Consider the following 72,089-nt stretch of genomic DNA (forward strand, 5'->3'; position numbering starts at 1 on the left):
GTCAATCAGCTCAAAGAAGTGAAAGGGTATTCACTTTTACTTTAGATATTCATGGTTTTGTCTGCATGGGAAGAGAAAAGGATTGCAAATAGGTTGGATGGAGAATGTAATTGGTGTATTTGGATTTCATTTTATTTTAACCTGTTTACAGATCCGACGAAATTTAATAGGTACAGTACATTGTATATTTAGTGGTGCTTATCTTGCCAGATTTGCACCTGTAGTGCATTTATACACATACTAGTCTTTTTCTGAGCTAAATAGGCAAAACTAGATGTAACAAAATAAAGGATTTACAGCTCACATGGTAAATATAAGCGTGTAACTGACTTTACTTTTCGTGCCATTTGTTTTCTGTCTATGCACCAGTCATCCAGCAGAAAGTAAAGTAAAATTAACACAAGAATAGTTGTTGCCAAGACAACTTGGAACCATTTCTCTTATATGCCACAGCCATGTTAAAGTGTAGAGTCCACATAATATCGTCCATTATGAAAACAATTCTGTATGTGCCAATGACTACATCTTTTCATGCTCTACATTTGGTCAGTCTCAAGTGACTCTGAGACAAAAAACATATTTAGTATTGGTAGCAGCATTTTGTTTGTACACAAAAAATGTAAATGTTGCAACCTCTATTTCACTCTACTTCTGTTCGTCTGGTAGATACTACAATAAACCATTCCAGAAATCATTCTTATATTTTAAAGATGAAACATATCCTGAGTAGAATACACAAATTAGTGGGCACTGAAACCACAGAAATATATTCTCTTCTTTTTCTTCCCAGAACATTACACATTTTTTGGGCCCTCTTCTCTTATCCAGTCATTGCAGGCAAATGTTTGAAGCTACTCTAAGCACAAGAGCTTCCAAAACTGTGAGAGATGCCAAAATACAAAGGGAGGAAGCCATCACAGCCTGGAAACTGAATTTAAACACTTGGCCTACAGCTGTTACAAACTGGCTCCCTATGCTGTCAACTGTAGCAATGTTGCTTCATGATACTACTGTTAACTGTGTTTATTTTAACATTCAGTTTTGTTTTTGTGGAGAAATTATCCAGGAAAATGGAAATAAAAAAAAACAAGTCAATATTTCATGTTTAGATTTTTTTTCTTGTTTTCTTTTCAGTGATGTGTTTTGCCATATTTCATCAAGAAACTAGTATTGTCCTAACAGTGTCATTCAGTGTGGGTGTGCATAATTATCTTATAATGTTTGTTTCCTCCCACTCTTTAACACATACTAAGTAGCTGTTGAATGGAGACTTTACCATTTTACAGTGCTAAACAAACATAAAACTACTTTCATTTTTTCACACGTCATGTTACAAACTCATACATCAAAGTAATTCAACGAGATTTTTTTTTCTTTAGATCAACAGTAAGTAATGCATTATTGTAAGGAAAGAGTGACATGTGTTCTTTTCTTCAAAAAAAGTTAATTTTAAAAGAGTGACATGCTTTTGTATCCAGCATCTTTAATTCTGATACCCTAAGATGGATGAGACCAAATACAGGGCATTCTTGAAAAAAAACTTGTTGGAGACAAAAACACTTTAGACTGGAACAAATATTCACCTTACAGGGCTAGTGATGTAATAACATTTTTTTAAAAATACAGGGGCTATAAATACTCACCTCATTGAAATAGATTGATGCTTAGGTTGGGTCACACTCTGTTGCTGTATGTCTCTTAACACGTGTTTTCAATTGAGAAAATGAAACCAGAGCTGAAAAGGGAAACAGTTTGAACTTTAAAATATGAATGATTGCTTAACCATCTATACTTCTGTTCTCGCTGGCTCCAAGTTACAATATTTTCAAAGACTTTGCTGCCAGCACAGCTTTGTTATTTGCTGAATTGTTAGGAGCAGGGGGGATTATTTCTGCTAACAGTTGTCAGTAGATAAATCGGCATTCAACTAAAGTCAACACATAGTTGCATGGATTTTATTAATGCATGCACTGTCATGCTGTTACATGTCAGTTTACATCAGCAAACATGCATGTTCTGAACAGAGCTTCCCTAAGTTCTTAATTTGCTAATTGACCTAGTTTTGCCTAATGTGGTCTACAAATAATCCACGCATTAAATCAGCCTCCTCCACCCTAGATATCCCCTTTCTGAATCTGAGTCAATTATAGTTAAAACAGAACATGAAATTAGAGTGATTCTTTCTGAGAACATTTACAATAGACCCAATTACATCAAGATTGTTGAGTCACCATGAAGGCGTTCTTATTTGCTTCCATATTGAGATTACTCATGACTAAAAAAAGAAAAAAAAAATCACATGTACTTGAGGTAATGATTGCGAGATTTAACATATCACAGATTTGACTTTTTCGGAAGGTTGTAAAATTTTGCTATAATATTCTGCCACTGCCATTCACTAAACTTTAAGATTTCTCATGTGGCAGTTTTCAAAAATAGCCTAGGGCTTGCAGTGCTGCTCCATGCTACCTCATCTCTAATTTAAGAGTCAATCATGCTGAATTTTATGCACGTAACTATTGCAGATAGTATGTTAAGCGCTCAGTGATTCCAAAATGCAGGTGATCTATCTCTCAGTAATGTGACCTGTTTCCTGGTGTAAGAATGATGAGGAACTGAGCTTAAGCTGCTTCTCTAAAAATGCTTCCAGCATGCCTCTTGTGTAATCATGGCTACTTAGCATTCAAAAACACAAGCCACTGTTGAACTCCCTTCCTCACTGACATTCATCAGATTTGGTTGGCACTGGTAGGCAGCCTGACCTCTTCTCTAGCTGTCCACCTTTCACATGTGTAACAGGTGTTACTTGACACAGGATTATGAACAGCAGCAGTCAAATCTTAAACCATCTGTTTCACAGCTTGTTGGTGGACTCTTTAACTCCCCTGTCTTTCAGCTTCAACTCAACACCTTCAATAAAGCACTTTATTCAGGATGTCCATCACTAAACAGGCATGGAAATCAGAGTAACTTGTTTGATAATAAGGTGTATTTTAATTTTTGTCAAATACACTAAACAAAGGGCAAAATTAAATTACTGAATAAAGCATTGAAAGGAAGCAGTGGTGAAATGTAACAAAAGAACCAAATTGTTTTCAGCTTAAGGAATCAGGTTTTGTCTTGATAAAAGAAGATTGTCACATGTGTGAAAAGGTGCAATCTCTAATTACATTTTTATTTATTTTTTATGTTGTTGCACATGCATTCACCATGACCTCAGCAGGTGAAATTAACAATGTAGTCAAGCAGAAAAGCTGAAAGTAAGCAGGCAGAACTAAAGGTGAAGATATTTATAGAGCAAACCAGATTACAGCTTTACAACAACAGGGCTGTGAAAAAGTATTTTCCGCTGACAGATTTATTTTGGTTTTTGCGTTTGGTCAACATGAATCCTTGGGATCACAAAACAAATTTTAATATCATCCAAAAATAACTTGAATAAATACAATTCATTTAGTTTAGAAATTATGATGTAATTTATTATGGGGGAGGAAAAAAAAATATCCCAACTGACCTGGACATACTGTATGTAATGAACAAAATACTACATCTTCCTCATTAATTAACTGTGTATTTGAATATTTTTGAAAACCAGGTTTATTTTTGCGAGCTATGTAGTGGTCGTGTCAACAGATTCTTGTGACAGCTGACTGTGCATCCTAACAATGACATTAATATTGTCATCAAAGAGTGGTGCCAAAAACACTGCAGAAATAGAAAAGTCTGAGTTAGACAATAGGCAAAAGAAGAAAAACAACAAAGATGGCTGATTTTAACAAATTGACTGATGGACACATGTTGATCATTTATTTTGCTGGGAACCCAAGGACACAAAAAAAGAATGATTTCCAGGAAAGAAATCCTTTTTGTTTCTTTTACTATTTTCACCTCTGTGGCTGTACTGAAAATTGCAGTGAATGCAATGTGTGTTTGTTGTTTAGATCCATGTCACTCATCTTAATGGACACCGATGTTTAGACCTTCATGTATCAAGCTGCTGAGCAGCAGATTTAGAAGTTATTTCATCTCACTAACCAGCACTTCAATCTCTTCTAATGTAAGTACACCCTTTTAGGGTAATTAATTCAATTACATAACAATTGATGCTTTAAGATTAGTTACAGAATTATATCAAACAGGTATAAAAACTTTGACATAGGGTAAATTTGAACTATTACAATTAGCTGTCCATTTCCTCCTGGTCTGAGCATGGTTTCTTGAATCAAATTCCCATTTCCATTTCAAATTATGATCACAATGATTGTAGTCTTGCTGCTGCTTAGACACTGACCTCTCAACCTAACATTAGATGAATTGGAAAAAGAAGAAGAAATCAAAAGTGGTGTGTAGTCAGAGGATGATGTCAAACTAAAAACAAACCACCAAGTAGTATGCTGCTAATTAACAAACCTTAATTGGGCTTTTATTAAGCTACAGTCAATAAACAACATGTGGTTTTCAGTTGATTTTTGTTCCCCCCCCCCCCCCTTGTGAATATCTCTTTCCTTTCGTCTGCAGGCTGTTTTGTGTTTGGCTGACAGTTGATGTGTAGCTGTGTGTTTACGGTTCTCTATGTTCCACAGTCATCCAGCATCTAAAATTAACTAGGAAATGCCAAACGGTAGAATTTGTACTGACAAATATTGTTGTTATTGGACTAACAAGGATGTATTTCTAGTTTGTGTAGATCCTGCATCATACTGATAAAAAAATGTAGAATATTAGCATTTCCTCTGTGGAGAAAAAGTATGATTTGTTCATTTTTTACTTACCTTTCATTTTTTATTGAATTTGACTTAATTTTATTTAGCCTTAATGAATCCATTACATGGCTAATTAATCAATTAGAGTATTGGAATTGACAGTGTGCAGGGCCAACCATTTATCCCAGTAGCATCTGAATGAAGCCAACTCCATTTGCTTAATTTTGCTGGGCAACCATTTTATAAGTACTTTGTGACAGCAGTGGAACAGTTTCAAAAGCATTTCTGACCCTGAGCAATTCTGTGCCATTTGGGGAGATGATTCTGTCAAAATGAGATGCATGCTCATTTTTTTTTTTTTTTTTCTGAAGCAATACATTTTTACTGTCACTGAAGACATACATTTACTTTGAGTCTATAAATATTCTAAAGTATCCCAGTATGTGGGTGAGATACTGGGATCTCATCCACATACTGGGTGAGAAGGAGAAATCAGTAAAAGTGGTGTGTAGTCAGAGGTTGACCTCTTTCCAAAAGTAAAGTAAATCTTTCCTCTGAGAAAGATTTACTTGCCTTCTTGAATTTGTCTTAATAAATCACACTTTTCTGTTTAATTTTCTTAGTACAAATGTCGATACATGAACAAAACAAACACATTACAAAAGGAAGCTCTGACTGTCGTTTTTGTTAATGATTCATTCCAACTCTATAGAAAAAAGAGAATTGCCATTTTTTATTTGTATTCATGTACAGTATGAACTACAATCTCAGGTATCAATATTGAACATCATCCTTAGTGAAATTATTTGGACTCCATACAAGCACTCTTTTTTTCTTGTTTTTGTTTTGCTTTTTGTCTTTTTTTAACAACTTGGAGCACATGGAAAATCATGATCATAAGATATATATTTTTTTGCATTATGTTTTTGAAAATACTTTTTTTTTCTGTAGAAATTTAGTCGTGATGATTTTCCTCTCCAAAAAATGAGAGATGTCCCCACACACGATAACCCTCCCCATATATGGACATTTGGCAGAATTACACACAAGAATTTGATCACCTTGGCTGGGGGTTTGCGCAAAAAACAAACTTAGTCTGCTGGTATGTCGAGTCCAACATTCTGCTCCACAGTCTTCATTCAATTCCATCCCAGCAATCAAATATCTTTCTAGATAAGCCATCCTGCCAAAAGCAACTACCAATACACAGATTTCCCATTCATTCTGAAAAAACTCACAAACTCCAAATATATATAAAAAATCTGAACCTTTTTTTTTTTTACAGTAGCCAGCATCAACATTGAATCATTAATCCACCAAAAGCATTGAAAAGGATTTGAGCATTTGATAAAAGAAAAGAGTGAAAAGGGAAAGAATGGTTTACTTGTTGTCCTTGCTCTGAAGTGCACCATTCTTGTCATCCACAGTGAAGAGCTCCAGTGAGTAGTTCCTGGTTCAGCTACTCAGGCCTGACATGCATTTACATCTGGAGTGCCTGCAAAAAACTGCTAATTTTACTTCTGTTGGAGTTGTTGTCATTATAGTGTGAAATCCAAGAACATGTAGTCATATGGTCATGCTGGCAAAAAGATTTAAAATGATTTAACTCAGAAATTTTGTCAGACATAAAGGGGGAAAAAAATACATTTCCCCAAACAATAGTAAGACATTGTTCAAGGGGTATATATATTTTTTTTAAATAATCTCTTTCATGAATTAAAGAAAAAAAAATACCCTTTTCAATAATTAATGGAAAAGCCTTTATTGGCATTGCAGCAATTAAATTCCTCAAATAACCATTCACCAGCTCCTGGTGTTTTTTGATTATTCATGTTGGCAACAAGTTCCAAGTGTACCTTGCCAGTATTTTGTTCCAATAGAGGCTCCTCTTGGATCAGTCCAGAATGTTCATTTGCTCCTCTCAGCAAAAACATGTTGGTTGAATTAAGAAATTATTTTTGAATCAATTCTGCCAACTATATGAATAATTTTGGGCCTACTTTTTTGGAAAATTCCCAGAAATTTCAAGTTTGTGACTGGACTTCAAGGATTTATTTATTTATTTTTGCTATTCTGACATGATTTGTTTTGAAGTAACAATGAGTAATTCTACAACCCATGCTCTTCGTACAATGTACTGCCTGTCAAATCCCACCAAACCCAGCTGTAAATGTACATTCCATTAAGCCAGGTTGGTTAATAATTGGCCCAAATTGCAAATTTGCCAGTGGGAAATTAAAATATGCTTGTTGCACAGAGACCAAAGCAAAAGGCATGTCAACCTCCTCTTACTCTCCACATAAGGTCACTGTTTCCATGGTGACTGGCTGATGGCTAGTTTGCCTCCTTATTTCTTATCTATTTTTTACTTCTCCCCATCATATGTGCAATATCAGTGTTTGAAGACCTTTCATGACCACTGTTGATAAGAGCCCCCCATGACTGCTCGCCTCTACCCCAAACACTACTCTTTCCTTTTCTCTCCTATTATCCACTTCCTTAAGCCTCCTATTCTACTAAGACTAAATGAAAACCGCAGCATGTAAATAGACAAGGGAAGAGACAATGTTTTGATGGTCTATAAATGGTGTGACATCAAAGTGTCTGTGAGTTTTTCCTCTGCCAAAAATGAGACTGAGCAGGGGTCGCGTCAATATCAAAGCCCTCTACCCTCTGTAAGATGTCAGCCGCAAAGTCTCATGCTGTTTTCTTATCAGCTTTCCTCTATTAGTCCGGAAATGAACTGCTGATACAGATTAATGAGCTATAACACAACTTTTCTTAGTTTGTTGCAGGTTCCTAGCTGCTTCACTGACTAAGCTACCCCTGTTTGTCTGACAGGGTCACACTACATTACAAACCAGCCTCATTTGCCTTTTTATCCGAACTAACAGATGGACTATCAGTGCCTGAGCTCATGTGACCCTGGGGTGGCGGCAAGGTGGCGCGACACCGAGTGGATGTAGATCATTACCAGGTTAACAGGGAGGCTGCAGACCACAACCTTATGCTACCCTTCATTTTCCTAAGAAACATTTTGCCCTTGTGCAGCACACGTATGCAGAAAAAAGCAAGACAAATGAGAGATGAGAACAGGGTGAAGAACATGCCAAATCTCAATGACAGAAAGGCAATCACACAAACCAGAAGAGTGAAAACAGGGCAAATGTTGACCAGGGAAAATGGATAAATTAGCGATAAAAGAACAGAGGAGGAACAGAAGGAAAATGATTAAGGGTATGAAGTCTAGAGAAATGTGAGGAGGCAGAGTGGGCGCGAGACCTTAATCTTAATTAAAGCAAAGGATGTATGGCTGTTGTTTAGGAGCCACAGGGGAAATGCACATTTACTCATTTGGCAGCTTTGCTCTGCAGGCATGCTGGTTCCACGGTGATATAAACCAGAGCTGTGTCATTAAAAGATCTAATCTCATCGTGAGTGACAGCTGGAATATGATGGTTAGGAAAATAACACTGCAGTTGTTTTGTTTGATGTCTTGTAAGCTTCCTCCATTTTGGACACAGCAATGTCCTTCAACAAATAACAGGTTAATGGAATCAGAAACACTTGCACACTAGGCCAAAATCTGCTGTAGTTTCACAAGATGCATGTCATTCAGCTCAGATTCACGTTTAATAAACCATTCTTTCCCTTGAGCAGTATCACACAGAGAGAAAGAGAGAAAAAAAATGAGCTAAAAAGCTATCACAAACTGTTTTTTTCATTTAGCCACTAGACATTTTTAATAAATAACTTGTTTTTGTAAAGACCCTTTTCAAAGTTTCAAGTTGTCTCTTTGCCAAACACTGATTGAGTGCCGTCAAGATCAACTGTCAAATCAACGGCATTTTATTATTTTACTTTTTTTTAAGTTTTGGTCCATTGTATTCCAGTTGCAGACTGACAATACTGGATATGTAGTCAATCTTAAGGTCAGATTTGGGTTTCTTGGACATTGTCTTTTGAACAAGCTTGAATCAGTAAAGGTTCTTGTGTGGCCGAGCTGTGTATGGTACTGAGCATTGGAGGGTGGTGATAAGTGCTCTTGTACGTGTTGTAGTGGTTGTAGTGCTCCAGTGGGGGGAGCGATAGGTGTCTCTCCATTGCAGCAACACCTGCAAGCTCTTCTTCAACAGTAATGACTTCCATGGAGGAGGCAGGACCATCAGGGTCCTGTTGGTTATGCTGCTTCCTCATCTTGTAGAAAATAACCAGCAGAACAGCGGCCATGAGTGTGATGGCTACAAAACAGCCAATGATAATCTTGGTGGTTTTCATCACCTCATCCAGACCATTGAGGGCTCCTTCTCCATCTCCATTAAGAATTGGTATGGTGTAAGTCCGTTCTGTGGTCCTTGTTAAAACAGGCATACCCTTTGTAGTAGAGGATGGTACCCAGCCGTATGGGGGTAGACGTGTTTGACTGTCATCCATGGAGGTCTCAATGGTTTCCACAGTGACTGTGGTAAAATAGGTAACTCCATTGTTTTCCACTGCAGTGACATTAAGGACTGCAGAAGCAGTAATGTTTCCTGCTGTGTTGCTGACCATACAAGTGTAAGTTCCAGTGTCCTGCATTGTTACGCTGGTAAAATTTAATGTCCCATCATTGAGTACAGACAACCGTACCTTATAAGCCCCATGTGTTATCAAAGAGCCATTTGGTGTGAGCCAGCTGATGGATGTCAGCGAGCTTGTACGACATTTAAGTTCAGCACCCATGCCTTCTGTCACATTCAGGTCACTGGGGGGCTCAACAATAACAGGAACATCACATTGGAAGTAGCTGTGGTCCAGTTCCCCAATATAACGACCTCTAAAGGTAGAAGGAGAATGACAGCGAGCACAGCAACTGGTATTGGCAGGCACTGTTTCCTTAAGCCACCAGCTGAGCCACAAAATATCACAGTTGCAGTTCCAAGGGTTGTGATGGAGGTGCACTCTTTCCAGACGGTGCAATGGTGTAAAGAGGTCATGTGGCAAAAAGGTCAGGTTGTTGTGAGCTAGGTTGAGTTCCACCAGTGACTGAAGATCATCAAAGGAATTTCTCTCAATGGTTTGGATCTGGGCATGCATCATCCACAGCTTTTGAAGGCTCACTAAACCTGTAAATGAGCTGGGCTTAATGACAGACAACTGGTTTCCTGACATTTCTAGTTCTTCGAGCCTAATTAAAGGTAAGATGTTAGGGATCTCTTTGAGGTTGCACATTCCCAAGTTCAGATAGCGCAGGTTGGTCAAGTCCTTAAAAGCTCCATCAGAAATGTAGGAGAGACGTTTGAGCTCCCCTAGATCTAGCCTTCGAAGTGAAGGAACCCGGTTGAAGGCATAAGATGGTATACTTTCAATGGGATTGTTCCGTAGCCAGAGTTCTTTAAGTTTGGACAAATACTCAAACGCTCCATTGGGAATTGTCGTAAGTCGGTTATCAAAGAGTTCTAATGTGTTCAGACTTGCCAGCCCATTAAAAGCACCAATTTCAATGCTGCGGATATGATTCTTGCTGAGTTGCAAAATCTCCAGATGGCGTAGATGCTTGAAACTGTCTACCTTGATCACCTGAATCAGGTTGTCCTGAAGATTCAGGTACCGAGTATTGGTAGAAATGCCGTCTGGGACATCCCGTAGAGCACGGCGTGTGCAGATGACTTTGCTGAACTGGTTACTACATGAGCAGACAGAAGGACAGGTCTGAGCACGAACTAGTCCAGCCACCACCAGTATCTGAAGAGCCAAAAGCACCACAAAAAGGGGGTTGGACAGTGCCCCCTTCAGCCTACGACCTCTCATTGTCTGGCGTTGGAGGGAGTAGATCATTGTGTTCCGCATTCATAGTTTATCTGGTGTTAGGCTTCCCTGTAAGAAAGAGAACAAAAAAAGAAAGAAAAACACTCATTAATAAGGGGTTTAGGACAAAAAACACTTTGTACTCATTTATCATTGGTAGAAAACAATTGATTGTGTCGAATTTAATGAAAGAGAGGGGAAAAAACAATTTTTTTGTCATTAATGTCATTAGGACAAACATGCTCAATTGACATCCATCAAGTACAGTTACTTCTTACATGTTTTATTTTCCTGATTATATAAAAGTGATGTTTTAAAATGTCAAGTTGAACATTTGGAAATCATCATGTCAAAACATTGTCAAACTTGGTTATGTGTTTTTGTGTGTCTATTAAAACATAAACACTGAGAAATATCTGAATGCCAATCAGTAATTCATCCATGATTAAAAAAATATTTTACAAACAGTAAGGGTTATTAAACATTACCTCTGAAAATACAATGAAAAAATGGAATGTGAGGATTTTGCTGCATATCATGTGGTTTAGGAGACAAGTCAAACTTTTAAAGAGTAACATACAACAACATACAAAGGGTTTAGCTTAAAAAAGCATGTATCTGGTCAACTTACTGACTTTTTGATTTTTTTTTTCATTGATTGATTCATAGTTGTGTTCACCTAGACATAGCTATTTTGTCATTTTTTTGCTCCACATCCTTCAACAAATGGCCTGATCTTTTTTTTTTGTAGCTGGTACTGTTATTAATAATTTGAATTCATATAATATAAAAAAAAAAAAACTTAGTCTGCTGTTTCAGGATCAAATCATATTGAGATTGATGAGTCAATTCATCCAACAGGTCCAGGAGTATGCGTGAAAATGCTTATGATAAAAATAAACCCAGAAAATCCTACACATCGAGCACAGCCTGTACCTCTCACTTACATTCAGCAGTGGTGATGTGTCACTGCTACTCCTTGTTTTTTACATTTAAAGATAAAAACCTACAAATAAATCTATACATTCCTTACAACAAACATATATAGGTGCTAAAAGTATAAAATGTGACAAGGCTCTGTCAAGATGTGCTGTTAAGTAATTCACACTCTGCAGTGCAGTTACTGTCTTTGCCAAGAGCAGGGCACACTCTGTATCAAAGTAAATGTATTATTTAAAAATTAACAACATGTACTGGGTCCAACTGGGTTTTTCTGTTATCTCTTAATCATCTCTTTCTGTCAGCCCACAAGCAGAGAAACACCAGTGTATTATGACAGGTGTTTTCTAAACTGTAAAAATTGTTGACTGAGGTGGAAATGCTCACCACTGAGGGTGAGGGGTTGACTTAATCAGAAGAAATGAGGCTAGATGCCTTGATTTTGCACCAACAAGGCTGCCACAATACTTGTGATGGAACGAGGCTGCAGAGAGACAAGCCTCTGCAGGGGAATCAGATCGAATAAGACCTCCCACTGGCTGGAGCTCATTTTGTCTGGCTGGAATTACAACAAACCCTGCACTGCCACTAAAGAGAAGAAAATGTCAGACATGGCAAACACACTGACAGTGATTATCTGCTGCCAATAAAACATATCAGTTTGCAAATCCACTGGAATGCTAAAAGGGATGAGCCTTGCAACCACTCAAAGAGTAAATTAAGCTTTGGCCACATGCCGTGTTCATAGTGCATTTAATGCCTCATTACATGCAGAAATGGAATATATATCATAAAAAGAGAAAAAAATCCCTCCTTTGTTGATGCAACACTGCATGGATTAATTTCCATCTAGCTGTGCTCAACATGTGTTCAGAGCCACTGCAAGCAGTAAATGCTTACATCTAAAATCCTGCCAGTAACATAAAAACACCCACCCTCACTTTTCAGCTGCTGCACCAGCAGCACTTGCGTTGTGTCTGTCAGTGCTGGGACTTGCCAAATTCAATGGTTATGATGAGTTAGTTGGGAAGGTGAAAGGAAATACATTCTATCAAGCAAAACAAGGAGGCTGTAAGATCTATAATTCAGATCTTTCAAATTAAAATGTCAGATTATTAAAATTATTGCCACTGTTGAATCCCTTTAAAGAGCAATGTATTATTTTCAACTAACAAGATGTGCTAACTTGGACATTCCAACACAGCATTGCAGCAAGCTTGGCACAAAAGCATTCAAAGCCCTCCTTTGAGGAACTGAGGAGCCTAACACATTGAAAGAAAAAAAATCAGTTTCAACTTCTCATTGTATAAAAATGAGATATGATATTCTAAATCTGTTCTGCACAAATCCAACTTGTGAAGATAATAAATATTTTAAGATGAAACAAAAAGCACAAAACGTTGCATTATGTATTACTTGCTTTGCAGTCACATTTTGATTTTGATATTTACGCAAACTTGTTCACATGTTTAGCATTTTCCCTCTGGGTACTAAGGGGAATTTGGAATCTTTTATGTGCAACAGGATTAGACCAACCCAGCGACAAACACAAGCATTTGAATTAGCATTTGTTGAATCAGACTAAATGGTTTCATGTTCAGAGGACAGGGATTCTCAGAAAGTAAAAATATTGTTTTCACCAAACTCCTTTCCACTACCTATTTATTACAGTGCATATTTCTACGAATAAAATACATATTTGTTTTTAAATTGGTCTCCCTTTACATAGGACAACAGAATAGAAGAGATCATAACGCAATAAAAATAAATAGGGTTGGGTTGTTGATTAGACAATTACAGATAATTCCCATTTAATTATATGAATATAAAATTGGAAAGAGTGTTAAATATGAAGTGGTGCGGAATCTGGCGAGACCTACAAAGACAAATAAGTTCCCGGCTACTGCAGAGGATGTCTGATGAGCTGAGTACCATCTTGCTAATTGATTCAACACATTACTGATTCATTACATTTGCATACGTTTGTTGCATGTCTGCTTTTCAACCTCGTTGGGGTGATATTATAACCTCACATGCCATCTGGGTCTGTGGAGACCTGGCTGCAGACTAAGCACCACACAGATATACGGATAGATGACAAGTCTGATGTATCAGTGTTTGCAATGATCATAAATCTTCACTGCTGTGAATATATTTACATATGCAGGGCATACGCCCAAACAGCACAAGCATAGGAAGCAGCAGGCCATCTTATATTCTCTGGATACTAAGTTTAAAGCACACTTTATTTTGAAAATGCTGATTATAAAATGATTTATTGTTCTGCCTGAATGTATGTCTTTTACATACATTCTTTCTTTAATAAGATCTGGCATTATTAAAATTGTTTCAATAACATCTTTCTTTCTTTCTTTCTTCCTTTCTTTCCTTATTGCTCCCTTTACCAAGAAGCTGGTAAATAACTAAGAATTTAATTATTTATTTTAATTTAATTACAATGAAATCAGCCTTAGTTTGGACTGCAACTTCCTCAGGACTGTTTTTCTACTTGCAATGTTTACAATTACATTTTTATGATGTGAACATTAACTGATTTCATATAATATCTCAATAATTACCACTTAAAGTTGAAAATCCAGAACTCTATGGCACAGTTACACCTTCCAACAGGTTCACAACAGAGAATACATAATAGATTTAGGATTCCACCAGCACTTATTTTGTTAAGAAACCTACTTTATTAGCAGTCCAACACATTTTGTGACATGATAGACACTGAAACTGGCTGAGTTTCACTATCCACTGTGCAGTTCTGCTCCATCTTGGCAACAGTGCTCAGAGTGCTTGGGTGTGTGGGAAATAAATCTGCCACAAGAAGCTGCTGGGTGTTGCTGACTTATCAGTATGAGATTCTTTAATAAGATCTGGCATTATTAAAATTGTTTCAATAACATAGAAAAAGAAACAACATCTATTTTTGTCTGGGCATTTTTGCAGTTTAGGGTTTTTTTTTGTTTTGTTTTTTTTGTTTTGTTTTTTACAGAGGCCATTTCTAAACTGCATGTGTGTGGTGAGGGAAAAGTTACTTGCCAGCTGTCACATGCAACATTCTGTGTCATGTTTTGAGTGGTTGTTCTAATCACATCTGTTGTTTTTCACTAGCCATTTAATCTGGACATAAATTTTACCAGCCACTTAACTCCATTGTATGGATTAGTTTGGTCAGCTGCTTTAAAAACCAGAACTAAAAGCCATTTTGCTATTTTTTGTAAGAGTGGCTGGTGGTTCTGCATTCTCTTTGGCAAATCATTGCTTTAATTTAGAGAAAAACACATAATGGTGTTGAAATAATGCTGTTTGTTTCCGGTGTATGAAATGCTAGCTTTTTTTGATGAAATAGGCTACCATGAAAAATAGGAATGATTAACCTAAAATTAATTCTGTTTTGTGAAAGTAGCAGCAGCTTAAACACTTTTCTTTTTCAAGATGATGAAAGTAAATTGGAGAACTGCACAGTAACATGTCTTAAGCCAGTGCATAATAGATCCGGGTTTTCATCATTGTGATTCCACAGATAAATACTACCTTTGGCAGAATGTGTAAGGTCTTTTAAGATTTACTCTTACTGTTTCAGATCTGGATTGTTTAAAAACACCAAAAGAAAAAATATATATATAAAATTACCATTTTTCTCGGTTTTTGATATAAAACAAAATGCTGCCTGAATACGGTTGGGGCTTTTAAAAAACAAACAAACAAAAACAATGGTTAAAAAGCCTTTTCATAGCCATGAGGTGCAGGAATAAAACCATAGGAGAATTCCTGATTTATTAAAGTTGAATGCTTCCACATATATGCCAGTGGTTCATTTATGTTTTCAAAACTGTCTAGATTTATTGCTTTTTATAAGGGGCATAAGTATGGGGAAAAAATCTAAGACATCTTACAAATAGATTGCTTTGTGTGGACAGTAAATATGCAGGCTCGGAAACAAACTAGGCCAGTAAACTTGTGGAAGAATTCAGTAACAGCCTATTCAGCTGATTCATTGCTTAGTACATGTTTCATGTTGATTTAATTTGGTTTTGATTCTGATTGTTATATGAATCTGTAAAATCTGCAAAGCACCTTAATAGGTACAATCACAGCATATGTAGCAGTGTATATTTTCATTTATTAATGCAACGTTGCTTCTATATGTTTCTAGAGTGATTTGTTTCATCAATTTAAAAACAAGAACAGGTAATGATCCAACAGAGGCGGTACACTTGACCCTCTGCCCTGGTCTAAACCCTGGGAGCTTTCAGGAAAGGCAAAGGTTAAACAACAGCAGCAATCCCTGAGAGCGCAATTGTTTTCTGCAAAATCTCTGAGTATTTAGAGGACTAAATTCATTTTCCTCAGATTTTAATGAAAACTATTTGATTAAAAATGGAGAGATTTGAGAGCAATCAATTTGCCATATGGAATTAAAGCCAGATGGACAATAACCGGTTGTTCCAAAAGCAACAGTATTGACAGTTTTCAATTTAGCATCAGTTATTATGCCTAAAAATGGACTGAAGACTTTATTTGTATTCATTGTCTTTGATGAGAGCTGGGATATCAACCAGCCAGCAACTTCATTTCATAGACACTTGTCACGATGAATGCCTTTATTACATTCCAGTGTTCCTTGTATTTGTGAAATGAATATGGATTTTAAAATGTTCCAACCATAGAAAAAATAAAATAAGAAAACCCAAGACTTTGAACATTGGTGTATTAGCATTTTTTTTTATCTTAATTTTAAAAACTCATTGAATTAATTTTTTTCGAACAGAAATACAGTTTTCAAGCTGTCTAACTCTTCCAAAATTTTGCATATTGCTTTGTGAAAATGTCACTAAATTTTTAAAAAAATTTATATTGCAATAAAAGATGTGTAAAAAAAAGAAATATTAAACTTCAATGTCAGGCTGGGCTGCATAGTGGATCAGTTGTTTGAATTGCTGCCTTGCAGCAAGAAGGTCTTAGGTTTGAATTTCCACCTGGGGTCTTGCTGCCTGCCGTAAAAATTAGCATCTTTCCCTTGTGCAAGTGTAGGATCTGATTTCCTTCCAGTCTACAAATATGACCATTTAAGGTTTATGAGTCTGTCTAAATTGTCCTTGTGTATGAGTGCCCTCACGGCTGTTTTCGGTGTATCTATGTGTTTCCCTCAAATGCTCCTACAGCATCAGTGTTATAGGAGCAGGATATACAGACAGGAGATGGTTGGATGTCAAAAGGTAACACAAAGGAAGCAAAGGAAAGATATGCTGCATTGTTGTATGCAGTTTTTACACAAACAAAAAAAAATATCTAGTGTGCATTTGTATTCAGCTTGTTTTACTCTGATGCCCCTAAACAAAATCTGTTCTGTCTATGACAAACTGCATTGACAGGACACCTAAATCATAAGTTCAATTTAATAGAGAACGCTAGTGAAGAAACTGCATCACAAGGACCAAAGATCAAACCAGAACAGTTTGGCACACAGGTATGAGGAAGGTTAAGCAATAACTCAAGTTTTGGACATCTCAGAGACATCACTGACATTCACAGACAATAGATGAGAGCAAAATAAAGCATGCGGCAGATAACTAACATTCCACATTGATCTGAACACATGATTGTTATATGTGGTTGTGGAAGCATCATGCTTTGCAAAGGTTTTTCTTCAGCAGGGACAGTGAAACTAGAGAAGTGGAGAATGAGGCGAGGGTTCCTAAAAACAAAGCCTGGGCCATAGTGGATCGGTTAGAGTAAAACATGTTCATTTTTATGAATGGTCTAGTCAAATTTCAGAACCAAACCTAATTAGGAATTTATGGGAAGATTTAGAAACTTCAGGAAGGCTAACATCCACAACACTTTTCTGATTTCTATTTTGTAAATATATCATTTCTTTCAACATCAAGCTTATGCTGAACTTTGTGGGGGATTTCTCGGTTATAATACCTATCAATTATTTCCTTGCAATTTCTGTTTGCAAGGTGGGAAAACGAGAAAAAGTCTAAATATTTTTGCAAGACATTTTGTGATTCACTGCGGAAAAAATAAAAAATATATATATAAATAATTGACTCCTTTAAAATCAGATGACAGAGTTTTAGGATATTCCAAAAATCTAGTTACTTTGATGACAAACGAAAAAGTCAGAGATTTTACCTTGTTTTCTGATTTATGTTTTTTTTTTGGTAAAAAAGGAAAATGCTTTTTCTGAACAAGGCAGTATTCTTTGAACAGAGTTATTATGTATACTTTTACTTTTGTGACTTTATTACTTGCAATTGGGCAGTACAGAAAGGAGACAGAGCAAGAGGGTAAAGAGACACCTTTCAAGTGTTAATTCAATTCCTATTCACGTACCATCTTATGGTGCCTCCATTATGATAATTGCAAAGGCTAAATAATCTGCAGGGACCTCCATGTTCAAATGCACTTTGCAAAGGCTCTGTCTCGTCTCTGCAAAGGGATTAAGACAGGATGCCCTGGGTGGCAGACTGGCTGAATGCGAGGGTGCACTTAGTATTCGTGTCACTTGTCTGGCCCACCAATCTGCTCCCATGACTGAGCTTCAAAAAAGAGATTTGCAGGATTGGCAAACTGTAAGTGGAAGGGCATCACAGTGGAGTTTAGGCTCATTAAACTAAATGAAAACATGGCACCATGCAGTATGCTAGTGTGACTCAGCCAGTAGTGACAATCTTGTTGATTGGCTCCACGCATACTGTATAAACTAACACTGTACTGTAAAACAATTTGTTTTTAGCAATGAGAAAGCTGAGGAACACTGCTAGAAAACACAATGGTAACGTGTGAGAAACACACAAAGCCTCTGCTCTACATAGGCAAGATGAAAAAGTATGTGAGGCTAGGAAGGTGAAAACACACAGCACTGGCTGAATAATACACACATCCTTTCTCCAGCCTATTTACACTAGTTTGACACATCATTGATTTAATACGAGAATTGAGAATGCATCTCATCTTGTTTATTTGACAGACGGAATTTTAAATGTTTACTTAGATTTCACATCTCAGCATTTTCTTCTTCATTTTATGATCAACTAAAAATCTTGAGTATACATGGTATGCTATACATACCATGATAAAAAAGTATTACTTGTTACAATATGTGGAAGGTAGGGATGATCTTTTAACAATTCAACACAAGAAAATTCAAGATTTTGTGACCAGGGCTGAAAGCTGAATCAATTTGAAATTTTTCAACATTTCTGAAATCTCCTTGTCTGTGGCGTCATAGTAAGAATAAACATGGTCATACAGCTGAAGAATCAAGATGCTGGTTTCCAGTGTTAGTGCTGGATGACAAAACTGTGTTGCATTAAATATGACAAAATAGCACAGTAGCTTCAATACCCAGACTTGGCAGAATGCTGCTCCCTCCAAAATGCGGAGTGCTTGAAGGGATTAGTTCACTGAAGTGTCCTCTGTTCAGTCACAGCTATTTGCCAATGCATTCCGACCATTCTAGTTTGCAAATTGACTGAAAGCAGAAGTTGCAGGCAGATGCTTTTCCTGCAGCTTTTGTGCTCACACTTGGGCTGAAAGGATATTGACACCAAGTGACATCATATGCAGTGCAGTCATTTGTTCTTTTGTTTAATATTGCTGCCCATAACAGAAGCTACTAACTCTCATGAAATCCTTCCCATGGATCCTGTTCTGGTGATAAGTTATTTAGATGTTTGTTCTATTGTGGTTATGATGGAGTCAGATTGTGATTTCTGATACACAGACAACAGCAGTTAAACAAAATTTGTATTTTTAAATTAAAGTTGAAATTTAGTTTTTGACCTCAAATAATCACTTCTGTATAACTGAGAAATAAAATTGCTATCAAAATATTTTGACAGAATTTTTTTCCAGAAAAAAAAATAACACTATATATTTTACATGTAGTAAAATATACTACATGTAAAATATGCAGCATATTTTACTACATATTACAAGCATGTGCCTGTAATCAGAGAGATCCCTTAAAGGGTAGACTGTGTAGACTGTGTGCACCTAAGACTAGATATCTATTCTTGGAATATACTACATGTATATTTTACATGTAGTAAAATATATACAAGATGTTCCAAATTTCACTGAGAAATTATGCTAAAAAGTCTTTTTTTTCCTCCTTTGAACTAATTACAAATTTGTCCAAATATTGCACAGTTATAGAAAAAAAATGTTTTCAGTAATTTTCATATATTATATTTATATATATTCATATTTTTTGCATTTAAAATTATTTTTCTAAGAAGCAGGACACTGGGCAGGCATAAATTTATATCTTTGCATAAAAAGGGAAAAAAAATGTTTTAAAATATTTAAACATATGTTATAATGGGAAAATATTGCATTGAAATGCAGATAATTAGATATGATTCCAATATGTATTTTGTAGGTCAGAATTAAGGAAAAAATAAAAATGTAGGGACATTTTAACTTCTCAAATGCACTTTTCTAGACCAAAGAATTTTTACATTTTCAAACTTGAAAAAGTTAGTTTCTTACATTTTCCACTAAACACACTGGCTTAAAATGAAAAACTAAGTTGTCACTTTCCTTAGTTGTCAAACTGATAACTGAAGCATAAATGCATATCATGTTTGCATGTTCTTGTGAATACGTGGGTTTTCTCAGGTACTTGAGCTTCCTCCCACAGTCCAAAAATATAGTTGTTAGGTTAATAGGTTATTCTAAAGTGCCTTTAGGTATAGTGTGAGTTTGTGTGTGTATTCGTGTGTTGCCCAATGATGAGCTGATGACCTATCTCTGACCTCTGAGATATGCACCAGCCTTCCCATGAGTCTTTAAGGATAAGCAGGTTTAGAGAAAGGGTGGATGGATAGCTTTAAAAAAAGAGGAAAAAAAAATGATGCTGCTGCTCTGATTCAACAGAGGTGAATAATTTTAGTGCTGAGACTTCTAGTCAGACTTAAATCTGTATGCACTCTGAGGCCAGACTGCAGCACTCATAATCATGTTTAGAGTTTTACGAAATGTCCAAGCTGAAAGCTACGAGGCAGCACTGCTGCTGTACAGATAATGGCTTTTCCTCAAATGAATTGCCCTCTACAGCATCGTCTAAAAAGCATGTGCCTGTAATCAGAGAGATCCCTTAAAGAGCAGACTGTGTAGACTGTGTGCACCTGAGACTAGATATCTATTCTTGGAAATTAAAGAATAATATGATGTGCTAAATAAGGCATTTAAAACAAATTGAAATAATGAAACACTAGCATGATACATAGAAATAGGTTCTTTTGTGATATTCTTTATAACATATAAAAACCGGTAGAAGGTATTAGTGTGAAAATCAATGATTATAGAATGGAAGTAAAACAAAATTGACTAAGCAACTCAGAAGGGAATTTCAATCATTTATTTTATGTATTCCACCAATAAAATTACTTCAATACCAAAACAGTTCACATCAAGTTTTTCACAACTTTTATCATTGATTTAGGTCAGAACTTTAAAATCAATCCATCCATCCATCCATCCATCCATCATCATCCATCCATCATCCATCCATCCATCCATCCATCCATCCATCCATCCATCCATCCATCCATCCATCCATCCATCCATCCATCCATCCATCCATCCATCCATCCATCCATCCATCCATCCATCCATCCATCCATCCCTCTCTGCCTCTCTTTCTATCTGTCTCTGTCTTTAAACAATTTAACAGGACTAAGAAGGAAACTCAGACTCTTAGTTGGGAGCTTCCTCAGCCCTGCATGGAGGATCCTGAGACCTCAGGTGAGAAGAAATTTGTATTTCTTTTTGTAAGTTCTGAGTCTTCCTTTGGGTCCTCTCCCAGTGTTACATTCTCAAAATATCTAAATAAAGTTGTCCAGGAGGATTCCTGGACATTTGACTGAACCACCTTAACTATGCAGAGAGCTCTGCTCAGAATAGTTCACTAATTTAGATTTAAGGCAAATTGTTACCACCCTGTGGAGGAAGTTTATTTCATTTTGCATTTGGCATTGTGTTGTGGTCATGATTCAAATCTAATGACGCATGGGTGAGTGCTGGAGAGCACAGGAGCAAATAAATTGAGTTCCTCCAATAAGAATAATCACCGGGACAACGCTTTTGCTGCTACCACTACCTGAGATGATTATTCATTCTAGCATAAACTGTGGACATGTTCATACAGGACCCCTAAAAAATTCCCTTTTTTTCTAAAGTCCAATCAGCATTCAAAAATAGTGTTGCTTTTACAAATAGATTTGCTCTCACAAATAGGCCTGACAGATGTATTTTTCAAATTTGGTCAAATTTAATTATACTGTCATATAGTTAAACTATACTGTTGAACTGTCGTCATATGAGTTATGGAAAACTACCCATGTAGTTAATCTATATCTTGATATTAACCATATCAGTATTATTTTTCCAAAAACAGAATGTAATAGCCCTTCATGACAGCTGAGTTTATTCTTCTGTTTAGAATACACCTAACATGGGATCTATACATTTTCAGTAGTAATGTCAATCTTATAGATAGAGAAATAATAACACTGCATCATAGCAGCTGTGATTGGTTAACTTTTGTATTTTACTACACTTGGTGAATGTGTCAGTGTTCCTTTTTTTCTAAAATAATTTAAACAGCTCAGAAAGTGTTTTTGAGGTGACTTTAATGGCCCAGCCTTTCGAGGTGGATCATGTGAGAGGTTACACGTCGATGAGGAAGATCTTCGACCATGTGGAGGACTCTACAACCCCTCAAACCACTCAAATTGTTAAACAAGAGAACGTGGAGAAAATGTATTCTGATGGTACTAAAACTACTTTACTACAGGGGACTTTTGCGGATTTCACAACAGGAACAGAACTATAGAGTCAGGGAACACATTACCAGCAAACACTATTCAAGGAGAAAGAAAAATGTGGGTCTTTATTCTGAAGACGCAACCAAGTTACAAACGCAGCCACAATAGAAAGTTGTTAGATAGAGCTAAAACACATACCATTTATCCCATTGTCTGACATTAAACTAAGTTAAAGTTTTCCATTTAGAGATCAATTAGGATTAAAAAAGATATTTATACTTGCTAACTGCCAGAATAATGAGAACACTAATGATCTTGATAATCTTGGCTTTTGTAAGGGTCATTATGACAATTCGGTACAATCTAGTACACCTCTGGATATGTTTTAAAGCTACATATCGTTCTTTCAGAAAGCCACAATCACTGCTTTTTGCTCAGCCTTCTCTTTGTGACATCAAGGAAGAATCAAAAGAAATCAGGTAAGGTGTCAGGAAGTGAACTGTGGAGCTCAATGAGTCTGAATCATGCTTGGATTCCATTTCCAGATGCCTGATGGTGCCATGTCCATCTGTTCAAACAATTACCTGCAAGTAAAAAACAGCATGGGAATGTCCTGCCATCAAACTGATCAGAAAAGAGATGGGTTCAAAATGTGTGTGGAGAAAAAACCCTGGAAAAGAAGCAAAAAAAGCCTGTAAAGATGCTGTTTGAAGCTGATGAGAGAATGCCAATATTCACTGTGAAAGGAGGTCTGTACCAATATGGGCTGAAAGGCCACTCGGGGGAGAGGGAGGAATGCTCCAGTTACTCTAAATTAATTATAAAAAGCCAAACTTTAGTTTCCAAATTCACATGGGGGAACAAAAAACCTACATTTTTTGGGAAAAAAAGTCATATTCTGATTAAATGTTTTATTATTCTGACTGTTATTACATTTACTGAAAAAATTTAACTTTGTCAGCCTGAGAACACTAGAATCATTGTAAGAAAAATACATGAAAATACTGAAGGAGATTCTTAAAGGGTAACTGTTACCTTCAGTTGTGTATCCTATTATTTGGTTATGATGTACATGCAATTCATTATATCAACCTAAATCATACATTAGGTTCAAACTTAAAGTATAGATTATAACTCAATAGGTGCTTTGCTTATTTTTACATCACTACTAAAAAAAACAATTGATATAGTTTAGCAATTTCTAAAGCAAAAACTAAAACAAATTGTTTTCAATTTGTAACTGAACTCATGATCCAGCAAAACCAACAATAATCAAAGTTTCTTTATGCTCTATTAAAGAGCAACACTTTTTAAATCTGTGTCTCTAACACTGAGGCAAAGACTGACATTGAGGCTCACTAAACACCATGAAAGGATGGATGAACAGAACAGATGCCTGCCTCTATTGGTCAAGCATGCTGCTTGAATAAAAGATAAAAAATACTGAGTCTCCAATTGATTCTCATACAATTCTCTTTTCGCTCTTTCTGGGGAAAGCAGGGTGTTAGGTCATCTTCACAGAGGATGTCCCTGGAGCTGGTGGTGAGTCTATGGGGAATGGCTGACTTGCTCAAGGGCAGGACTAAAGCTGTTTGCTCGTTACAAGTGCTTATGTTTTGTGGTTACAACTTTCTCTGAGTATTTTCAAAATAAATTTGCAACACAAAAGCAGCTCCTAGACCTTAATTTCAAGTGGAACAAGGAGCAGCTTATAAAGATGTCCCATTATACAGATAGCTTATTCACCTGGGTCTGTATATTGAAGAGAATAATGGGTACTTCTCACCATTTCACTCTAAGTATATACCTGCCATGTGCCTCATATTCTCTTATGGTTAACCACCAACCACAGGTACCTATTACTGTCTCAGAGTTGCAATGGTTTATTCCGAACGTTTTTCCATGTGACATTATGTTTTCATCCGTACGTGCAAAATTCCGGGACACAATACTGCAATCATTAAGCAACTCTTTATTCTACTGCAGTAACTTACAGCTAAAAATTAAATTCCCTTTGTCTGCTATAATTATCCACCTCGCAATGAAGGGTGAGGAGAAGCTTAAGGTCTGTTTAAAAATAACCACCATCCAATAAATTTGGACTCAATAAATGAAAGCTGAAGAGCAGACGTTTTCTCACTGGAGTGATTTTGATTTTTTTTTTTTTTTCCCTCTCCCTCTCCACTTTTGCCCCCTCCTCTTTCTGCTCTCTCTGATGATCTGCTTCGATTAATCAGCAGTGAATGCATGATGCTTAGTGGAAAATTGTTATAAAATCAATCAGAAATCAGAAGTAAATGCAAGTGGAAGCTTATAATTTCCTAAAAGCTGCTTTCACATTATGCACACATTTTGCCATAAAGCCCTAATTCTAACAAGAGGAAGATAAATCATCAGCATTTTCTGTACCATTGTTCTTCGACTGCACATATTTGTTGTATTTTTGCAGCTTGAGCAAGATCTAGATGATCATTAAGACTTATTTTGATGGTAGGAAAAGGTAGTGCATTTTATCATACAGTGAGCCAGCTGGTGTACAGACTAGCTGTGCTTTTGGTGCATAGAGGATTGGGGTAGTTTTCTCTCTGCTAATAGCTGATTGATTATGTGTAGCCAATGTTGACAGCACACAGTAGGTAGTCCATTTTTTGTCATTATTTGTTCATGACAAAAAGTCTTAGTTGGCAAGCTAATACGTTCTGGTGGTGTTTATTTCCTTTTAAAACATGTTTGATTTTTTTTTGTCCATATTTGTTATACAGTCCCGACCAGATTCATCAGCACCCCTGGTGACGATGTGCAAAAAGACTTTAAATAAATGCATGTTTATCGCAGCAGCACAGTTCCAGAAAATCTTAGAAAAGTCCAGCCTCTCATTTAAGCACATTTGCAAAGAGGCAGACAAAGTAAAGAAGTTAAATTTGTTATTTGCTAAAATCAGTAGTTGGCAGTTATTAGCATTTCTACTCGTAACTCTTTAAAGAACCTAACTTTCCTGATAGGAAATGCTGTCCTTAGTTTTCTACAACATTGCTGAATACCGGACCATTGAGAGAGGGATCTTTGTACAGTGTCTCCCCGGGATGACCCATGTTTGTTGACACAGCCCAACACATTGTCATCTAAAATCTCTGGGTAATATAAAGCTCATGTTGATGCATTCAGGCACGGCAAAGCAAGTTTATTTGTACAGGACATTTCAGAAACAAAAGATTGTAGAACACAGTACGGCTTGTTGTACTTCTCACAACATTCCATCATTCCCTCATCGACTCATTAACACATTGATGGTGGTAAGCTATTACTTTGTAGCCAGAGATGTATTTTTGTATGTTTTTGTGCCAAATTGTATTTGAAAATTAATTTATTTTAACAATTTTTTATTGGGGGGTAGGGGGGGTCAATAAATGTGCGTGACAAAGCATCTTTACATTGCTTATGTTTTGATGTAAAAACTGTCAATTTTTGTCCTGTGGATGAAAATTTAATTTTATATGTAATAAAAACACTAATCTGACCTATTTGAGTGAATTAGTTGCTGCTTTTAATTGAGAATTTTTTTTAAATAAATTTTCCATATTATCCAAAACTTAAAGCATTAACTTTGAGTTCTGTCTCAGTAGTCCATATAGTCTGGAATTACTTTCACATGTAAGTAATGATTCATATTTTATGTTCAACCCCTGAAGGAATTGTTTAAAGCAAATTGTTTTTCTCCCAGGACCTTTATGGTCCCATTCAGACATCCAGCTGGCATACCATTTGATTATCACACACACAAAATCTAAGTAAATGTGAGATTAAATCAACACATAAATAGAAGTTCCTCAACAAGTAGCTGGCATAATATTAGAAGTCAAATAATTTGAGAAAAGCAGTTGCTACGTTTAAATGAAAGCTGAAAAAAATAATGAAAATTAAGTAAGAAATTGTGTGATATATTGATGAACAAATGATATTTCTTTCAGTTTTCCCCATGTTATTTCAGAATAGATAAATGAAAACAATAATTAAAAATACTTTAATTAATTGTCTTTAAATAGATGGAAAATGATTGTTTAAATAAAAGAGATTTAGACAATCTTTGACAGCAAACTGTTGTTTCAATTTTTATAAACAATACATTTATTGTCATAAAGTAATTACAATAAATGTGTAAATTTATTGTTTACAAATGTATTGTTGTTCATAAACAAGTTTATAAAAATAAGTTAAAACCCATAAAGAATGATAAGGTTAAGTTCAATTATAAAAACATATATGACTGTTTAGCTGCAAAATGCTACTTAGCATTTCATAACTTTCACTCTCAAAAGTTTTGACCTGGGTATGTAGTTCACAGTGGTTGTTTTTTCCTAAAACAGCTGCCAGCTGTGATTTAGATCAATTTTCCTGTACAGAAAAGCAAAACAATGACCTGAGGGAGACTGTAGTTCAATGAGAGTTCCCCACTGTCAGCAACTCTTCTCACATTATACAAACAAATTCTACATATTGTACATATGGCAAGTAGCCATAGAAACAAAACACAGCCAATATGTTGTATTACAGCAACTACAGGTTTTATACATTTCAAATGAATTAAAAAGAAATTAGGGTGAGGTTTGCTGAAATGTAGTAATAGAGTTTAAGCCAAACTGGAGAACCTTTCCTGACTAACTTGACAAATTCAACTATCAATGTACTTTTTAACATGAGGTTAAGTTGATGTACTACAAACAGTAGTTGGGATTTTTAAATGAAACTTCAATTGATCATCTAGATTATTTCTTTAAACCTCTGGAGCAGTTTTAAATATTTTCATTATTTCAAACATATTACCTTTAGTGAAATTGTCAGTAAAGTTATCTAGACACAGATTTTACTTTGGCCACCTTTTGAATTTGGAGACTATTCAGTGGTCCATTGGGTGAAAACCACCATGGACATGTTTTTCTTTCTATCACAGCAATGACACATATAGACAGGAAAACACATTTACACCTACAGGCACTTTAGACTCTCCAGGTCACTTAACTCGCTTGTAATCGGACTGAGTGGTGCTAGTGTATCTAAGTGCAAGCCATTTCTCTCTGTCTGTTCAGAAGAAATCAAAAGTAAATGTAGCCTTTTTTTTGTTTGTTTTTTACAAATTTCTCTAGCAAAATTAGTTGGTAGTGATGCTATAAATATGTACTTTCATTAAAAGAAAAGATTCTAAATCAATAGATTAGTTTTTTTCTTAAAAGCCTACATAATTATTTTACACATAACTGTATTAATTAGTTAGCAGAACATCAACTAGCCATTTTTTAAAGTTTAGATTTTATGTTCTAACTGTTCTAAAAGGATGCTATGTATTTTCCAACACATAGCGGCATTTAATTGCACAATTATTATAAAAAATACTGCATATATTAAACATAACTTTAAAAAAAGTCAGCTTCATAATTTGATGTCTTGAAATTGGGCCTCTGTCTCTTTAAATAGCTTGTACTCTTTCCAACAGTCAGCAACATCAGCACATCATCTCAGCAATACTTCTCTTTATCCAATTAACATACATTTTTAGAAGCATTAGACTGAGAAGTTGGTATGATAAGCTCAGCAGATGAGCAGTTCCAGCAGGTGTTTGCTAATTGCTGCTGCCGCTAGTCCAGAAGAGTACTCTGAAACAGAGACTCAGATGGAGACTGCAGCTATAAGGAGGAACTTTGTCGAAAAAGGCAAAACCGAACGGCTGCCAGGGAATATTCAAGAATTCCACAAACAGGCATAAAATAATCTAAGCAATATTTCAGATATGATTTTGATGAGAAAATATTATGATATAAAGTTTAAAAAAGTAGATTTTAGATAATATCCTTCTACTTTTTTTGCAAATTTCCTTTTGTCATTCACAGACGAACAATTTGGAAGATTCATCAATATATATGAGTATTTTTTTTCATACTATACGCCGCTACTATCCCCGCGCTTTGAACCATGAGGCTTAGGTATGTACGCTTCCATTTAAAAAAAAAAAAAATTGCAGGTGTGGCTTATTGTGAGGTGCGCTCTATAGTACGGAAAATACGGTATATAATATATACTCCTTATTGAGTGAAACATATCTTACTTAATTAACATAAGTAAAACACTATCCAGATACTGCAGTAAATAAATAAATAAATAGATGCTGCGACACCTTTCTAGTAGCCCAGTAGTGATGACTGTTACACATTCTCCTGCATCACAGATTGGCAAATGCTGTTTTATAAAACCCCACGGTAACATACATATGTGCAAGGTGTCACTTTGAGTTTGTACTGGGACAACATCAGACGCCAACAGCAAGAGCTCTTTTCATTCTGAAGTGTTTCCTTATGAATAAAGCATGCAAAGCAAGTAAGGAGGTGGATGTTTAGTGGTACGACTTGAACACTGGAGTCATGAGCTGTCTTCGAAAGCAGACTCACGGGACAACGCTTTTATCATTTTGTTTTCATTTAAAGTTTAGTGCAACAGACTGTTGGTTTAGGTTATGCCATTTAGTTTGTTTAAAAAAAACAAAAAGTTTTAATTTAGAAAAAAAATCTAAGTTTGGTTTTATTTTATTTCTGTCAAAATAAAGAAAGGGAATGGAAGTTAGATTCTGCTTATGAAAGCAGGCTTATTATTTAGCCTCATTTAGACTGAACCCACAATGGCTATAAAAAATTCACACATACTTGATAAAATGGGAGGTTGTGTTATTCTAAAAACCTTTTCCACATGAAATGTGACATTTCATCTGTAGAATTCAACAAGACAGCAGAAAAATCTGTTCGTGGGGAAAATATAAAAAAAATAAAAAAGGTGTTATAACCTGATTACATAAGTCTGCCAACCTACATTAACACTTTTCTGAAGCACATTCTGATTCATCTTCAGCATTCAGTCTTTGCAAGTTCACACCTATCATGATTATATTAAATCTAATTAGCCTGAAATAAAATTCAGCTTTCCTTATTGTTTTTTTTTTTTTTTTTTCCTTTTCCTGGTTTTTATGTGGCTCTGAAAGTTCAGGCCTTCTTTCATTACTACACCAAGATTTCAGGCCTGATCACTGCTTTAGCTGTAATAACTGAAGCTGCGTGATGACTCTTGACTGATCCTCTTTAAGTCCACGGATAATAACTTCAGTTTTGCTTCTGTTCAGTCGGAGAAAGTTATGGCACATTCATGCATTGATTTGTTCTATGCATCTGTTCAGTGTTTGGATGGGCTTGGAATCGCCTGATGACACTGAGCCATGTATCATCTGTGTAGCCCTGGTAACTCACGTTTTTTACTTGCTACAATCAAAGCCAGCAGAAGCATGAAGATTTTAATTAAGCGTGGCCCCAAGATGGAGCCTTGGGGAACCCTGCCTGCGACTTCCGATGACATGCATACAGTAGTAGCACATGCTCACAAATTATGTCATTAATTTTCTTCGTCTATTAAAACACCCAGACAGCGTCTACTTTCTGTTCTCTCTTATGAAATGCAAAACTTGACAAAAGCACACATGTCAAGCCATGTGTGCTTGCTGTTGGATGAACACTAGCTCCCAACATGAGACAATAAACGGACAAACGCACGTTAAAGTTATGCTTTGGAAAGTTGGATCTGAGGGTATGAGTCAAGGAAGCGACGTGATAAGTAGATGGGTATTTTGAAGTGTATGGTCCAAATATATTGCACCAATGTTGATACATCCTGTATCAACATTTATATGCATGTAATTAGCATATAAATGCATACAAATGCAATAGAGAAATACCTGCTCTGTAACACCATCATCGAAGTCCTTCAGTTTGAGGTGGTGTGCACAATCTGTGCCCAGTTACAAAAAATGTGAGGTGTACGACTGGGCATCATTTTGCAGGTGTTCAATGTGTCACTTAAATGCATCAACTAAAAAAAATTAGCTTTATTCTCATGTTAGCAGCAGGAGTAACTCTCTCATGCATGGTTTAGATTTCTCAAATTAAAGATTTTTCTTTGCCTGTGAAATGCAAAGCATGCAAGAGCAAACAGAAGAACCTGACACAGTTAAGTGGCGAAATATGAAAAATAAATCGCATATAATCTCTTCGGGATTTGATGTGTTTAAAAGACCAGTAAGGTCAAACATGCTGTGCCGTGCATGGGCAATTCCATGTTACTAATATTCTCCCCACTATTAAAGACAGAATTGTGATGTTAAATATTCCAAGCACATTTAACACATTGTCTCTCATGGGTTCTCTGCATGTCTGCAGCTGCACTTCACCTTAATCCTGGAAGCTTTTTCCACTCTCTTTCCTCGAAGCACCTTTCTCCTTCTCCCTCACTTCCCTCGAGAACCACTATCCGTCTCCCTCTATCCTGGAGCCTTTCTCTGTCTCTCTCCCATTCTCTACTCTCATCACTAAATAATTCCTTACAGAAGAAAATCTAATCAAATCTCAGTGAGAGTGAGAAATGCTGAGAGATGGGGAGAAATTGTGTGTGAATCAGACTTGGTAGAAGAGGGTAAAAGGGACAGAATCTGAAAGCAGCATTGGCAGTGTGTGAGAGGGTTGTAGAGTGACAGACTTGCTAGTGCATTAGCAGTCAGAGCACTTAGTATGAGGAATCCATTCATTATTCATTAGCTAATTCACCATGTGTAGTAATTAAAATGAGAGCTTGCTCTAAAATGGAATGAGCTATGATAGACTGGTTTTCTATGTGCAATATTTAAAGGAGCTATTTTTTTTTTCAGTGCTCATGCTTCAGGGTTTTATAAATCATGTTTTCATGTTTAAATGCCTCAGCTTGCTTTGAGGGCTGCTTTAGTGCCATAAGTGCACCGGGTAACAGTTTTCTCACATGAGAGTGAATCCAAAATAGAAAATGCAAATTTGCAACATGGCCTATAAATAACATACAACACATAAATAAGAAACTGTTGCATCTATTTTTTTTTAAATCTAATGAATTTTTTAATTAAGAAGATAAATTAGCATTGTCAAATATACATTTAGTAATTAGCCAGATGCATCAATTAACATATTTTTCCTAATTTATTTTATAATGTGCACAAGTATGTCATAAAAACATGGACCTATATAGTATTTTAACCCACAAATTTGCTGATGATATTCCAAAAAGCAAATAATAATAATAATAATAATAATAATAGCTTTTACGAATTATCAGCATGAAAGTATAGTTTAATCATTATCTCAGTTTGTGTGGGGAAAAGTACAACAGGATTGCCTGTTGTGCTCTGCTTCTGATAGCTGTACTGATGAAATGTTGGAGCCAAAATAATCACACTAGATTTCTGTTGATAACACTTGCTTTTTTTATTGCAACCATAAGACTAATAGTGTCTCTGTCAGATATAGAATAGATGTGGAAGACTTCATCTTTTGGATACCTGTCAACAAATGCAGTTGCTGACATGTCACCTTCCAGCACTAATCACTAGTTTTGGATCTAAATGAGATTTTTTTTTTAGATGTTTAGAATAAAAGACCTTTTGAGAAGGAGATGCAGGGTACCATATAGCAACTGCATCATGTGTGGGTTGTTTTCTGTAGTGTTATGAGACCTGACAGCAGAGAAGGGTGAACATTAAAATATAAATGGGAACACAGTCCTACCTGATCTCAAAGACTGTATGAAAGAAGGATATTTTCATTAGCATTGCTTTGGGCTCTTGATTTCACTTGTTGAAATTAACAGCACCATAGCAACATGGAAAATTAAAAGTCAATTAACAGCCTGGTTGTGGTGGACACACAACTGCTGAGGACATATTTGGTCAGTATATTTAGGAGACAAGAAAGAAACTTTCAAATTATTCCCTGAGCAAGGAAGGACATAATTACCATGCCTTTCAAGCACAAAATTAAAAGCGCTCTTGTGTCTGATTTCCCCCCTGTAGAAATGTGACTGCATCTCCTGCCAACAAAAACAAAAACTCTAATGGTCCTCTTGGTTTCCATTCTTACAACACACTACTTTATTTAAATACTATAGTGCCCTTGTGAAAGATAAATGTAAAATGTGGCAGGCATTTCTAACAGAATCAGGCTTACAAACAATGCTGACACAAAGCTAATCTTGTTGCAGTCATTTTCCCTGTTAACATTCCTTCTCTTCACCATATGAACTAATTTATATGTGTGTCCAGTGTTTACCCTGCTTTGTTCTTTTCTGTGTTGCCATGTTACAGAAAAGTGACTGCAGCTTCTCTCATATTAACTGAAGTCTGTTTGTTATCTAGAGTTTTTGTATATCATTCTTTGCAAAATAACCCAATTTCAGTCAAATTACATGAAAAACATCTGCAAGCAAGGGTGTAACTTTATGTTGCATGTTGGTGGGGACAAGGAAGAGGTGTGTGTCTGTGTGTTGGCACTGATGCACTCACAGTTACTGGAAGGTCTTTTCTTTTATTAGTGCTAAGAATAATGCCAACACTTAAATGGGAGTGCCAGACAGTTTCATTCAATACGTTAGGATATATTTTCTGATCAGAATGAATAACTTCTGTGTAAACCACATGAATCCGTGTCAGTGCAAATTTTATCTTTTCTTTTATAATGGGCAATAATTGAATTTAGCTAATTGTTGCTGTTAGAGTCATGGTTTAAAATTTACCCTCGGTGAGAAACTGCAAGCACTGGGAATACATTTGGAATCTCTGTAAGTTATTTGGTAAGCCTTTGTCTCTTTCCAAAAAAAAAATAGAAAAGCGTAAATGTTGTCCATCTGCAATGTTTTGAGAGAAGCGGCATTGTCACCACTGCCACAGGCAAGACCCATCAGTCTGAAATCAAACTAGCTGTGATTGACATAGGTGAAACAAACATGACTCTTTATACTATTTTGTCATTGTGTCAATAGTCTTAATCTTCTGTGTCTCTTCAGAGGTTAAGGTATTTGTCTTTTTTCTCTTGGCGTATTTTGATATAGACTCTGTTGTTGTTTAACCCACTTGTCATTTCACTCTCTGCTTCATCAGCAAAACTGATGTAATAGCTTGAAAAGTCACTAAGAAAATAATTTTCCCTGGAGTTCTGAAATGTGCTCATCACCCCAGCAGAAACAGGGAACTAAAATAAACCTGAAATGAGCCGTTTTCTTTGTGAGATCATAATACAATGAAATATGTTGAACATTTGAGCTCATTATTTTTGTTTTTCATTCGGAATTGTACATTTCTATAAAGATTGTGTATTAAACACAGACATTCAAATTGAACAACTGCTTTTCTTTGGTTGTATGATTGCATTATTTGATTTTAAAAACACTCAATGTGGCTTAGATTTTAAAGAAACTAAAAACGTGCAAACAGTTGAAGTTAGAAGAAAAATATCTCTGTATTATAAGACCTGCAATAGAAAAGCTTGTTTGGAATAAACACAGGATCTTCCTTTGAACTTTGTAGAAAAGCCAGGAGCAACACAGAAACATTTTAAAACAGACAAGAACCGCTAGCATACATAATACTTTTGAAACCACTAAAATAAGTCATGTGCAAGCCAAAGGCAGTGTGAGTACTATTGTTATCCCAGTATAAAAAGCACTTATAAATGAAATGGCCCAACATGTTTTTCCCCAGACAGATCTCCATCAAATGTTTCTAAAAGAGTGCTGTGAAGCTGAGGTGTGGGGAGTATTTTGATGATTACTGAAGAGCACTTCAATGTCAACATTTTGGGCCTTTTGTATACTTTTGGAGCATTACCAGAATGTCACAGGTTTCTCAAAATTCTGAAAAGCTTTTCGACAACACTTTTCACAGTGTTTCGGTGGGGTGAGTGTATACATTACTTTTTCTAATGAAGTGAATTTAGTAAAAAAAATAAAATTAAATTAAAGTGAAACACCAAGAAATCACATAATAAAGTTACAAATATAAAATGGTCCATATTTGGGCAACATTTAAGAAGTAGGACGCTGGAAGAAAGAGCCCATTCTGCTTAGCAAATAGGTTTTTTACCCTTATATGTTAAATGCTATATTTTCCACATAGCAAATCCCAATTGCACCTTATTAGCCAAAGGACAAACGCAAGATGTACATGAAGGAACTGAGGATTGAAAGGCAGCAATAGATGTTGGCTTAAGCCACTGTTGCTCCTCTCCACTCTCTCTCTCTCTGCCTGGTGTAAAAGTGGGTGTTCATCCCGTGAATACAGATGGCATTACACAAGCAATCCTCTAAACGACTGAGACAAGCTAACATGCTGATGTCTGAAATGGCCTTCCTCTATATCTGTAGTCCCTTTGCAATGTCAAATGCCTATTTTCATCTTATACAGCCAAGAGCCTCTTTCAAGGGGAGAAGCTCCACAAAACATTTAATCCAGTTTTTTTTTTCCACTCTTGGCTCCTCAGTAAATCTATTGCTTTTCTTTTCGTTTCTTTTCAGGTGTGATATTAGTGGAAAAAAAGAGAAACGGCAGGTCTTATGTAGATAATTGGAGAAACTGCATAAAGCAGAGTAAGGAACTTCTGCAGAGAAGAATCACTGTTTAATAAAATCGTTTCTTAAATGCATATTAATCCCAATAAAAGCGAATGGTGCTGTGGTATCTCTCCAATCGTCTTCTCTCTCATGCTGAGGTAGAAGACAGAACAGAACTTAACACGATTAACCTTGAGCGCAGTGGGCCGCTGACAGACCAAATCTTTGCGGTGCGAAATCCACCTCATAATTAATGCACTATATCTATACTGACGCTGCATTATCAAAATTAAGCCACGTTATAATACAATATATTTGAATAAGACCATGTTTTCCCATTGTTCATGTTATCCACTCAGATCTGCATGGGCAGTTTCCATGTTTGGATGATTGTGTGTCTGTTTATCTTGAGAGCCAAGGCACAGACTTGTGTAAATTGGTTTAGGAGTTATTATGTGTTGTTGCAAAGACAAATGTAAACTGCAATAGAGACATGAAATAAAATCAATTTAACCACAGCTGCATTTGCATCATGTACAATGTAGTAATTGGAAAGAAAAAATATCAACAGCTTTGTTATTGAGAGCAGCAGCACAAGTATTTGGATCTGGCTGGTTAAAGCCATGAATATTGCTAATTTTAGCTTGTGCTGAAAGATTAGTGTGAACAAACACAGCTTAACTAGTTCAAGGCTCGAGACAAAAGACTGGATTACATGAATTTCTTTAGCACAAGTGAGGATTGAACTGCTCATGTTAAACATCCGTAAGTTGAGGTCAGAGATATTTAAGCATGAATTTAAAGAACAGTCCGAGATACAATTACTTCTTGACATTAAACAAGTCTTCTAATTTGCAGAGTCTGTCGGATTTTCTGGAATAGAGGTCAACAACTGATGCATAAAAATGAGAAATACCACAGAAGTTTCATTTAAAATTGCATTCTCAAAGTTACTAGTCTTACTGGATAAATTCCTTTTCACTCTATCTTAACAAGAGAGAAGAATCATCTGCTTTAGGCCATACATATTTAGAGATATCAGCTACCTTTAGTGACAGGTGAGTGTCTGAGAACAAATTGTTGAGAAGTGGGAATTGTAAGACTCTCTGTCAAAACGAAGAGAACTGCCGGTCACTCACTGAACAAACTTCTTGTTTCAAGCTGATGCTTATTGATCACCAAACGGCAGAAAAAACTGTGAACAACGCTGGCACGGAGCCACTCCAGCTCAAACACAACACTGGAATCCACTCTAACAACATGGAAACTGGTCAATGTGCATGACTTAAGATCAGCACCCAACTGCTCTGGTTATGGCACTGATGATGTGACAGCCTCTGCAAGGCCTGTGTCCTATTTGAAATACAGAATTTTAATGAAGTGACAAAATCAATTTATGCTTTTTTTAAAATGTAAAAGATTTAAATTATGTATACATTTTTTTCATATTAGTGGTATGTAATATTAACTTTCTTTTAAACTGAATTTTGAATGTTCTAAAAACATAGGCCACTTTTCAAAGTAAAATTAAATAAACACATTAAATTTATCTTTGTGATGTATTTAGTGTGAGCTTTTCTTTTTTTATTTGAATTATTTAAAAAACACACTCCAAATGATTAATTGCTTAAAGAACAAACACCGGAAAGATTTTCCAGTAGACAACTATTCTCCAAACTGCTCATATAGAAATGTTTTATTATCTGTTTGTTTTTATATCCACACTTTAATGGGTCAAGTATACTAGACTCAGAAGATCATTAAGTTTTTAAAAGGCTTTTCAAAAAGATTTTTACACAGAAGGAGATTTATTTATAATTGTGACCTCCCCAATGAGCATTTGTTCTTGGGTAAACAGGAGTCAGTGAGGTGTAAAACACTTTCATCACCTAATGAGGGAATGTCCCTTAAATCCTCACCATTACAATAATAAGTTACAGTAATCACAATGATTAATCTAGATTTTCATATGGTTATTATAAAGTACTGGCATTTTACTTTAATTGCAGTACAAGGAGTATTTTGCTTGTATTTTTTTTCTCATATTCTCTTTTTGTCACACTCCCATATGTAAGCTCATCAGTACCATTTTAATAACATGACTCAGCTCAAATAAATGTTTTCAAATCATCACTGAGTAATAATGATAAGTGTGACCAAAAACTAAAACTGAAGAAATCTATAAGGAGGCAAATCAGATCTATTTGATTTTATTTCTTAGCCCTTCAGTAGATCCCCCTTCACCGGATGTTTATTATTTAGTTGGCATTTTAATTTTCTTTGCCAATGCTCGGAAGGTAATACAGCAGGTTTGCAGCACACACTTTCTCTCTCATACACGTAAACTGAATCACATGTGCAGGTGTCTCATGGGGCCACCTTGCTGTGCTTCACTGTCCTCTGGATATTCGCAAACGGAATATATGTGCTTTCAGGTTTGGAATAGGGCCAGGCCCATCTCCTCAATTTTGGGTCATAAACAAGGCCTCTGCCCAAGGACTGCAGGGTATTTTAAAACAGGGCTCAGCTTGATTGGACACACTTCTGTTGCTCCCACCCGACTACTAGCAAGCCAGCTGATCAGAGAGGCAGAACAAAGCTGTTCTCTTACAAGCCAGTCTGCACTCAACCCCTTGTACAGAAAACAGGATGCAATTGTACAGAAAGAAATGAAAAAAAAAAAAAAAAAGCATAGGCTGTCTTGTAGATGGTGAAGAAAATGCTACAACATTTACAGTGAGAAATTCCTGTACACAAAATTTCTCTAGGACAAATTCAGCATCGGTTGCTCGTCTCAGCAGGGAGATCAACGCTGGGATTAAGTATGGGGAGAAACAAAATCCGGAACCATCCAGAGGGCCTTGACAAGGTTGAGGAATTTAAAGTGAAAATGAGGTTTATGACAGCCTATGCATTCTGCATACAGCCTTACTCATACTGGTGTTTTCAACGTCTAATTTATCCATGAATATTACAACGTGCACCATTTGGCTCATGAATATGAAATAGACGGAACCACAGGCTCTCCTCATAATCAACAGTCGACACACACAGTCCATCGTGAGCTCCATAGCTCTGCAGCACCTTTTTCTCTGGTGCATTTCGCCAATCACTGCCGATCACAGACATAGCTGTGTGTCAGTGTTGGGGCAAACTGCTTTGAACAGCATGTCAATGCAGTCTTTTGTTGCCAAGGATACTTTAAAGGTTTGAAAGCACGCTCCTTTTTTTTTTTCCGTGTTTCACTTTTCTGTCTGTTATTCATTCATAGAGAATATTTATTTACAGTGTCATAGCCTTGATCTATTAAGAATTTATTTATTTACTTTCACAGAACAGACAAAAAGTGATTGTTATGTTTTATTTACCCCGGGTAGATAAGCAGCAAAGCTTACTGTAGAACCTCTCTGAAACACGATGCAGAGTTAAACAGCTAATGCACCACCAATCTCTACCCATCCGTTTACCCCGCCTTAAGCAGCATGGCTCTGATCCAACATGGCCATATGCCCCTTAGCTGAGCCACTCTGTGCTATAATAAATGACTCATGATACATAGTCGACATATCATCACTGTCCAAGAATGACAAACCACTACTGGATGATACTGGTAGGCAAACTAATGAGTACGTGTGATGCTTTTTATCTGGCTCACAAAGGCATACCTCTGCTAAATAAACTGGACTTTTTTTTCTGTCTGTGATCAATTTTTGTCATTGTCTGTCATTTTATTTAACCAAGGCACCTTCTTCCAAATGTTTGCTGAGTTCCCTCCACAGCTTTCTTTTAACTACGGATCTGTTGTTGCTCCTCTAGAATTAAAATAGGCTTCGCACTATCAACAGACAATTGGAATTTTATTTTCAGACATACCTATTGCATACATATCTCATGAGATATTCATGCAATCAACAATCCCAATGTATACTAGCAAGTTTTATGAGCAAGTTTGGCATGTCGTCCCATTTCTTATCCATCAGGGCAACCACTGGACACCTGTCGGGTGCCTCATCCGGTGCAAACATACAAAACTGTTTCATGAGAAAACTATTTTGTCCCAAGCAGCTTACTGTGTCACATTGAGTGTACAGAACTATAAAAACTGACCTTTGACATGTCCGGCAGAAATTCACAATAAATCTATCTCAACTAAATCAAACCTCCGCAGAGTGACATACACCTGAGTATGTGGAGGGCCTTCATGTTATACATGCCAAGGTTGTTAGTCTATGAGGAAAAGCGGGTATTGATAGGAAGTTAGTTTTGAAATACTTCTCCATTTTCAGACAAAGCTTATTAGCCTAACCCTGCTTTTCTAGTGACTGTATGCTGGTGTGTTACTTTGTCTTATAACGTTTGTTCACTAATGAACAAACGTTATAAGACGTTCACAGAATGACTATGCTTATGCTGAGATAAAAATACATATATGTTGATGATTTACTAATTGGGCAACTTGAAAACAATTTCACAAAGGGTATCAGTGTAAAGACAATAATCTGTTTTTATAAAGTATTTTCTTCCTTCTTCACATTTATATTGAACTTTGCTTTTGTCTGTTATGTAAAATTCAATTGTGTCTTTTGTTCAAATGTTTTTTGAGAAACATTTGAACAAGCAGAGTAAACCGGAGTAAAGCTTTCTCTCAACAATGTTAAACTCAATACTGAAGACAGTGATGCATGCTCATCCAGTCACATGACAGGACCTGTTAAATGAAACTGCGGCACAACAAGCCGTGGGTAAAGTGGTCAAGCAGCACTGCTTTCTCGATCATTATTAATGGGCTCAGAATGTGTGATAAAGGCGACTCCCTAGTTTGTGTCAGGATTTCCTGCCTGGATAATTAAAGTCCAAGCTGCAGGTGCTAGTTAGATGAGCCAGCAAAATTTTGCTTTGCCTGTGTACTACACAGAAGTGTTTTACACTCACTGAACTCCTGTGTGTTACCTAATGATTGTTTTCATTACTAATTAACACCTTGAGTACTTTGTTAATTAATCTGATGTCCTGTACGCAGATGGTCATAAGCGTTTAAAATGCCATTTTTGGTAATAAAAACCTAACCAGGCAAGGTTTGCCCTTCTAACCTAAACCTTAATACTTAGCTTTTTTTTCTAATTCCCTGATAAAAAAAAAAATAGTAATTAAAACCTCAAATTGCATCTTTCCTTCAGGACCATATGCTGATCCAAGGTGGCTTATGTGTGAATGTAAAAGGGCTAAACAACCATCTGGAGGGGCCAAGGATTGACCCGCTACCCTTGCAGTTAGGGGTGAAATGCTCTACAAACCCTAGTCTTGTCAGTTTATGTGACTTACAGTTTTCTTCGCAGTGGGGACAAAGTCCGAAGAAGTGAAGAAAGCAAAATGTGTTAACTTGACACCTAAAATATCTCTTTACAGCTGGCATGCATGCAGGAATTTCAAAGATCCCTGCATGTAGTCACCATGCAGATACGTAGTCACCATAATGCAAAAAATTCTGCTTCTGCCTTGTGTCTATGAAAATAACTCAAATCTTTGCATCATGTTGACTGCAATAAAAATAATAGATTTGTTTGAAAATATGTTACTGAGCAAGTATGTGGTGACCTTATAATTAAGTGTGTTGACATGTAATATAGCTATTTTAAAAAAACAGAATACTGAAGCAGCCTTTTGCTTTGCAGCACAATGTACAAACATTTTCTTTCTAGGTTAAGTGGTAAAGCCTGTTATGTTTCTGGACTATGAGTTGCCCTAACAGCATAGTTATGTAAGGCACTGGTCCATGAGTGATTTTTGAAGGCGTGAACATTGCATTCAACGTTGTCATGTGGTAAATCCTAAAAAATATTCAGACAACATGGTAGACAAACCAAAAGTATGCATTACCAAAGGTTATGTTCTCATAAAAACCCTGTTCTCACCAATTTGAGAAGAGACTCAAAGCAACCTATCTAAATAAAGTAAGATATAGCCAACTACTATACTAAATGTGTAATATTAATTCAGATGTTAGTGGTGAACAATCCCTTTGACATCCTGTTCTTGTAGCTGCAGAGTAAAGTCAAAATGTTGAATAGAAGGTGAATTTAAGTATTTTAAATATAATTATTTGCAAAAAACATGAGTCAGAGCATCTATATTCAATGATTTTGCAACAATCACACAGGAGGGAAAATATCAAACAACTGCGATAACTTTCTTTAATCTAATAAACTCACTGAAACTTCACTGGTAATGTGATAGTACAGAGGAATCAAGACAATGACAAAGTGAAGTTCCCTTTTTCCTTTATTTATTTAGTAATAGAAGAAGAGGACAATATATTATTTCAACCAGGGAGTTGCACCAAAAATCTGAGCATCACAAGAGAGGAACTTGATGTTCTTGCAGTGTTCTATGAGCCCCTCAAATGTCACAAAACAGTATAAGTGAAGTACATGTTAACACAAAAGGATAAAGACGTAGCTGAGGAACAACACACTACAGAGACAAGCCTGTCATCCCTGCAATTTCCCGTCTCGCTTTAGTCGTGTTTATCTTGGCAACAGTTACTGGGCCTTTATCTTTGCCAATTAAGCCAATCTAGTGGACTGCAGTAACTTCACTCTCTGGTGTTTGCCAGAGCAGTAATGAACTAGATATTAATTTCATTCTTACACTGACTCAGTTAACTCCCACCATGAATCATGAATCGTTGCCTGTTCCTCAAAAGTTGTAACATGAAAGTCCATGCGTGCATAACTCTAAGTGGTGTTAAGATATTCACAGACATCTAAGCCAAATGAACTGGCAGGAGATAAAATGTACATCAAAATGTGGGGAATTAGATAGATTTGTGAGGAGTTAGAAAGAGAGGGAAAGAAGGAGGAGGGGGAACTGAACATGAGAGAGATACAGGCTCATCATGCCAGTCATCACTTCAGTTATTATCCCTAATTCTCGAAGGGAATATCTCAGTAAGGCGGAGTAAATTCGATGCTGATAAGCAGACAATGAGATTTGCCTGTGCCATGAGGCAAAGCTTTTCCAAGGGCTTCCTTTCACCTACAGTGGAGTTCAACTTAATGCATCAAATAGCAGAAAACTCACATCGCTCTCATTAGTGCGAGCTGGATTCCGCTTTGTTGTTTCGTTTTGAAGCAGTATTTCCAGGTGCTGCACAAACTGTTGGTGGGATTTGACTCTCTCCTCTCTGCCCTCTGTGAGTCTCAGTCTAATTAGCACTATAAACCTAACCACAAAATGTTATAGGCAGAACCATGACTTCTCACATTAGGACATCCCCCATGAAATTTCTAGTGTAGAAAGCCCTGGGTTATGGGTAAAGCCAAAGCAGTGAAAAGTTCTGATTTTCACACAAAGAAGAAAATGATGATGGTGTTGAAGGATTACAGTTTTATACACACTGCTTCAGGAAAACTAATGTCTGTTCAACAGTCTCTTCAATCAATATTTAGCCAAAAAATTAAATATCACTTCTATTGCTGGCTGGATTGGCACTGAGATGTGCACAAACACAATCTGCTGAGGATCTATCTGACTGACCTTAGTCATCCAAAAATCTGCTTTCCTAGTTTAGCAAGGTTTGAGATGTTTTTTTTAATAGCCTGAAAATAATGAATTGGTTTACAATAGGCAGAGGATGAAACAAAACCACAGTAGTACCACAAGGGCTGAATTACTTGCTTTGATTTGTGGCAGCGTCGATAAAGTCCTTCAATTTCACTTCAATTTTCAAGAAGCATGAAGGGTGGAGGAAAAAAACTGTAGAGGTCACAACGCTAGAGGCATTTGTAGTGTATAGAGTAGATTTGTTGTTTAACCAACACATTTCAGATTAAGTCTAATAAGATCCCAGCAGGACTGCAGATCAAAACATGCTTTACAATAGAAACTATCCCATGTCACTGTAACAGTTTCAGCAGAGCTTCAGCAGCTTTCTCACCGGCTATAGAAAGTTTATCTTGTAATGTAATCTGGACTATTTCTTTAGTCTCCACAGACAGTCAGTACTGTCCTAGATTTGCAAAATGTTGGCAAAAACTTGAGTGCAGAGAACATAACGATCTTGCAGATGGACTGAGGAAGAACTGCAATGGGAAATAGATTTGTAGACATTTTTACTTCCATCTGGAGGTCTGGTATTTCAATTTCAAGCTGCTGTCCTCCTTTAGAAAGAAAACTGAAGAAACATAAATAGAGCTGCATAATCATATAGGGTTTTTTTTTCTTTATCTTGAGTAATTTAATTATCACAATCTTGATGATGCAATATATGTCAATAGAATAGCTAATTTGTTTAATTTCTCCTACCCAATATTCAAATACCCTTTCTATCTTGATATATGTAAAGCTGATTAAATACCAATTGAATAGCAAACAGATCAAATTTAAACTGTGCTTCCCATCAACAAACAGTGTTGATAGTACAGCCCTGGGTTTCATGCAAGAGCAAGGATAGATGTGGAAAAGCACCATATGATCAGTCTTAAGTATAAGTATAGTATAGTGAATGCTTGATTTTGTTGGTCTATGTCTCTTCCTGAGAAACATTGCTAGAATACATGATATCATAAGTTTGATAAAACACCAGGAAAGTTTGTCATTGAGTTTTTTTTAACAGCACAATAATTCAAATCAAGATACCAAATCAGAAATGGCTCAACACACACAAAACTGATCTTCCTCCATAACCTTCTAATTCTCCAGGCCTTATTCCCACAGAAAACATTTGGGATGGGCTGGAGAGGAAAGACCAACGCAGAAGACCAAGGACACTGGACAATACTGGTATTGCCCTCTGTGTTTACTACAATGTGAAATGTAGCAGGAAAAATATTGTTCAATTGGCGAAAATAAATTGACATCATGGCTAAAGGACTATGAAAACTTAGTTGCCATATCAAAGTGTGAGAAAAGACATTAATTTCTTTTCCCACACTTTCATTAATTATTCTTAAGTTGCAATTAAGAATAATTTATTGAAATTATCATTAATTGGAAAAAAAGAGCAAATTACCAGAAAAAAAGAAGCTGTGGGAAATATTACTGACCACTACACAGAAAACACTCCAACATTGTTCTGACTCATAAAATAAGTACAAAAATAATCCAGAACCACATCCAAAACCCTGCAAGCCTTACTTGTGTCAGTTAGGGATAGGATTCATGATTCAACAGCAGTAGAGAAACTGGGCAAACGGCTGCCGTGAGAGAGATCCAAGGCCAAACCTCTGCTGTCCTAAAAGATCACGAAGGTCTGTCTCACATTTATCAAAATCATGAAACAATCGTCTTAATGATTTCGTGATGAGACAAAAAATAAAATGTTTTAGAAGGAGGGTCTCCTCTGACATGTAGCATAAAACTAACAATATTTAAGAAAAAGAACATAAACTGTTATTTAGTAGCAGTATTGTGATGGTAAAGAGATATTTTGAAGCCTTGTGTCCTTGATGACTTGTCATATTCACTGCATCACTTATTCTGCTCTTCATCAGAAAATCCTGAATAAGAATGTCTAGTCATCAATTTGCAAGATTAAGCTCAAGAGCGTCTGCATTATGCAGGCCAATGAACCAGGAAACACAAGTTCACTTTTCCATTGCTCAGAGAAAGCAAAAATAAAGTTTTTGAAATTGCCTAAGCTAAGTCCACACTTTTATCTGTCTGGGCTGCAGTGACATGACCTTAAACAGGTCATTCATTCCCACATATGTCCAATGGGGCTGAATTAAAACAATTCTGCGAAGAAAAGTGGGCCAACATTCCTCCCGGTGGTGTAAAAGACTAATTGCCAGTTACAGCAAATGACTGATGGGAGGAGGTAGTACATGTCAGGTTCAGGAGAAAACTAACTTCTAAGTAGACAATGCTTGGTTTGGATTATTTCTTCCATAAACAATTAAGTCATAATTTGAAAATTGCTTTTTGTGCTAAATAGGTTATCTTTGACTGATATAAAAATTTGCTGTAAAAATTGAAACCTCTAAGCATGTCACTATAACTACAACAGAAAATGTAATTAAAAACGGCCATAGCATGGGATTATGCTGCTACAATAAAAGGTTAAATAAGTAAATACAAATAACCTTTTGTCAAGATTTGTCAAATCAGGCCATTTAATTTTATCTACGATGTTCTTTGATCTGTTGCTCCTTTGTAAAGCCTCCAGGTGTGCAAAAACAAAAGGTGCGATTGCAGTGGGGTGGCACACTAGCAAAATTAATAATGATTCCACTCATTGTTCATGTGGCACAGCCTAAACGTTTTTTATTTTATTTCATTTTTTTACATAATAATATTGAGAAAATAAATTGATTGTTTCTGACACATAAAATAATTATTTACAGCTAAATATTGTTTGACTGTAACTTGTAAGTGACTCAACTGTTGTGAATTTCAAAACTGCATGCAAATACAAATTTTGCATTGCTGCATAATTATACTCAAAGGTAATGCTGACTGCTGAAAAATGAAGTGTGACATTTTTTTGACTCTGAACTTAATTAATCAGCATCTCCTGCTATCAGCTTGGGATCAGAGCGCTCAGATCTCTCCACATCCAGAGGAGTAACTCACAAAAAACAGCTTTATGTGTTTCCTTCATTGCTGCTTTAATTTGTCCTGATTTTATTTAAGTTGTTACACTTAGAAAAGTTTGAAACTCATAGAAATAAATAAATACGAGGGTTATGGCAAAAAATAAAGCATAATTGCCCTTGGGGTATTGTTTACTGTGATTATGCATTCTTCAGAGCAGGGGGCGGAACTCAGCTGTGCCACACATCACAACACTGCCATATCTAGTATATAATCACAGAAAATAATGTTGACTTGTGCATTATTGCAAACTGTATATGTGTGTAGGTTGTTGGGAATCTGTAGAGAAATCTATAAAAGGTCATTATGGCATTTGCAGAAAGTGGCTGGTTGCTGAAGAGGCAGAAACATGGTGCCTGTCGACTGAAATACTCTTTCTATCAGAGCGTCTCGCTAGAGTTGATTGCTGGCTTCTGCTGCAGGCCACTGCAGACACATGGTACACAACACAGATGGTGAAGTAAGGCACCAACAGTCACAGTCAAAACAATTATGACATTTGTGCCATGAGTTATATATTTTTTTCAGGCATCACTGCAGCGGCTCTCCACAAGTCACATTTAATTGTAATAAAATACCAAATACAGTAACTGAATATCGTCTCTTCATACATCACCACGCTCATATTTGTTGATTTGGAAAAGCAAAATTGTGAATGACACAGAGCAGGATTCAGAGAATAATCCCCTTTCTGGTGCACAAAGGCATAACTTAAGCTGCTACAGTGAACACTAAGTCTCTCTCCAGCCTGGCATGCCTTGGACTCTTTCACACCCGAGTGGTCCAACTGAGATCACCCTGTCTCTTGACTCGACACAAACACATGTTTTCTAGAGGTACTACTGGAAAGATAGCAGGAGCAATCTATCAAAATGGAGCTGGCTGAAAGTCAGTTCAATCACAAGGTTTTCCCCGCTCACTTCTTTATGTCAAGAGGACGCATACTTCAAATATATACATAAATCCAAGTCATTTTTCCATATTATATACGTTTTTAAAAAAGCCTTTTTTGAGCTGAGCTGTTTTTCACTTTATTCAGACAGAACACGCAACATAAATTAGCCCCACTGTCATCCTGCGTCCTCAATCCCGCTGAGATATTCAGAATCATGAGCTAACAGTGTGAATTGATGAAACAACAAAACGGGTCTTACATATCATGAAGCATATTCCTCAAAAACTCTGACTGCCACCATCAGTCACCAGCTGGGAAAGTGTAATGCAGAGCACTGTGGAAATGAATCAGCATTTCTTTGGCATTGACAGGCTGAAACCAAAAGCTTTCAAAATCAGGCATTAATCCACAGTCAGAGTCTACACAGCACACCGTTCAGCAAAAAAAAAGCCAGAATTTATGCAAAACTACAATCAAAGATAATTATGACCAAGGTGAGTTGTGTTAAAATGAAAGCTTCGTTATTTCGTAATTACTGTAAGATATTTAGTATGCAGAAGTACTGAAACTCACTTTCTGATAAACTTGAGTGAAAATACCACAGTTGCAAAGTATTCCAGTAACTTCAAGGGGTAGTATGTATTTTCAAAACACAGATTGTTTTTTTAAGGCATAATCAAGTAACTATATTAAGTTCAGTTGTCATAAAGATGTCATATATTATCAAACATAACTAAAAAGAAATTTGACAACTTGAAATTGGCCTCTGTCTCTTTAAGAAGCTCCTGCTCTTCCCAACATTCTGCCCTCAGCACACCCTGCCTTCCCATTGTGTCTTTTACTACTTGGAAGCTACACTGAGGCTATGCTTTAATGAGGGAATAACATTATAACATGATATACAACTTAAAAAGATGATTTTACATAATTCCAACCTCTTTAAAAAATGATGATGTGATCTAATTTTCTTTTAAAACAAGAAGATATTGATTACTGATTATTACAACAACAATAATGCTATTAATACTATTTTTGAATGCTTATTGTTCAGCATGTTACACCTTTTTTAAGCTTGGTCACAGGTCAGAAACATGTGTGTGTGTGGCAGTTATACTTCTTACAATGAAAAAAAAAAAAACTCACTATGTCACTTTTTCTGACATTTCACTAAAAAATAATTAAACCATGACTACAGTACCGTTTCAGTCCTGAAACAGCAACCTTCCAAAATCTGTTTTGTCCATGCCTGTTATGAATTTTTAGGCAGTTGCTGGTAGAAATTTCTTAAATAATGTTAAAGTTTACTAACAATAACACTTGTATCTCTCACTGCCATTAACGAATCACATAAAATACAAAATATTGATTATTACAAAATCTATCTATGAACAGACTGATAGATTTGTCCTTCTTTTAAATGCAGGGGAAGTGAAGATCTAACTTTCTGTCAGCTAACCAGCTGGATGCAGCTGCAGGTGGGGAAGGGGCGGGGCTGCACCAGTCATTATCTGTGCCCTCCTTTCCAAATTCATTTTGAAGTTGACTTGATAAATCACCAGTATCATTTTTCATTCCTTGTCCTTTTATAGACCAATGATTAGCATAAAATTATTCTTTGACACATACCAAAACCATCACTATCAAGCACTGTGCAAGTACAATCATCGGACTTTCTTCTTTTTTTTCTTTTGGAAAATGTCAAACTAAAATTAGACTGAGACTTGGCTACACCACATGCAATCTGTCTTTAACTTAATGTCATTGACCCAATAACATGAGCATCTTGGGTGGAAATTAGCAAAGAATTATTATTTGCATGAGTCTTTATTTAACATCTGAACAAAGAAATTTGCACATGTGAGCAACCAGCCCTAAATATTACTTGATGATTAACATCCCAGCAGGCTTAGCGCTGAGTGTGAAAACCCTGGGCAGACCCAGTTGCTCATTATTTAGACTCCTGTGGCTCTGTTTAAAAAAGAAGAAATATCAAAAGAGGGCTGATTGTTAAAATACACTTAGTTGAAGACTAACACATATAATGGTGTTGAGTGATGACAGCATAAATAACTGAGGTTTTGTGTTGTTTTTCAAAAAGCAAAAAAGAAAGAAAAAATAGATTAGACAAATGTGTCACAATATGTGTCACAGGAGTAAAGATAGAGCATATCACAAGAAATTTATGGAGGAATGTTATTGCAGAAATCATAAATTATCCTTTTTGCCCCAGTAGTAATGCAAGAACAAAAACCATGTTTTGACACAGGAACAAACCTTGGATAGATGAGTCACCGTTCACCCTGTTCTCTACCAGTGGTTGACTACATGTGTGTCACGCATGAAGAGAAATTCATTCAGCCAAGTGCTCATTTCCTACAGTGAGGGCTTCTGTCGGGGCTGCTGTAGTGAGCAGCCCGAGTGTGGTTTGTCTCCATTCAGTTGCTTGGCAGGCAGGTAAATGCCAAACCTCCACAGCGTTTGTCAGGGTGATCACATTCCTTGTGTTCTGCTGTTTCTCTCCTGATGACTGAACAATTTAACAAGGTGATAAACTCGCAAACTCAAAGGCCGTGACAAGAACCACCGTTGCTGCTGCATAAGCTCAGAACTCAGGTTTTCCACACTTAATGGCTGAAAATTCTCAACCAAGCAGAACACAACGTTTATTTCAGAAACTCGGCTGGCACACAACCCGTCAGCAAACTTCATTTTTTTCCCACAAGAACATTTAGGAGCTCAGTGTGGCTCCTCAGGTGGCCAATTGTCCTACTGAGAGACTAACAGGTGTGTGGTCCTAGTGTTAGCACTTCTAATTCATCTATCTGAAAATCCATTAGTAGATTTAAAAAAAGAAAACATCACTAAACAAATCCTGTAGCCTATTTGTAAGAATAGGGTACAAAATAAATTATGACACATGTAATAACAATTTATGAAGCATCTTCAGGCCCCAATTTGTGTTTTCTGTCATTCTAAATTATAAATATTCACATGGGTAATAATCTAAACCCCTGGCAGACTCATTTGCCTAAATACACAAAAAAACTCACAATTCAGTTCTCAAAGAGGCAATTAAACCAGCTTTAAATGAAGATACTGCAGATTGTGTCAGCTGCGCTCATACATGCATGCAAATATCACGGTAACCAGCCCTCCTCACTCAGAGCGTGTCCTTCATTTTACAGGCTGGCCGTAAAATCGCCAGATGTGAATATGGTAGGGCACACTTGAGGATCAGTCGGTTACGGTTTAAGTGGAAAGCTTTTGGCTGCAGCAGCAATTTCAGTTGCAATGTCAGAGCTCTAAATGCAGGACTCTCTTTAAGCCACTTCAAGCAAAGCATTTTCAGCACCTCACTCTGATGGACAGCTCCCACATAGATTTTTTTTTTCTTTCTTTAAGACAGCATTGCCAAAGCAACAATTCTAGGACTTGACATTTTACATTTCAAAAAGCAACCTGTCTTATGGGTAACCTTCTCAAGCTGTGGTAGGGAGGGGTGGGCGTTTTGGGGGGGGAAGCTTTTTATTTTTTTTTTTGCTTGAGGTGCATTACCCATGGGTGGCTTGACTAAGGTTTTTGTTTTCGCTACACGGTCAGGACGCGTAAGGACAAAACAAAATAAGACACAATGAAATTTGGGATGATGCGGGAGAAGATTTTCCTTATTTTTGTTGTTTGTCTAAAACGTGATTCACTGCTCTTCAAACTCACAGCGCCCTTCGCATGGACCAGCCAGTTCACCTGGCCAATCCGGCGCCCCTTTTGCTGCAAACGTGTATGCTGAGAATACCTGAACTGAATTTGAATTACCATATGACGTAGGCCTTTTTCTATCAGTAATGTCCTACTGGCAACAGGGACTAATACAGACTCACGGTCTCTATAAAGCGCTCAAAGAGAGAATTTGTTGCACCAGTTCCCTCTCAAATCTCCTTTTCTTTATGGTTACATGTCTATGTATCAGTCGCAGCCATTGAAATACAAAACAAAGCTCAATTTTGAGAGAGAATGCGACAGATTTTTGAACATTTCCACACAAACAGAATTAAGACGCAAAAAGTGTATTTCTTGGCATGTAAATGGACAGGCAAAGCGCAAATCGGGAGCTTAAGTGGCGATGGTACAGAATTTGGAAAAAAAAAAGGGGAAAAACGGAGCACATCTGAATGAAATAGCCTACTTACGCATTTTTTCGAATAAAAGAACTCGAGGGCAAGAGCAGAGCAGGAAAATTCATCAGGGCCCCCGACCACGTTTTCAAGATTTGCAGTAGCACCGAGACACAAATCTCCATGTGAAAAGGGGGGCTTGGAGGCTGCTGCAGTCCACGTCTCTCTCGATCACAAGTCAAGATGCTCGCCTGCGAAAAACGCCAAACACTCTGAGAGTTGCGTTCATCTGCGGTGCGGTCACCATTCTGGACCCACAGAGGAGAAGCAGTAGCCTCCCGGACTTGAAGGTATTCCTCTGGACCGAGGAGGAGGAAAATCCCGCAGAGTTTTTTTTTTTTGTTGTTGTTGTTTTTTTTGTTTTTTAAAAAGAGGGGGAGTGAAGTCCGTATGCAGGCCGCTTCTCACCCTAAAACAGCCTCCCAGGCGAATCCACAAAAATAAAATTCTGCCAAAAGAAAAACAGACACACAAACATAAAGTGAAAAAAAAACTGTCACTCAATGGCTCTCCCAAGTCAGATGTTCATTACTGCATGACAGTCAACGTTTACCTATTTAAAGCCTTGTGAATAAGGTCAGCGCAGCGAAAGATGGAAAAAAAAGCGTCCAACACAGAAAAACCTTAGAATGCCTATTGGATAAAATTGAGGATATCCGTCCCACTGCAACCATCAGACGCTCCGCATCAGGACAAATGGCTTGCCATAGGCTGCTCTGAAATTCGCAGAGCATATGGCACACAGCATTTCTGTCAAGTAAAATGGGGAAGATTGTAGGGGGTGAGATTTTTCATCCCCCGCCGTCAAACCCGTTCGGTTTATTGATCACATCGGTGATAATTCCGCTTGTCAGGCAGCGTGGCTCCAGTCCGCGCTGTTTAGGCTGCAACGTCCGTGTGTTGCAAATAAAGCGGCTTTTTGCCAGCGGCTCCTAATGGTCCCCCAGCTCGCTGCCGTCCATGACTTGAATAGCGAGCGCGCTCAAATCGTCTCCGGGCGCAGATCTGCTGTGCGCGCTTGTGACTCACTGGCGGTGTGTGTCTGTTGCGCATGTGTGTGCGTGCACGCTGCTCCTCTTATTGCCCAGGGGCCGCTTTAACTTTGACCACTTTGTCTTCCCGTCTCGCTGCCCATTTAAATCACACAGCAGTCATTAATTATCGGGGATCAATAGCGTTAATGGATAAAGGACGGATCTGATGGGGTTGGAAATGCGCCTGTGTGTACCTGGAGTGCGCGTGCGCGTGCGGTTCAGTTGTTGATGAGGTATGGTTGCCACCTACAGGCGTTATTCTCTATTCAGTCATCTAAAGCGAACTATCTCCACAGTCAGCGTCCTCAAATAAATTCCCACTCAACATGTAGGGGTATTATCACTCCTCCGTGTTAAGCACTGACAGATGCGTGTGCCCACCAAAATCAGAAATATTTATCATTTTATATCTTTAGTTTCAGGCTATGAGACCATTACATAACCTCCGCTGCCGTTTTCATTAAACATGGTTTGCTTTTAATTACAAACATATCATGCAGCACATTTGGGCTGAAATCTGCTTTGAGACAGAGGAGAGGGGAAAAAAAAACACATAAAACTCACCCACTGCAAAGAGCACCAAGGCACACATGTTGGCGTTGCCCTGAAGGTGAGCTTAAGTGAATTGAAGATAGAGAGAAGTGAGTGAGGTTTCATTTGAACTGAGAACAGCCTGTCTCATTAGCAGACATAATGAAGCAAAAATCATTCATGTGTTAGAGCACCTCCTGGACTGTGAGGCCAATAAGGCCCATAATTCAACTGAGAAAGAGAGAAAGATTCATTTTTACCTGCCATAATGTTTATGATCACCTGAAAATTTAAAGGACAGATGAATGGGAGGTTTTGCATATCTTTACCAAACAAGAGAGTTAGCCTTTTTTTTTTTAATATGAAAAAATATACCTAATGGTCAGATGTTCTTATGCTCTTTTCAGTTGTGCCACACTGTTGAAATGCAAAATTGTCTATCCATACTCAGTGGCTTTCAGACATGATGCCTGTCTTGAAAAGATTAATTAGTCATTTATAATTAAAACTACATGTCTGATTAGATCTGTGATCCTTGGACTCCATGATGCACCTGCTGCATTGTTATTTAATCTGCTTGGTATGGGGTTTGGTCGTTTGGCATTTTTATGCAAAACATAATCAGCTTGCCAACAACTGGCACCAGTTAGAAGATACATTCTAACTCACCTTTAATTAATTGTACAACTGTGTCAGACAGCAGATTTAATAACTATAGATTTGTTATGTAGCATTTTTATCTGCTACATAACAACTGGTTTTGCCAGAGAGCAGTGACAGCTGCTCTCAGTCATTTGCTGTGAATGGCTGACTTTTTTTTTATCCTGCTGTGAGGAATTTTGTCCCATTTTTTTACTCTCTAGAATTTTTTTATATTCAGCCACATTGGGGGATTCCTGAACATGAAGAAGTCATGTTAAAAGTCATGTTTAAAGTCATGTGACAGGGCGTATATTTTATTTAATTCTACATTTTGTGTAGAAGCCCTGCAACAGACAGGCGACCTGTCCAGGGTGTATAGGCACCAGCATCTCTGACCCCACAAGAGACAAGGGTGTACAGAAAATGGATGGATGGATTTTGTGCAAAACTGCCTAAAATCTTTATTATTTCAATGCTATTCAGTCTTTTTTAGGTGAACTTGCTGATGTGTTTTTGATCATTAACCTGCTGCAATACCCAAGTATGTTTTAACTCAACTGGACTCTCTCAACCAAAAGGTCATGTAATCCTTTAACCATTTATGGATATTATTCAATTTGTATGATTTTTATTCTTGAAACTTTTTATTGAATGGCACAATATCATTTCTTGACATTTTTTTTCTTGCATTGCAATCAGTGATTTTTTTTATTCTGCTGATCTAACAGTGATCAAATCAGTGTGAGTTATTGAAAATGCTACTTTATTGTGTAGGGCATAGTTGGTTTAAATGGCTTTTCCTGTTTCAATTCTGAGATTTTTTTTTGTACTTATTGTATTTAGATTATATTGATCTTTCAATAAAAAAAATTCTGATTGGAAACATGGAACTGTAACCAAAACCAAAAACAACAGAAATCTGCAACAGAGGCAAATCTTATTTAAAAATCCCTAAGAATCCAGTTCAGGTAAAATTCTAATAAATTCAATTTATTTCAATCTGAATTCAAATTCAGTTTGCAGTTTACTTCCAACTGTAAAACACTGCATCAAAATTAGTTATTAACTTTCTATCTATCCCTCCTCATGAGCAAGAATTTGTCAGTTTATTCATGTAGATGTGGTGGATTAGCAGCTAGCATAATAAACACCATCCCAACAGTTTCTGCACCAGCAAGGCTAACTGTTATTTATATGATTAATTGATATTCACTAATAGAATTGTGTTGTTTTTTTTTACTCCTTTAGTATTCAGTTAATTGAGTTAGCCCTACCAGAAATATCTTTCATTTGAATGTGATTGTAGAGAGTTGTTCAATTTGTACAGCTGATGACTCAAGGAGTATACATCATCCCAGCATCTCACTGAAATCCTTTTATAATTCTGTGGTTATGTATTTGTTGAAAGAGCTGTTATCACTGAAGTGCTACTCAGACTGGGACAAGTTTTAAATATGTTTCTTCATTTATCATTTATAATGACTCATAAGGAGGATGTCTTTTGAAACCTTTACACCAATGTCACCAAACTATCACATTATTATATATATTACAGTTTGAAGACTCTGTTGGGTCTTGATATATTGTATATGTAGGCTGCTGTTCAATGCACGTTTGCATTGAATAGCTACTCATTGGCAGATTCCGTTTTGCAGTGTGCTTCACATAGACCTTTTCCCACTTTAACAGCCCACACCAGTCTTCAGCATAATTAGCCATGGATGTCCATGTAAAGAGCCATTAAATACAAAAGTGATGGCTAAGTAGAAGGAGGAGCTGCAGCAAGAGGTTTGATGAAAATTAAAAAGTGACATATTATTTTAAAGTAACTCCATTGAGAATTCATTTTTGTTTCCCCAGACTGAGATCTTTCAGATATATATTGACTGCATGAAAAAAGGGTGAGGGTAGCAAGCACTGCTTTTATTTTATTATTTTTTTTTATTTTTATTTTTCACAAACTAAAACCTCAGCAGGTCTGTTCAATCAAATCAACGCCAAACATTTACTGCATCAAATATGTACATTCTCATTAGAATGCTTCCATTCAAGGGCAATATAAGCACATCCTTTGCTTTACTTGGACTTATTTGAAACAATACAGCAGCAGTGAATTTAAGCTCTTATATTTATTTCAAAGGGGATATCAGCGTTTTGACTCTAAAGGGTATGTGAAAGCTTCTTTTACCGTTGCTTTCTTTCAAAAGGTAAGACTGGGAATTGCTTGGATGAGTTGTGCCTTCCTTCACATTTTTAAAAGAATTTCTTCAAACATGCCTGCATAGAATATGTATGCCCTATCATGGATGATATCTTAAGCTGTATTATATTCTACAAATTCCTCGACTTTCTAAATAACTGTGTTGTTAACAAGAGGAATAAACCTCCAGCAGAACCTGGCTGCGTATGAGCGGCCATCTGCCATGACCGACTGGGGGGTTGAGGAGACAGAGCAGATACAAAAAAAGAAACAGAAGAACTGATGCAGAAAAAAATTCTACGTTAATGAAAAATAAAAAAGCTAATCACAGGAGAGGGAAAACATTTAATTGCTGGCAGCAGTAACTCAGGCGATGCCCTCCCCCAAGAAGGGACCTCCGCCAAAACAGAATGCCAGACCAGGTGCAGCTTCTATGGAGAGAAAAACATCTGAGAAAAAACATAAAGATGAACAGTAAATAATGTAAGTTGGAGAGTAGTACACGAAGAAACTGAGGAATGTGGTCAGTCTGTTCCTCAGCAGTCTGACCCTACTGCAGCATAACTACAGAGATAGCTCAGGACAACCTAAATCCTTAGAATGAGGCATGAGAGAGCCAGAGTCATGGAGTACTGTCTTTTCTTACTGTTTTCTCCCCCCACTGGATCAGGCCGTACCGCCTCCTACTCCCCCTCTCAACTGGGCAAACATCACTGTCTTATCTATGAGCTTTATCAAAAAGGAAAGTTTTAAGCCTCGTCTTAAAAATAGACAGGGTGTCTGCCTCACGGACTGAAACTGGGAGCTGGTTCCACAGAAGAGGAGCCTGATATCTGAAAGAGCTGCCTCCCGTTCTACTTTTAGAAATCATAGGAATAACGAGTAAACCTGAAGTCTGAGAGCGAAGTGCTCTATTAGGAACATATTGAACAATCAGATCTCTGATGTATGAGATCTGATTAAGAGTTTGATTATTAAGGTCTATGTGAAAAGGAAAATCTTCAATTCTCTCCTGGCTTTAACAGGGAGGCAGTGAAAGGAAGCTAAAGTACGAAAAATATGATCAATCTTTTTCATTGATACTAAAACTCTCACTGCAGCATTTTACATCAGCTGAAGGCTTTAACTGCATTTTCTGGACTTCCTCATAGTAAATAATTACAGTAGTCCAGCCTTGAAGGAAGAAATGCCTGCACAAATTTATTTCAGCATCACTTCTGAACAGGATATTTCTATTTCTGGAAATATTCCAGAAATAGAAATTCTGATTTCTCCTTTCTATTCTAGAAATAGAAATTTCTATTCTAGAAATAGAAATTCTGATTTCTATTTCTATATTTTTTACTTTACTGTCAATGACTAAAATAATGTCATTCACATCAAGAGATTGACTAATCAATACGAAACAAAGCTAAAAAAACTTCCTGCATTCGCAAGTGCTATTTAGCAGTATTATATTTAAGGTTGAGAGTGTTACATATAGTGTTTCGTTCATTTTGCTATTTCAATGGTAATTTGCAACATGTATTAATATATTTATATAGACATCAAAACAACATGGTGGATAATTAGTCAGTTTATGCATCTGAAAAAAGATACAATGTATACACTTGTGTTAAAAACAACAGAAAAAAACTTGAATTGAATCTGACTGCATGCTGTTTGTTGCAGTTGTGTTTTATTGTACTGTAAGAATGATCTTTATGAGCAGTGTGTTTGTATTAAAGCATTAAGTTAATGAGGCCACTACATTATTTTCTCACCTCAAGCTGCTTCAACACAAAAACATCAAAAGATGTCAGGAAAAGCACATATACACATGCTCTGCAATTCCTGTTCACACAAATGAAAAATATCCCGTGACAGATGCATTCGATTCTAACATCCTATACATTGAAGTGGTTGCGTGTAGGTAGACTGTTTAGGATCACAAGATTTGATTCAATAAGTATGTTTAAAAAATAGCAGTGCTATGTTTACAACATTTCAATGTTGAGGGATGAGGCCAAAGCTGCCTTTTAAAATGTGTGTTCCAGTGTTTACGCGTAAACTACATGTAACCCAAAATTACAGTGAGAAACCAACAGAAAGGCAGGAAGGGAGGAGAAGAGTTTGGTTTGATGCAACAATCCTCATGAGCACCCAAAATCACTCACCATGAATTCTTCAGGGAATTCACTGCTCTTTTCACAGATGAGCTCATTCTGACACTTCCAATGGTTAAGTCTACAAGGCTGACCTGGCTTTATTTTTTTTAACAGTTTGTCATCAACGACAAAGAAAGAAGAGGAACATTTGTTTCGCCTGTCACAATGAGCAACCTTATATTTTGAAGAAAACAAATTAAACCCTGGAATTAATTTGTAATTCCATGGCACTGAATAATGGAGCAGTGTGATGTTAGGGTGAGGAAACATAAATGCGTGGACTCTGACGAATCACGTTTGCAAAAAATTTGAAAAATCCACCTCATGTGGAGCAAGGTCAAATAGTTTTCAACAACAATGTTTTTCTACTAAACTGAATTCCAAGTATGTTTGCTATCAGATACACCTGGAAGTATTTATTTTAATTGTGAAGTGCCAACAAGTGAAATATCACCTGAAAGCTAAGGTAGTCTAGTGTATTTGTTGCACTAACATAATTGAAAATCCAAGGCTGGTGTTGGAAAGATGTGATGAAAGGCAGATAAAGCATTGGGAATTTAAAATGAGTGTGTGCCTTTTGCAATCTTTTGGGAGAAAGAGCTTTCTCTCCGTGATTTATTTAGACATTATGGGTATAAAGTCTGTCAAACAAATTGAAGGGCACAGTTGGGAAAAGCTAAGTGAAAGTGTTTAACAAATTATGGGCAGAGACGGCTTTAGTTGAGTCTTTTTATCCATCATTTTGGTCCATAGCCACTTTTCTGTCAAAATATATTTGGCCTGTATATTCCTGTCTCTGTAAAAGACATCTATCCTTCCTATTTCTTCTTTTCTATCGTTCCCCATCTACCCATTGGGATCCTTGGATCAGCTGCTGTTGAAGCACATGTCCCAGACTGCTTTCTGGGACAAACTTCAAGAAGCTGGGAAAAAAAGATGGAAGGGGGAAAATATGGTTAGAGAGAGAAAAAGAGAGTGGCTCCTCTGGCACTACGGAGCCTCTTCAATTATTCAAATGGCCGCTGTCCCTCTGCACTTGTTCACTCTGCTTGGTTTGAATATTAAAATGGCCGCCCCCAAAAAAGACAGATTTGCAGAAGATGAAACTCATGCAGAGAGCAAAGGCTGGGTGTGCTTGACTTTTTACATCTTTGCCTGAGCAACTATTGAGCAGTCTATGCTACTGACAGCGTGACTTTGAGGAGTAAGATATTCCTGTCACGTATGGCCTAAATTCCATTAAAGACAGGCTGATGGACTGCATTATTAGCATGAAGAAGAGCATGCTACCTGTGCCCCAAAAGACGGGAAAAGCCCACTCAGGAGCAAACTTTGAAGTAGTAATACTTTCCTTCCCTGTCCTTTATGCATCTTGACTTGGTCTCTATGGTTCAAGACATTTACTGACATTGACTTTAACTTCTAAAATTGCAAAAGATCCAGAATCTCAAATATGTTGAAATTTGGACCAAGACAAGCTATGAAAATTGATCACTTTAACTAGCTATTCTAGGAAGGCTTTGCAACCAATAAAAGCAAACAAGGCAAAACCAGATCTTTATTTTTCTATTTTTATAATGAATACAAAAAGCAGATTCAAGTTATAACTGTATTTGTTACAAAGTTATTCTAATAAATTAAATGTACGGAGAAAAAGGAAGCATATTTTATTATAAAAACTGTTTTTTTGGGAGTAATTTAGCTGGATTTTCTTTGTTCTGGTTTCTTAATAGTCTAAATATGCAATCATAGAGATCATATTTCATCATATTTAATTTAGTCAACTTATTGGAAGACTTATTTAAAATAAGAGATCTACAGATAATAATTTAGCACTAATGGAACTTCTGTTATCTTTTTACATTACTTTCAAACTTTTTTGGTCTGCAAATGTGAAAAAAATCTTTTATGACATATTGTTTCTTAAATGTTGTTTTTATGCGTTTAATACCTCATTCTTAGAATGATAATTGAAATCGGCAGCTCAGACGTAAAAGAAAGCCGGGAATCTTTGGCATCCACTAAAAGTCTTGTTGGTATCTCTGCGGTTATTACTTATGTATGATGTTCCTAAACTGTAAGCTGGTGGTCTCCTGTGGTCGTCGCCACCTTGATGTATTCACACAGCCAGATGGTGTATTTTTCTTCATAATACAAACTGTGCTGTGATTCTGGAGCAGAATTTATTTCCACTGCTACACAGCAGAGTGTGTCATGGGAACAAACGTTGACTGCAATCGACCAAAGGAGCCAAAAAGCAATAGGAGGAGGCAGAAGTTACTGGAGCTGACTTAAAGCTTTGTAAACTGTTTTCTCTGCAGTGTTAATTTTCCATAACAGCGCTCTGTGTGTGTTCAGCAACCACCTGAGTTCTGCTTCCATGCTAAATGTTTTGCTGGAGTAGGAAGAGGGGAGGATAAGCATATTTTCATAAATGAAGTTATAAAAAGATTGTTTTAAGGTGTAGAAATAGGTAAATTAATGAGGCCACTGATCACAGATGATAAAAGATTAATAACTGGAGAGATATTTTTAAAGGACATCTAAAACTAAATGTCAAAAAGAAAACAATGAGTCAATGTGCTTTCTCTCACTTTAGTGTTTTGTGTAATATTTGGAATAAATTGTTATGACAGCAGCAGAAAATGCTGCTGAAAATGAAGGAGCTTTCACAAATTAACTTCATATATCCATGTGAAACTAAAATCTGTTCAAATTGTTTTTTTCTTTTTTTATCGTAGTTTAAATGTATATTTATTTGGTGAAGCAACTCGGGAATTCTTATTTCATTGCATTTTTGGTTCAAATATAATATTAATTGTAAGGACCTTTATTGAGATTTCTTTGAAAATCTCTGTAGATTGCCTAATGTCCTGGATTCTCCTTTATGTTCTGTTGCCACAAGCTAGGCCCAGAGGGTTTTCTATAGGATTAAGGGCTTTTAAAAAGTCCAAGTTTCCTTGCATTTAATCAAGGTTCCCAGAACCTTTGGAAGAGGAATACGCCTGCAGAATTGCTTCTCCTGTGTTCATGAGGTGCTGGCATATTGATTACATATTCATTCTTTGTTTCAGGTCAGAACTACCTTGAGTGCTTGCTGAAGAAAATATTTTGTGACCTCAATATACCTTTTCTTGCAGTTGTCCTTAAACAGTTAATTAAGGACATTTAGTATCATCCCCCACTGTGTGTGGTGGCAAGATAAAACTGGGTCCGTGTTTAGTCTTGTCATAGTTCCAGTTCTTTTCAGCATAAGATATTTATCTGACTATAGATATGGAGTTATGAAAATAGAACATTTTCCTGACCTTTTTTTTTCAATAAGTGGCTAAGAGAAATAGTTGTTGGTGTCCTGTTGTATCAACACTTTTGATTTCAAAGCACATGCTCTACTAAGCATTCACTTGATGAGATACATCTGTTTAATCAAAAATAGAATTTGGATATAACCTAATGCATTTGGAAATTAAAATGTGGTAAATGCCACTTGCCAAAGTTAAAACCCAGCATCGAAATTGAGAAAGAATTTCAGGTAAGTGACTTTGAATGGCTGTTGGTGTCAGACTGGTTGGTCTTGGCTTTTCACAACCTTCTGATCAACTGAGACTTTCATGAACTTTTCACACGCAACCATTGGGTGTACAAAGAAAAGTCTGAAAGAGAGAAAATAACAAGTGATTGGCAGATGCGTGGGCGAAACTTCTTGGTTGATGTCAGAGGTAAGAGACGATTTGGCAGACTTCTTCAAAATGATAGAAAATCTTAGGAACCCTAAATAACCACTAATTAAAACCAATGTATGCTAAATACCATCTATGGATGCACAACACATCAAGATGTGCTGGAGCTACAGAAGACTCAATCTGTTAAAAAAAAGAAGGTCAGGTGATAGTTCACATGCTCACCTAAATTGGACAATTACAGAATGTGAAACATTGCCTGGTCTAATTAGTCACAATTTCCTGTGACAATCTGATGGTAGGTTTTAAGATTTGGCCTGAATAGCATAAAGGCAGTCGGATTTAATAATTGACTTTATTTGATTGGAAAAATGTAAGCCTGAGTGCATAACTACACCAAGGTTTCTGCAATGATGCTCAAACCTTGGATATTTTGGACAAAAAATATTCTTTTTTTTTTTTTTTGTTTTAAGATATATCTAAGTAAATGACTATGGGTAATGCATTAATGTGATAATACATAAATATCCAATAAGGTTTTGTTTGTAGCATATTTATAGAAATAATTGTCACAATACTATGTTCTGAGCCAAAGAGAATATATAATAACTGTTTATAATTTATAATTATCATTTGGTTTATAATTACCAAATGACAAAAATAAGTCCTATCCACTTTTCATCAAATCAGTAAGAATGTTTTGATAAGACACAGTAATAACCAGTAATACTCAGTGAAAGTGTTTGAAATATCAGTGTAATGACATTTGGCATCAAAAACCTTTAAAAATGAATTATCAGTGTTGCAAAGTTGTTGAAATCTTAACTGGAGAGCATTAAAAATATAACTTTGTATGAAATGGAGAAATGTTTTGATAATCTACTTTTCAATGACCTTTTTCCAAGATTTTAGGTTGGACATGGGTTTGTAGTGATTTATTATGTAGGTGTCGAGGTTAGGCTTCTTTAAATGAGATTTGATCTACTTTCAAGGACTAAAGAAAATAACCGTAGATAAGAGAAGTATTTACTATCTGTATAGTGATGAAACCCAGAAGCATTTTACAAAATGCACTTTTGGGCACCATGTCAAGGCAGTATGTTTTGGACTTATAGGTGATGTAAAAGATACACAAATCAAGGGTTGAAAATCAGCTGATTGCACACGCACATAATGATGGACAGGAGGCTTAAATTTAGATGCAGCAACATAAGGCTCATGATGTCCTCTTCTTTCTGTCGGACATAAAAATCTCCAGTCTGGAAAAGAAAAAAATTGTTGAACAGGTGTTTGAGAGGGACAAATTGCAAGGAATCCATTAGCTTGTCAATGATATTTATTGATGGAAGGAGACTGGTGAATATAACACCAGACTGTATTTAAGACTTTAATTGTCTGAAAACAACTTGCATAATCCTCTTTCTAAGAATGTCAGCACACTTCAGGCTCTCTTACGTCATGTTTTCCCACAAATATGGTCACTTGAAGCCACTCGTATTTACTCAGATTTTAAGTTTGTTGTTTAGTAACATATCCTGCTTTATCGTTCAACATGAGGATTTGTGCAGTTATAACTCTTTTCCTTCTTTGTAAGGTTTGTTCAAACAATGGAGTTTTTTATGTAAGCTTCAAAGTTACATGAGGGGCTTGTCTTTTCAATAACAAATATGCAATTTCAAAGAAAAAACACAGCTGACATTTCTCCGCTTCAAAATGTAAAAACTATAAAAGGTTCTACACACTACTACTTCCAGAATATGCACACCTAGGTCACTAACATCACAGTTGGCAGTAAAAATTGATGCCTGTGTGCAAATTTGATAGCAAAAAGGAAGGAAAAATAGACACTTCATGAGGGTCAGCAGGCTAAATAAAATGCTTTGGTAAATGAGCAGCGTTTGACAGATCTCAACAAGAATTCTGGAGGCATTTAATTTTATTTCTCCCAATGATTAAACAGAATAAACTGAGAATAATTCAAAAATAGAGATTGATTAACAATCCAGGGCCTGAATTTGAATTTGATGATAACCAAGCAATGATTGATACTGCTATAGGTTCAGCAAAAAAAAAAACAAAATGTTGACTAAAACAATGGTAATTAAAAAAACAATGTTTATTTCCAAAGTAAGTCACATGTTGTGCTTATTTAATCACTTTATTAAAAGCTGTGCAGTGCAAATAGTTTTGTAAAACAGAAAGTCTAATGTGGTAAACTGAATGGAGGAAAACACCCAAACTAATTATCTTTACATAAAAGAAGAACATTGTGATTTTCTTTCTCACTGTTTCTTATATTTTACTTCTGGTGTTGAAAAGAATGATGAGACTGGATTACTTTGATCAGCTCTCGTTTAGATTCTGAGTTAATAGGGAGAAATCTTTTTGAAAACAGTAAAATAACCCATTACAGTCTGTCAAATTGTTTATTCCTGGACAAATTATCCCAAAACAGTCATGCAGTGCCCTCACGTTTTGCTGCAGTCATTTGGAAAACAATTCAAATCCTTTAAGGGAGACACAAAGAAAAACAAAAACAGATGTACTCAGCAGTACTTTGATTAGATGACTTACTGTGACTCAGTGGAAGCTCTACCAAAAAATAGCAAGTCTCATTTTGGTTCGCTTTCTTTCATTTCTTGAATTTAATAATAATTTTTTTCTATTTTTTTTTTCCTCATATTTGGTGCACATAGTGAGTAGAAAAAGAGGATGACGTTTTAATAGACTGTTTTTCCTTTCATTATAATAGTTCCAGATAATTAATGTAGCATTTCACCGAATGCTTATTACTCTAAAGCCTCTTTGTGGATTAAAGAAAAAAAAACTCCTCTGGCAAAATGACTGTGGAAACTGTAAATGTATAAAACCTGTAAATGAATGAAAGCTGAGATCCAGGTGCTCCTGAGGGCAGAAAAAACACTTGCAGTTTTAATATCCCGCCAATCCAGAAGACCTTTCAGAAAAAAAATATATGACTAATTCTGTGATTTACTAATATCATAATAAGTCTGAACATGCACAGAGTCTAAATGAAAGCTGTATGATATTAAAATGGCTAAATTGTTTGCAAAAATAACTTCTTATTTGTATAGCTTCAGTGCGACAGACAGGCAACCTGTGCAGGGTGTCCCCCGCCTCTCACTAGAAACGTGAACTGGAGATAGACACCAGCACCCCACTAGGGACAAGGGTGTTAGAAGATGGATGGATGGATGGATGAATGGATGGATGGATGGACGGACGGACGGACAAACGGACGGATGGATGGATCCAGAACGCTGCTGCTCGCGTTCTCACTAAAACCAGGAAGATGAAGCACATAACACCAGTTTTAAAGTCCCTCCACTGGCTCCCTGTAGCTCAAAGAATAGATTTTAAAATACTGTTGTTAGTTTACAAATCACTGAACGGTTTAGCACCACAATACATTAAAGATCTGAGATCTGGAAGGTTGTTGGATCAACCTTCCAGACCTCTCAGGTCTTCTGGTTCTGGTCTGCTCTGCATTCCCAGAACCAGAACCAAGAGAGGAGAAGCAGCTTTCAGCATCTATGCACCAAAAATTTGAAACAATCTTCCAGAAAACTGTAAAACAACGGAAACCCTGACTTCCTTTAAATCGCAAATAAAAACATGTTTAGAATTGTATTTGAAATGTAATATGTAACAATGTATTGTCTATCATATGTTGCATGACTTTGTGCTTTTGTGTTTATGATGTAAAGCACTTTGAAATGCCTTGCTGCTGAAATGTGCTATACAAATAAAATTTGATTGATTGATTGATGGATGGCTTCGAAACTATCTGTACATACCTTGAAATATATTATAATAATTATAATATAATTATTACATTTTTGGTGACAGTGTCAAATGGACACTTCTACTGATATTCTGATAATGAGAATGGTCCTTGTTCTTATTATATTATGATGAGCAGAACTGTTCTAAAATAAAATGTTGTTTTTTATATCAGCGATACTCAAGAAAATATGATGTATGTAGCCACATCAAGCTAATGTGCTCAGTCGGCTGTTACTAAATAGAGGAAATTCACAACTTGCATTTATCATAGTCCTCCTGTGAATTGTGTTGTGCTATATGCAATGCTCCATTGATTGTGTAACCTTGCAGTATGTTTTGAAAGCACACATATCCACATGATCTTGCCGAATGGACTGGATGTGATGTGAATGACACAGTGAGCTGCCAAGGATTTGTGTTTTTGTGTTTATCACAGAATTATAATCAGAAAATGTTGTAATGGCAGTCTTAGATTATAGCTGCTGTGATTTTTGTACAGTAATATGAAGAGATTTCAAAATATTTTACAATCACAAGATCAAATTCTATTTCAAAAGGTGCTAGCTTAATTAACTATTAGATGTACGCAAATACTATATATATATATATATATATATATATATATATATATATATATATATATATATATATATATATATAAGTGTTTCACTTAGTGTCATAATAAAATAAAATAATGTTCAAATGTATTGATTATACAGTGCAAAACATTTTCCATTTGATTATATTGTGCAAAACATTATCTTGCGATCAATAACTTAGTTTCACACTGATCCGTGTAAAAATATTTCAGTTAAATAATTCCTGCATCATTTGTTATTGTGGCCAAAACATTGAGAAGTCCAACTTGATGCAACATAAGAGCAAAAATTACTAAACTGCATAACTTAAAAGGCATGTTTGTATCTGCATGCATGTGGCCTAATCCCCTTCAATAATCAGATGCAAAAATAAACCGTTTCACAACCATTGCAAAACAGTGGAGAAGATTACTCTACTTCATAAATTCCCCAGAAGTAACACTGTTTTCGCTGTGCCTTTTGCCCTGTCTTATGTTTCACTGAAACTCTGTTTAGAAGTTGCAGGTAGAATTTTTTTTTCTCGCTTGACTCTTATCCTTTGCGGGGTCAATCGATAAGCAAGCCCCACATCCTCAGAAGTGAGCCAACATACTTGATGTGTTGCTACTCGCATGACCCAGACATATTTCATGATGCTTGCAGACAATTACACTTCTGCTGACAGCAAATGATCGTCTTAAAATACAAGTCTAAAGCACTAACTAGATAATGTTTTATGTTTCTGTTAAACTATATTTTGTGTACCAAGTTGTAGGACGAGCGGTTATTTACTTGGCGTGCTATAGCTCGACTGGGATCATAGATGAATAATTTATCTACTTTTTTTTTTTTAAATTTAGCCCACATACATCCACCTCTTTTACTACCACAATCACGGTAGGTCACACTAGTTAAAACACAATCCCACATAATAATCCAAACCAGTATTGCTACTGGTGTGAAATGTAACTTTGAGATTCCCCTGGTGTCACCAAAAATAATATTTGTCCATTTCCAGATTTTTCATCTTTAGTATAGGGCTATAATTGAGCAAGCACTGACAGTGGATAAACCTGTGACCGTGTGCAACCACTGTGCAACAGTTGTTGTTCATGCCAGGTGCAGCACGTCCTGTTGGCTCATCTATGGAATCACCAGGGGTCATTGATTGACAGCTCAAGGAAGCCAGAGCTGGGTAGGGAAGAACATCTTCTAGTCTTTGTAAACCAAAGTGAAAATTTCAACAGAGCAAAAGCCGAAACTAAATATTGGGATGTTTTACTTATTTGTTGTGGATGATGCAGGGTTTATTTGGTCACAATGGTTCAACAGTGATATAAAAAAATAAAAATATTTCTTCTGGTGCTTCAGCCACAGTATCATGTCTAGAAACAATCTGATTGTAAATGGGAAGTTGGAAATTATTCATACCTTTTTCACAAAAAATGGATAAATCTTCATTGGCATTTTATCAATTAGACCCCCATTATTTTTTGTCCATTTCCAATTGATATTATGACAGTTTATGGTATTGAACCAGAAGTTTCTAAGGTTGAAAGATTTAAAATTTTAGCCCACAGATTCTCTATCAGATTCAGGTTGGAAATCCAGCTGGAAAAATTTAAAACAGAAATATGAGTCACAGTCAGAAAAAAAAAACGGTAGATTGGCTTAAATCTAAATCTACCGTATATGTATAAAAATATGTAATTTACAATATAACACATAACAATGCACAGACAAGTTATCAAAAATAACCAGTGCCTATAAGAAAAACTGCAATTTGAAGAAAACTGAAAACTGAATTAACGCTCTCTGCCATCTGTATTGTAAAAAAAAAAAACAACTATCATACCTATCTCTACCAAGTGACTATAATTATTTTAAAATTATATGTCTTGTAATAAGAAAATTCTGAAATGGAAAGAATTATGACTTTTAAAAAGTCTCATTGTCCAACACACTTTCTGGTTATTTAGGAATTTAGAAACAATAGAACATTATGCTGCCATGCCTCCTCTGCCAGTCTAATATGGATGTGCTGGAACATGGTCAAATACGATCCATGTCCATGTTATTATCGAATACAGGCCTTGCTTCTCCAGAATACATTATTTTGATTAATTACACCAAGTCTCCATTGAATTTGAATGACCTCCAAATGAGTACACAAACTCTTAGTCATGTGATTTCCTGTATGGTACCCAGATTTCTATAAAGCATGATAATGGGTCTATTAGCATAAACATGAAGACAGAGGGAAGCTTCTAAAACGGGCCTGAGTGCTTTATCTTCTATCTCCAAGTTTTTGACAGTTTTACCACCTCACATGAATCTAATGCTCAGGAAAACTAAATGCGTACAAGAGGATGCTTAATGCAATGATTCAGAATTTGAATAAGAGCAGCAGGCAGACATTTTTTATCTTACAAGAGTGTCAAAATGAAGAAAGTGTCAGAGTCACAGTGGATTCTCATAACTTTATTTGACACATGATGTCAAGCCTGATCTGTGGGATTCATTCCTGTGAGCCAGACTTTAACCATCTAGATGATTTTGAGACCTAAATATATCAAGGAAAACATAATAAAACATGAATTATGTTTTGAATTGCATAAAACCCTTTAGATGAAATATACACTGAAGGTGTTTTCCCAATAACCTTGTAACCAAAGATTATTTATGAGATTATGTGATGCCAAAATCATTTTTTCAATGCAACAAATATCGTAATACTCCTGCAAAGCTAAGCGGCAACGTGTGTAAGCAAATTATGTTTTACCTGCAGTATACATTTAGTGTAAATGTTCAGTGATAGCATAAAAAATACATATATAGTGATTCTTCCTTTTTTCAAAGAATATGTTTACACTGGAGTGGAAGTAGGATGGCTGCATTTATCAGACAGGGGCCAGGGGTCATTATCATGTTAAATAAAATAACTAACCTATTCACCAAGCACCTATTTTAAGTAATAGAGTCTACTATAGATTATTATTGCAGATGTAATAGCAGTGTCAGTGCTTCCATGCTCATCAATTCACAGATACTTCCTTCACTCTAAATCAGTATTTTCTACTGTCGACAGATAGGTGAGGTGTGTGGAATGACTAAAGATCACCTAGAGGCCTCTTCTCAGATCAATACAACCTCATGGTCGACGTTATCTCCTAAGGAGGGGAGTTAAGATTGATTGTCGTTAAGCACTTTACAGGATGGAAAGAGGATGAGGACGGATCATAAAACGCCCACACACCACCTACCCATCCCTCTCAGCTGCAACGGAGGGCCGTCGATCGATGAGAGCTGGATCAACAAAAAAATAAATAAATAAACTACAGTCAGAAAATACATATCTAAATAAACAAGGAAAGTAATATTCAAATCCATGACTGTTCAAATGATAATAAATCATGTAATAAACTCCACCATGTTGATTTGAATTTTTCCAGTCACAACTGATCTGGGATTTTTAATTATGTTATGTAATCAAAGAAGCTGTATTGGTTCACCCTGAACCAGTATTGATCTCTTTGTTTTTACCATAAGAAGATGAAAAAAGGTTTTCAGATTAATAAGAGTTCTCCTAAGCCACCTAGTGAGAAACAGATATTTACTCAATTGATTTTTTTTATACCTAATAGCTTCTAAAATAAAAGATGCAAATATGGAATTAAAAAGTCTTTCCACTTGATTTAATCATTGAATTTGACACAGAACAAACAAAGTTCACAGTGCATACAACACAACTACATTTTCTATTTGTATTTTTATGCCACAGTCAGGCCTCAATATTATTCTCCTGAAATGGTCCACATTGGGAAATATATATAAAAAACACAGACAGGCTGCTTTGCTTGAATATCCAAGGAATTAGCCAAGAGTCAACATTACGTGACGGCACCACCTCATTGTGACCTGATATATTTTGCTCAGGTCACAATGAGTCACACCTTCTGTTTGTATGTGCATCATATATTTGCCTCAATACACATTAACAAGCATACAAATAACACCATAACAAAAAAGAGAAAAATAACAAAACTTTTTAAACACGTGTTGCTTGAGTTTCTTAATCGAAATGAACAAACTGACATTTGAGCTTGTGATGTCTGCAAATGCCTGCAGATGTGAACATGTTGAAAAAAGCAAGTTTTCATCCCAATAAACATTTAATAAAAAAAAAACATGTTAAAAAGAAAACCACTTTGTTAATACATCTTCTTTATTAAATCAAAAATGGAGTCGTACATTGCACTAGTAACAAATTCTCAGGACGGAAAAAGATTTGACTCACAGTTGGACACAGATTTATGTGCAACTGTTTGATGAGATTTGTGTGTATTCTTGATTTCCTTCACTGCCTGCTGTTGATGACACAGCGCAATAGTGTTTTATTTGCTGCTGAATAAATAAACCAGAAGATGTGACAGTATTTTTTTATCAGCTCAAGACCTGCTGAGCCTTTCAGCGAGCAGAGAAGAAAATACAGACACAGCATACTTGTGCTGCAGTTTTGATGATTCACATTTTCCTCATCTTATTTCTGATAACACGCAGTGAATAAAAAGCAGTTTTAAAAAGTATATTGAGGTACATTTTATTTTGATGCAACATGTGTATTAAAATTCATTAAACTGCTTACAGAGTTAGCTTAATTATCATTTATTTTCCTCCTGACAAAACGGTTTGACCTGTAACTGAGCATTTTAGAGATCTAAATGAAGCATGTGTTGCTTCAGCTCCTATGTTCCATTAGTTGGAGAAAATGTTGTATGGTAGGAATGTCAAATTGGACAACATTCATAACTGTCTTAATTCCAGCATGTCAAATAAAAAAACGGTGCGATTATGAATCTGAAGAAAAAACAGAACATGAAACTTCAATAAACGTAACTCCAGGCTGAGGCAAACATATATACCGATGTCTTAAAGTGCACAAAATTTATGGTGCAAAACTCTCTCTCTGACACATACACTCATGCGCATGCACACGCATGACACACACACGCATGCACGCGTTTGATAAAATAAAGCAACAGTTCAAAATTTAATGAGCATGCATGGAACAAATGCAAAGTGTTGGAATCAACTACTCAAGATGCACATTGATGTTTGTTCATATGGAGCGAATTAAATGACTTCAAATACTTGAAGCTTTCTCATAGCTATACAAACACACATTAACATAAAAAATAATACTTAAATTTTAGGTCAAATATATGCAAAACTGCTGACATGACATTGACTCCTTGTTTCTATTTTCGATTTTCATACACCAGAAGGATTATTTTAATATGCTAATAGATGTTTTCCCCCTGCTAATGTCACTTAGCTCTCTGATATGAGCTTGCATTTAAACATTTTGAGGAGAAAAAGGGTGAAACTGGAGCAGAGGGTGACCTATATCTGTCTGTATTTGTTCACAAAGCTGGTCAGGTTAAGGACAACACTGGGAACCACCAGCCGGACTTTCGCTGGTAATGCTGTGGGTGTAAATGGAGTCATGCTCTGCTGAAACAGTAAGGCTTGTGTGTGCTCTACTCTCATCCATCATATTTGAGGGTGCCTGTGTCTCGGCTATGTGGCCAAGGAGAGATGGAGGATGCTCTCCAGTCGAGCCCAGGAGATGGGGCTGAAGTGAAGATGACAGATGACAGATGAGGTGCCGTCATGGTTTCCTACAAGCTCAGTAAGACCTGTCGTCCAGCACACATCTAAATTATTACCTTAGCTTCAGCGCCATTTGTAGTGTTCAGCACCGTTGTGCATTATCCAGTTGAAGCAGCAGACCTTTAGCTTTTCTTGGCTCAAGCGTTTGTTTCAATCAGTTGGGAAATAAGATAATTATCAACATATCTCTTGCTATAACCAGCACCTGCTTTTTCTCAGAGAATGTGATGATTGCACTGAATATGTGCATATTTGCCAATTTTGCAGTGCAATATAGACTTAATATATATAAAGTTTGTATATAAAACTCATTTTTACGCTTCTGGAACAGCTGGTCTCAAGCGATTACTTCCATTATAAAATACTTGACACAAACAAGCCCTAATGATAAATCCTACAGCAAACTCATTAATTCAAGACTCAAAAAAAAACATGCATGAGTCTGATCCGCTCCCTGCAGGCAGACTCTCTTGCTGTGAGCTTGGATGGTGAGGGCCTCATTCCACTAGGTTTGACTGTGGCCCCAGAACAAAAAAAAAAGAAATCTGGCAAAGGACCCTTGCAGAAATGTGAAACTACACACACGTATCTGCCAGACACTATGGGCTTGTGCTGAGTGGGAGCTCCAGCATGCCAACTTGATGTGGAGGAAAGTAGGGCAAACAATGAATTCCAAAAGACAACAAAGTGGATGCATTCTTATGCAGAGCAATTACACAAATATAAAGTATTAACAAGATTTGCACATATTTACAGAACAAAATAGCAGCAAGAAGACCTTTTTCCAGTAAGTGCAGCTTCTCTGCAGTCCCATGCCAGGGCCTGTGCATTACCCGGGGCAGTGAACTGTATCTTGTCCAGTTCTATGAGTAAAGAGTAAATGTATAGGTACAAATTATGTATAAGATTATGTGAAAGTCTCTGAATTTTCTTTCATTGAAGGTGTAATACAAAGATGTTTTCACCCCCTGTCTCTTTTATACAAGATCCTGCTCTGATTCATCGACTAAGTTATGTCTGTTGTGAAAATTTTGCTTTGATATTTTCATTAATTACCCTCTCTTGCAGAGACTAATAAAAGCAGAGCACTGAAATGCCTTTCATGTCATAGGAGACATCTTTTGTGTCTTTTGTAAGCCGCTTTTTAAAAGAGCATAACTGCATTTTTTTACTCCATTTATTATTAAAACAATGTGCCTCATTGTGGACCAAAATTATGCTGTTTGATTGAAATCGTCCTGTTTTGGTTTGACAGCTCGAGAGCCTGCACTCTGCTCCACCCTTTTACTAAACCTTCTCTTCAAATTGAAACTAGGTTTTATGAAATGTTCCTGTTATTCTTTTTTTTAAGAGAGCCCATTTCTTTTCTTTCTTTTATTTCCATTACAGGCCCATTTCAACCTTCGAAAGAAAGAATCATTAGAATAGAGTTAAAATAATCCTTAAAAATTGGAAAAAATTAATTATTATTCATTACATC

General features: G+C 36.4%; 1 protein-coding gene across 1 annotated transcript; it reads right to left on the reverse strand.

The window, feature by feature from the left end:
* Positions 1-5,417: 5,417 nt before the first annotated feature.
* On the reverse strand, positions 5,418-51,269 carry LOC129364318 (leucine-rich repeat-containing protein 4C-like). Its single transcript, XM_055036881.1, has 2 exons — positions 50,333-51,269; positions 5,418-10,559 (listed from the first exon to the last, which is right to left on the reverse strand). Exon 2 carries the CDS (start codon positions 10,530-10,532, stop codon positions 8,637-8,639), a length of 1,896 nt encoding a protein of 631 aa, XP_054892856.1. The 5' UTR covers positions 10,533-10,559; positions 50,333-51,269; the 3' UTR covers positions 5,418-8,636.
* Positions 51,270-72,089: the final 20,820 nt, after the last annotated feature.

Source organism: Poeciliopsis prolifica, unplaced genomic scaffold, assembly GCF_027474105.1.
Source record: "Poeciliopsis prolifica strain line A6 unplaced genomic scaffold, Auburn_PproV2 SCAFFOLD011, whole genome shotgun sequence".
In the NCBI taxonomy this organism is placed as follows: domain Eukaryota; kingdom Metazoa; phylum Chordata; class Actinopteri; order Cyprinodontiformes; family Poeciliidae; genus Poeciliopsis; species Poeciliopsis prolifica.

Coding starts and splice junctions, on each gene's coding strand:
- LOC129364318 (XM_055036881.1), bottom strand. CDS start 10,532: ATGCGGAACACAATGATCTACTCCCTCCAACGCCAGACAATGAGAGGT.